Raw genomic sequence first — 61716 nt, forward strand, 5'->3', positions numbered from 1 at the left:
ATTCACGGTACGTAGTGAGTACTTCGATACAGTGCATGCAGTTCTAGGATGCACATACCATCGTACAGCTCATACGATATTAACTTCACTGTGCTCACGCTTGGGGGCTTACGTTATAGTGTCCAGTTATTGCCAAAAGTTACTTCACACTGACAGGTTGTCAGTACCTGTCATGCCTGCCACTTCTGCAGGGGGGAGGCCCCACACAGGTCATTATTACTGACACACCTTCAGAACAACAACATTATGATACGCAGGGGGTGTTTTACCTGTTGTGACTGCCACAACCACAGGGGGGAGGCACACACAGGCTATTGTCCGACACTGCTTCAGAACAACGATAGTATTACACACAGGTGGTGGTTCACCCGTTATACCTGCCACATTGCAGGGGGAGGCATTATGCTGGTTCTTATTACTGACATTCCTTCAGAGAAATAATGTCATGATACACATACGTGGTTGTTTACCTGTTATGCCTGCCACGTCTGCAGGGGGAGGCACCACGCAGGTTGTTGTTACTGACACATATTCAGAGCAATATCATCTCGATTCACAGGCTGTTGTACACCCATCATACCTGCCACGTCTGCAGGGGATGCACCACGGAATTGTTGCACTGACACATCTTCAGTGCAATAACATCACGACACATAGGTGGTTGTTTACCTGTTATGCCTGCCACGTCTGCAGGGGAGAGGCACCACGCAGGTTATTGTTACTGACACGTATTCAGAGCAATAACATCTCGATTCACAGGCTGTTGTACACCCGTCATACCTGCCACGTCTGCAGGGGATGCACCACGGAATTGTTGCTACTGACATATCTTCAGCGCAAAAACATCACGACACATAGGTGGTTGTTTACCTGTTATGCCTGCCACGTCTGCAGGGGGGAGGCACCATGCAGGTTATTGTTACTGACATGTATTCAGAGCAATAACATCTCGATTCACAGGCTGTTGTACACCCGTCATACCTGCCACGTCTGCAGGGGATGCACCACAGAATTGTTGCTACTGACACATCTTCAGCGCAATAACATCACAATACATAGGTGGTTGTTTACCTGTTATGCCTGCCACGTCTGCAGGGGGGAGGCACCACGCAAGTTATTGTTATTGACTCGCATTCAGAGCAATAACATCTCGATCCATAGGCTATTGTATACCCGTTATACCTGCCACGTCTGCAGGTCTGCACCACGTAATTGTTGCTACTGACACATCTTCAGCGCAATAACATCACGACACATAGGTGGTTATTTACCTGTTATGCCTGCCACGTCTGCAGGGGGAGGCACCATGCAGGTTATTGTTACTGACATGTATTCAGAGCAATAACATCTTGATTCACAGGGTGTTGTATACCCATCATACCTGCCACATCTGCAGGGGATGAACGACGAAATTCTTGCTACTGACACATCTTCAGAGAAATAACATTATGGCACATAGGTGGTTGGTTTCCTGATAGGCCTGCCACGTCTGCAGGGGGAGGCACCATGCAGGTTATTGTTATCTGTCACGTGTTCAGAGCAATAACATCTCGATTCATAGGCTGTTGCACACCCATTATACCTGCACGTCTGCAAGGGGATGCACCATGTAATTATGGCTACGTACACATCTTCAGAGCAATAACATTACGACACATAGGTGGTGGTTTACCTGTTATGCCTGCCACTTTTGCAAAAAAAAAAAGGGAAAAATACGCCACGCAGGTTTTTGTACTGACACGGCTGTACAGCAATTATTATTATGACATATAGGTGGCTTGTTTACCCGTTACGCCTGCCATGTCTGCAGGGGGAGGCACCACGCAGGTTATTGGTACTGACACGTCTTCAGAGCAATAACATCTTGATTCACAGGCCGTTGTATACCTGTGATACCAGCCACGTCTGCAGGGGGATGCACCAAGCAATTGCTGCTACGGACACAGCTTCAGAGCGATAATATCACACTTCACAGACTGTTGTATACCCATGCTACCTGCAACTTCTGCAGGGGAAGGCACTGCGTAATTGTTTTACTGGCACGTCTACTGAGCAATTACATCACGACAAGTAGGCGGTTGTAAACTTCTTACCTGCCACGTCTGCAGGAGCATTCACTGTGAAATTGTTGTCACAGACACATTTTTCATGGAAATAATTTATGTTACTCAGGAAAGGTCTGTCAGCGTGCTGTGGGTCACTTGCTAACAGTTTATTTTTGCCAACTAATAGCGGGGACTGGATAGTTTCACAGGGTGCCTGACAGGTATCTATGGGTTTCCCTCTTACCACAATTTCACAGGCAAGCATGTTGAAGAGCCATTTATGTGCTTGTATGTCAGTTTGATCTGGTTTCAATGCCGACTCGTTGATTACAGAATAGTAAGTCTCCATCAGCTCATTGGTTCCAGGCATCAATTACTAGGCTAAGTAATTTGCAGATTCTTTATTTTGATCTCAATTTAGAGGTTGAATTTGGAGTACGTGTTAAGGTTGTTGGTGTTTGATCCATGTTTATTAACCCTTTTTCTATTCCTACCAGGTTCATTTTTGCCCACTATAGGCGTGCCCTCCGTCGCGGTCATTGGGCACAATTCTGACCGTTAGGTTTAGTATATTATTTTCCATACAGGTACGTATGTATTGCTGTAACCACGAGCATGAGCGTGAAGCCCCGAACACAAGTGGGAAGCCTATTGGCTGAATTTGTGTGAGGGGCGGGAGCTCCGCCCCCCCACGTGTTCAGGCGGGGTGTCAAGTAGTTGTGGTTAGGGGCGGGGGTATATAATGCCCCTGCTCCTACGGGAGGGGCGTACGTCACATTTTGCGGAACCCTCCCAACAATCCCTTTTTTCAATTATCCATTACAGGGCATGCCCACTATAGGCGTGCCCTCCGTCGTGGTCATTGGGCACAATTCTGACCGTTAGGTTTAGTATATTATTTTCCATACAGGTACGTATGTATTGCTGTAACCACGAGCATGAGCGTGAAGCCCCGAACACAAATAAATATATCAAAAAGACAATAAACATTACTAAAATGATAATAAATAAAATTAGCAGCATAACTCAAAATCACATTATCATCACATTATAATCACATTATTATAGCAGCAACACATTGACATATTATTATCACATTAATATAGCAGCAACACATTGGTATAACAAAAAATATTAATAAAAATATTAATAAGTAAATTATGTAAAGAATAATACAATATAATAATGATGATGATGATGAGACCTAAATAAAAATTACATAATACCAATAATAAAAAAAATGTATATAACAACAAAAACAAGGGTTGCAATAACCGTACGATCCTTTCAGAAACACAAAGTGTCACAAATGATCTAAACAGTAGTACGTTCAATCACTTCACTAAGACCTTCCGGAACCAAAGTGTTAAACATAAAAATCCAAAATGACTCTCTATTAATAAGAGCCTAAAACCTATTAGGTACCTTAGAAGAAATAAATTCAATAATTTTGCATTGGCATAAGTACCGTATTTATCGGGGTATACCACGCATCGGCCTATAACACGCACCCTCATTTTACCAAGGATATTTGGGTAAAAAAAGTTTGCACGTGTGCGCGTGTATACCCCGATACACCCCCAGGAAAGGCAGGGGGAGAGAGGCCGTCGCTGCCCGCTTCTCTCCCCCTGCCTTTCCTGGGGTCTAGAGCCCTGCTGCCGGCCCTTCTCTCCCCCTGGCTATCGGCGCCGCTGCCCGTTCTGTCCCCCTGACTATCGGTGCCGGCGCCCCATTCCGGGCGCCGATAGCCAGGGGAGAGAAGCGGCGCTGACAGCCAGGGGGAGAGAAGGCGCCGCTGCCCCGTTGCCTCCCCCCATCCCCGGTTGCATAATAACCTGTTTCCGGGGTCGGGTCCGCGCTGCTTCAGGCCTCCGGTGTGCGTCCCCTGCGTTGTTGCTATGCACTGCACGGCGCGGCGCACTGACGTCATGCGCCGCGCCGTGCAGCGCATAGCAACGACGCAGGGGACACACACCGGAGGCCTGAAGCAGCGCGGACCCGACCCCGGCAACAGGTAATTATGCAACCGGGGATGGGGGGAGGCAACGGGGCAGCGGCGCCGGCAATGGGTGCCGCTGCCCCTTCTCTCCCACTGGATGTCGGCGCCGCTTCTCTCCCCCTGGCTATCGGCGCCGGCAATGGGGCGCCGGCACCGATAGTCAGGGGAACAGAACGGGCAGCGGCGCCGATAGCCAGGGGGAGAGAAGGGCTGGCAGCAGGGCTCTAGACCCCAAGAAAGGCAGGGGGAGAGAAGCGGGCAGCGACAGCCTCTCTCCCCCTGCCTTTCCTGGGGGTGTATCGGCGTATAACACGCACATAGACTTTAGGCAAAAAAATTTAGCCTAAAAAGTGCGTGTTATGCGCCGATAAATACGGTATTCAGATTCTCAGACTGCAAGGAACAAGATTCTCCAGTCTGATGAAACCATGACTGAACTTTTTGGCCTGAATTTTAAAGGGATAATCTGCTGGAAAACACTTTTTTTAATATATTTTTTTTATTACTGGTGATAGGCTGAGCCCACTGTCATGTAAGAAGCCGGCCAGAGCTCCTTACATGACAGTGCACTCAGCCTATCACCGGCCGGGGCAGGACATTGCATCCCCAGCATGTTCCGATGTTCCCATCCCCAGCATAAGGCCGACGTCGGAACATGTGTTAGTTTATTTTGTTTACCTTTTGCAGCCCGGGCATAGGGATACCGCATAGTATAGAGCGTCAGCGCCGGTGGCCACAACGAACAGGAGGACAAGGAGGGGCAGCGCTTGTGGGTGACATGTGAGTATTTACCCCAATGGGGGCAGCGCTGGGCTGATAATTAATTTTGGGGGGGGGGGGAGGAGGAAATACCATTATGTACCGTGGAATCGCCAAAAGTTACAAAAATACCGCGATATACACATTTGGTTATACCGCCCAGCCCTAGAGTAAAGTGCAGAGATATTTTGCAGAGCTTGAGAGGATCTGCAAAGAATGGCCGAAAATCCCTAAATCCAGGTGTGCAAGCCTTACGGCCTCATCCCCAAGAAAACTGGAGGCTGTAATCTCTATCATAGGGGCTTCAACTAGTCCTGAGTAGTGTTGCTCGCGAATATTCGCAATGCGAACTTTATTTGCGAATATCGCATATTCGCGAATTCGCGAATATAGCACTATATATTCGCAATTACGAATAATCGTTTTTTGTTTTTTTTTCACAGTACACATCACAGTGATCATCCCTCTCTGCTTCCAGCTTGTGTGTGTGTAAAGAAGGCTCTAATACTACTGTGTGAGACTGGAGTCCGAATTTTCGCATATGTGAAAATTTGTATATGCAAATTTTCGCTTATGCAAATTTTCGTATAGGCTAATTTCCACATATGCGAATTTTCGTTTATGCAAATTTTTGCAAATGCAAATTTTCGCATTTGCGAATGTTCGCATATGCGTAAAATATAATGCGAATATTACGAATATGCGAATTTAGCGAATATATGACGAATATTTGTCCATATATTCGCGAAATATCGTGAATTCGAATATGGCCTATGCCGCTCAACACTAGCCCTGAGTAAAGGGTCTGAATACTCAGGATTTTAGTTTTTCCTTTTTATTCAATTAGCAAAGATTTCTATCATCCTGTTCTCATTTGTCATTATGTGGTATTGAGTCAGTATGAAGGGGGGGGACTTTATTTTATTTAATTTTTTTATTCTAGCACAAGGTCACAAAATAAGATGAATGTGAAAGAGTCGGAAGACTTGCCAAATGCACTATATGTGCAAAGAAAACATAATACAACATATTAGCAAAAAGAAAAATAGCCAGCACAACAACCTAATACACGGGTGCACACTGCTGTGGCAGATACAGAGTATACAAAAAAGAAGATTGCAGCAGCACACATTGGTCAAAAAATTGAGGCTCTTAGCGCACCTTTTTGATCAAAAACGTGTCCCCCATCCGTGGTGGATGGGGGACAAGTTTTTGATCAAAAAGGTGCGCTAAGAGCCTCAATTTTTTGACCAATGTGTGCTGCTGCAATCTTCTTTTTTGTATATACTATAATACAACATATTATGTATTGGTGAGTTCCACAATAGTCCATTGGTTATGGCGCTTAGTCATATCTGGGCAGGCTGATCTCCAGGACAACAGTATGTAAATAATGTCATATCTGCGTCATTGCCTGTATTCCTAGATAAAGAATAATAAAATCTTTACTTTTTTTAATAAAATTTATACCCAAAATGATGAACTCTGGGGGGAAAAAACGTTATCATTTAAAAGTGAAAAGTAAGAAGAGACTGCCACCTGCTGGGTATGTGATGTCATATCCACACATTACTGGTTGTACATTGTCTCACACGTTATATCTAGTGTACATTTCAGTAGAACTATAAAACTAAGAAAAATGAGTTACAAAAAGATTGCACGGGTTATTCTGAACAATGAGATTCCATATGTGGAAGTGAATTATCAGATCGTCATATCATATTTTCTATGAAGTTACCATTATTATTGTCACCGGGCTGTGTCCCTATATGCTGATCCTATATCCTACTGACAAAGGAAATTATAACAGTTGTTTATTAGTAATGATATAGGAAATGCCGAGGGGCAACTCAGCTCACTCACCACACCGTAACGTAGTCCTGGGCTTCGTGGAGAGAAGACAGTCTGGAGCACGAACATGCGGGCCGCTTCCCGTTTGTGGCCTACAGGGAGAAAGGGTAGGAGGTTCAGCTCACTGACCAAAGAAAGTAAAACGTAACCTTGACTGTGGACGGTTAAAATCCATGAGGACAAGAAAAACTAAATAGGATTATAAAAACATGTTTTTAGGCTTGGGGTACAGAATGACATTTTGTGTACTGTTTGTGGAAAACAAGGATTTCCTAGAACAGGTCTTTTCTTCTTTATCCACTGGGACATGTTCTTCTGAAGACTGCCAAGAAGTCTTTAGCCCCTCACTTCTGTAGCCATCCTCAACTTCTATAGCAGTGGTCTTCAACCTGCGGACCTCCAGATGTTGCAAAACTACAACTCCCAGCATGCCCGGACAGCCAACGGCTGTCCGGGCATGCTGGGAGTTGTAGACACCAAATAGACACCAAGCAGTAAGTATGGCCTTTTTTCGGCATTTTTGTGTTTTCTAACAAAAACACCAAGTGTGATCCCAGTCTTATAACCACTGTAAATGTGCTCATGCTCTGATGTCTACAAAAATTTGTTTCTATTGGCAAAGAGTTAATGTGAATAATGTTTCAGCCATTTTTTGTACCAGAAAACGACTTAAACGAGTTACTGAGACAGTAGAGGAGAGATGGGACGGCACCACTCAACGTTAATCCATACAGCAAAAACAGTAGTCACATGAGGGGAGAGTAACGTCCGGAGGAGTTATTTGGCCATTTTACAGCTCAGAAAAACAGGCATAAAACAGCCGTCTTTTCCCAATTATTGAGTTCAGTGGTACCCAATGGATAAACAGCTTGTTCTGCAAACATTGTATTATTTACAGCTTTTATTTTACAAAAAGATTGTCATTTCTTGATTAAAGGAAAGCTGCTAAAAACTTGGTTTATTTACCAAGTTGTGAGTATCATGGGAGTTGCAGGTGAATTGCTCATAGATCCAGATACCTGAAGAGCACGTTGTCATTACAATTTGTCACTCTATTTCACAGAAACGCGGCATCCTGTCAAAATGGAATATTCGTGCAATGGAAAGGCAACTTGTGATGTGACCATATCCTACATCTTCTGTCTAAGGTTCTGGAGAGTTCCCAGTCTCTTCTTAAAGGAAACCTATCACTAGATTTCTGGCTCCCATCTGGTCTGACATTGGGGGACACAACTGCACACAACTCTACCCAGAGAAGGCAACACCTATCACTTAATTATATAGAAGCGGTCACCTCTCCTGACATGTCTGTTATAATAAATAATTGTATTACCATGAGAAAATGTAATAGGGCTGTGGTGCCACAGCATTCGGGCATCTCCGGCTCTTCCATGGAGATCCATAGAGAGGTGTGTCGGCCGCTTTATTATGCGGGGGTCGACACGCTCTGTTCCTGGGGGAGCCGGGGTGCCGTGCAAGAGATCCCGTGGGGGGTGGGTCCCAGCGGTCCGACCCCCCCCCCTACGATCAGACACTTATCCCCTATCCTTTAGAATAGGGGATAAGCTGTACGGCACCAAAGTACTTCTTTAAAAAAAAAAAATCTACATCTAACTACACATAGGGCTTTGGTTATTTTAGATTTAGATGCAAGAACTTAGTGAACACTTACCGTATTTTTCGCCGTATAAGACGCACTTTTTCTTCCCCAAAACTGGGGGGAAAAAGTTGGTGCGTCTTATACGGTGAATACACCCCTATCGCAGCGGTCCCTGCGGCCATCAACGGCCGGGACCCACGACTAATACAGGACATCACCGATCGCGGTGATGCCCTGTATTAACCTTTCAGACACGGCGATCAAAGCTGACCGCCGCGTCTGAAGGGAAAGTGACACTAACCCGGCTGTTCAGTCGGGCTGTTCGGGACCGCTGCAATTTCACCACGGCGTCCTGAACAGCTTACAGGACATCGGGGGGGACCTTACCTACCTCCTCGGTGTCTTCTCCGTTCAGGGATCCCCTGTATGGCCGGCGCTCTCCTTCCTCGTCATCACGTCGTCGCGTACGTGCGTCGGCGTGCGTAACGACGTGATGGCGGCGATGGAGAGCGAGGATACCCGGCCGGCACCAGAGACGTTCCTGAGCGACAGGGACACGGCGACAGCGATGGAGCGACATCCAGGGCAGCGGTGACGGGTCCGAAGCGGCGGGGACACGTGAGTATTACCTCCTATGCAGTGGTCTTCAATCTGCAGACCTCCAGATGTTGCAAAACTACAACTCCCAGCATGCCCGGACAGCCAACGGCTGTCCGGGCATGCTGGGAGTTGTAGTTTTGCAACATCTGGAGGTCAGCAGGTTGAAGACCACTATTGGGTTCAAAATCTTTATTTTTTTAGATTTTGCACCTATAAATTGGGTGCGTCTTATACACCGGTACGTCCTATAGGACGAAAAATACGGTAAGTCACTACACTAGTTTAGACCTAGTGCGCCCAGAGCTCTGATAATTTAAGCAGTTTCTTTCTGTAGCGGCAGCACATTACGATCGCCACCACCAGGTAATGCATCAATGTGAATGAGGCCCATGAATTGTATATGTCCTATATGTCCAGCATGAACCTGGCACATATGCTTGATTGGACTCAGAGACCCCTTTCCTGTATTAATCAACCGAACATGCTCAGCAAAATGGACATAAAGCTCTGATAGTTTTGCCAATGTAATACATGCGGCACGAACATCAGATGGCATAAACCACCAACTTTGTGCGGCATGTAATCTTGACTCATAATGTATCAATTTTTGTGTACTGCATTTTTTACCACTTTCTCCATCGAGCTGAAATGAAAAAATAAAGCGTTTTTCTTTATTATCAATTGGAGATCTTATTTTTGTAGTAGTCCCCTTTTTTCTCAGTGGGGCATCTCATTTGAGTGATCTTGCCGCACGTTAGCCTGTTGTATCGGGTTTTCAGGACAATCTCTTTCCCGTAACCTCATCATTAACTGTTTTGCTTACAAATCAAAGCACGATAGATTACAGTTAATGCGCCGCATTCTTACAAATTGACCATAAGATGGCGATTTTGTCACATAATAGGGATGATAACTCTGGTGACTTAATAAAATGAGTGATCTTGAGTCCTGAACGTTCCACTTTATTGGCAAAAGGTCTAAGTTACTGCTTAACATGTAATTTTGATCCCTTTGGTTTTGAAATTGATAAGTGCGCGGCTGTGAGGAAAATGAATTTATAGCGTTGTTTCTACCCATAATACAGTTACTGAGAGAACCACTCTAGATGGTGAAAAAACTATTTCAATAGGTCCCATGAATGACAAATTCTCACATGAAGAACAGGTAGTGTTATCCACTTGAGTTGTTGCTAAGTTTGTGCATCTAAATCTAAAATAACCAAAGCCCTATGTGTAGTTAGATGTAGATTTGTTTTTAATGTTTGTATTTAATTTTTTCTTATTACTTTTGTAGTATATGGGGAATGTACACCTCTTAAAGCGGTATTCCAAGAAAAAACTTTTTTTTTTTTAATATCAACTGGCTCCAGAAAGTTAAACAGATTTGTAAATTATAGGAAATTTATATATAAATACCAGTCCTCAAGAACACTGGAGATGTATAGATATAAGTAGAAGAAGAGAGATAGTGGATCAATTATAATGTAAAATTTTATTTAAATTATAATTGATCCACTATCTCTCTTCTTCTACTTATATCTATACATCCCCAGTGTTCTTGAGGACTGGTATTTATATATACATTTCCTATATTTGATTAGGCCTGATTGGGTGAAGGCAACACCTTTAACCTCGAACACGTACTTCTCTCCTATCTCTAAGTGAGCTACACATCCTACCATTTATACGATTTGTAAATTACTTCTATTAAAAATAATAGGAAATGATGGGATTCTGTTTTGTTAATGTGTACTGAAAAAAGAAAACGAAAATAAATTTATAAAAAAAAACAAAAAAAACTTGAGGGGTTAAAGTGTTTAGTGTTTTGAGCAACAAAGTTGCTGTACTCCATACACAAGGCCTCAGGAAAAAAAAAACTAAAAAAGCCATAGGGACATTTATCATTGTTGCTTTGGTAAGGCTCGGATTCCACTAAGGTTCTTGCATTGCGTTTTTTTTAGGCTTACAAACGCCAGGAAAACTGCCACTGATTTTCCCTGCATTCTGGCATTTTTGCCTTTGAGTGGAAATTGCATTTTTGGCCCATTAAAAATTTTAATTCATTTTTAAACAGGGACCGATTTATGTGGGCGGGCAGGGACCTAGACATGTAGCCGACAGTAATAAAAATGTAGAAAGGTAGAAAGGGGCCATTTTAATGTAAAAATAAATATCTTTTTTATTAGTAATGTATTTTAATAATGTGTTTAATAAAGTGTGTGTGTGTGTGTTTCACTTTTTTTCTCAATTTTTTTTTTTACATTTTTTAGGTAGTACTACTGCTTCCAGCATGGAATAGACTGTTCCATGATGGGAGTAGTAGTACCTGTACTAATAGACAGATTGCCTCGGGTGTCACTCCTGACACCCAATGCGATTGTCCTATCTATTGCAGAGATGCGGAGTGGCTCTATACAGGGCTCGCATCTCTGCTCTGTACTCCGGCCGACCAGTGATGTGAATATAAATGTACATCACTCATTCATATTTTCTGCTCAGAGTGGTGATTGACTGGATGGTTGCAGCCAATCCCCACTCTCAGCGGGAAATATGAATGATGTGAATTATATTCATATCACTGGCCGGCCGGAGTATAGTGCAGAGATGCCAGCGCAGGAGAAAGCCGCTCCGCATCTCTGCAATAGTTAGGGCGATCGCATCGGGTGTCAGAAGTGCCACTTGCTGCGATCTGTCCTTAACTGCAGATACTACTGCTCCCAACATGGAGAACACTCTGCTCCATGCTGAGAGCTGTAGTACCTGCAATAATAGACAGATTGCAACAGGTGTCAGAAGTGACACTCGCTCGCAGAGTGTGCTCCATGTTGAGAGCAGTAGTACCTGCAGTAAAGGAAAGGGGTTTGCGATTTTTAATTTTTTTTGCTTACATGCGACTTTCGCACTTGATAAATTCCCGACCACTGCAAAGTGAAAACTGAAAATTGCTCAGGTAGGGCTGATTGATATTTTTTGCTTACCCACAAAAGTCACACAAAAAGTTGCTTACGCGCATTTGCAACTTTTTTGTGCAACTTTTGTAAGCAAAAAAATACACCTCTAAATCCCTTGATAAATCTCCCCCATAGTTTTTGGAAAACAACGTGGTACTTTACTTTCCTTATGAGCAGTTCAGTACAGTGCAAATTGAGGTGGCCCAGTACAGGAGTTGCACCCCTGTATCCTTGCTGTCCTGTCTGGTGGACTCTATTTCAGTGTCCCCTGGGTCCACATCCCTTGTGGACCGTCAAGTGTTAAATATGCAATATTTTCTTATGTTATGTGTCTTATGTATCTTTTGAGGCAAGTGTGTCTTTAAATATTGTTGCTAACCCTATGTAACCAGGGAAGGTGTCAGTGACCAGGTGACTTGTGAGGTGACCTATAGGACTCCCCAAAAGACCTCCTATATAAACTAAGGGAGGAGCTAGTTCAGTGAATTTAGATGAGCCTGAGGAACAGAACAGTCAAGACCTAAGGGTGTCTGGTGTCCTGAAGAGACCCAAGGCCTAACCACGCAGCCACGCTTCCACCAACCAAGTGTCCCACAAGTGAACATCAAAGCCTGGTAAACTACACAAGGGGTGAAGTCTAGTCAGTCCTAGTCAAGTCAGTCAAGTCTGTTTAAATTTAGCGTGGGTCTGCATAATTCAGCCAAGTCTACTACAAGTCCCAGCGAGCCTGCAAGTCTCCTAAGTCACTGGTCAGCTCCTTGGGCCTAAATGAGCTGTAAAGACTATTCCATCTGTCTACCTCAGTAAAGCTGCCGAGATGGTGGTGGTGGTGGTGCAGAGAAGTATGCCCTGGTGTCACGAATACAAGGGGTTAATGCCATCTGCCCCTAGGGTAATAACATCTGCCCTCATCACACCCTCACCACAACTTTTGGCGTCCTACGAACAGGATACGGGTGTGCGCCTTATGCAAAAAGTACCCCCCCCCCCCCAGTCTGAACTGTGTCCAGTACTGCCGAAAATTTGCACGCTGATGCAAAAAGAAATTTCGCCAGAAAGTGTACGGGACTTTGTCAGTGAAATCTGTTTATTGCGATCAGCTTGTGAAGTAGAGGGGGAGGTGAAGAAACGTTTGCTATCTGCCATTGTGAACAGAAAGAATTGTGCAGCCTTGTGTAAAACCTATACCTGAAAGGGTTAATCCGGCCCAGCGACTCCCTCACGCGAGTGGTCGCAGCTCCGCCCACGTCAGTCCCCAGCAGTGACGCCTCTTCAATTCAGCGAGGAGGAACTAAAAGGACCGCCCTGTGTAGCACATGGGAAGACTTTCCAGACCGGACCCAGGCAGGAAGTTCCCTGGGCGCAGCCATCTTGGAAGTTCCAGCTGCTGCGCTTATCCCCCGGCTGCTGCTCACCAAGTCAGCGCTGCACTGCAAGTTCTGCAAGCATCACCAATCATCAGGATAGAGTTTCCGGTGCCACAGATTGTCATCAGTATCCCGGTATTGTCCACAAATCTGGTTGCTAAGTCTTCTGGGTACCTGCAAAACAGAAGGGGAGTGTCTGCTGTTGTTACCCTATCATCCAAACCGGAGCCACTGCTGCACCTCATCAGCTCTCTTAAAGTGGAACACACCTCATTCTTCTTAAAGCAACACCGCACTCAATATTCCACAAGATGTCTGAACCCAGAATTACAGATCAACCGGGCGTCAGCGCCCCTCCATCTCCAGCTAGTGTCCTGGCTCCTGCAAGTATCAACGACTATGGTGTTTTAACGTACGCACCAGTATTCATTGGGAATCCTGTCCTTGCTACCTACAATGGAGACCCCTTCACTCTGAGAGATTCCAAAGAGAGGATCTAGAGTTTGTTTGTCTTTTACTCTTTCCCTCCTTACCAACAAGTGCAACTGCTCACAGGACAACTCCAGGGACCGGCACTAGAGGAAGTCTGCACCTGGCCAGCATCTGAGAAGGCAACTGTGGAGCAGATTTTTGAAGGACTGTACCGGGTATTTGAGTCACACTCTCCATCAGAGGTACGTCTCCGGCTATATGAAAGGTGACAAAAGCCAGGTGAGACCTTGAGAGTGTGGTATCCCGGTACCGTATTTCATATGTTACCTTTGCAGAGGTCCCCATAGTCAGAATCCCTAGGAATTTCGGGGTCCCTCTCTTATAGTTATCCCCTTGTCACCCCTCAGTTAGTCTATGACTATATAGAACTTCTTATAAAAATAAGTATAAATATGTACATATTTAATTGCCTACCTATTCAGTGTAGCAGGACCTGCGGGTCAAGTGATTAGGTTAGAACTCTATGGTTTTGCTACAGGACCTTTGGAGGTTCCCATGATGTGTTCACCCACAATGCAATGTACTGGTGAGTGACAGTTGTTATGGACCAATCCAAAACGGACAGCCCCTGCCCATATAAGGGACCTGCGCCATCTTGATCGGTCTCTTGGGTTGCTGATTCTGGATGAGGTAGGACCTCCGCAGCATACAAGACAATTTACTAGGCCAAAGGCTTGCGGCCTCGGCCTATAACATAGCGGATATACTAAGCAATTCCCCGCTACTCCCCGCAAGATCACTGGACCTAAACGCACCCTTAAAGGACATCTGCAGCATTACAAACACTTATCCACTATCCTCAAGATAAGTGTTTGATCGTGTGGGGTCCGAACGCTGGGGCCCCCAGCAATCTCCTGTACGGGGCCGCGGCTCTCCCGTGCAGGGGGCGTGCCAGCCGCAGCATTCGTGCCTCCCTGCATCCCCCATAGAACTGTATTGGGACAGGGAGGAGACAGGGCGTCACAGTCGACCTCTAGGTCGACGCGACGTGCCTTAGCGCTCACCATGAGCGCTTATGGCGGCGCCCCGTTAGGGAGATCGGGGGGGGAGCCCAGCGGTCGGACCCCCGCGATCAAACACTTATCCCCTATCCTGTGGATAGGGGATAAGTGTAGTGCCACTGCAGTTGTCCTTTAAATCCAGTGGATCTATACTACAAAATCCTTAAGAAGCTAAATTGAGCTTATCTGAGCCCAACCAACTGTCAATCGCTGCTCAGCTATATCTGTAGAGACTCTGTTATCTGGACTGTTACTATTGCAGCATGTACAGAAATTCTTCAGTAAAAGTTCCAGCAAGTTTTCAGTTAACAGTGGTTGTGTACAATCCGCCCGCCTTTATTTCTGCATCACCTATTGCTCTTGGGAAGGGTGGCAATAGGCTTATCAAGATCACAGTATTTAACCCTCACCCTGGCGTCACGAGTGACAAGGGTTAACAGCGCCCTTTATTATCCTGAACAGCAACACCCTAATTACCCTACACCCCACAAGGCTTTATCCCCCAAGGTTACCACAAGAGCGTATGCTGTTGCCCTACAGAATGCCCTAAAGACTGTCCAAAGATTAGATGGTATAACTTCTGAGAAGGGCAACAAAGTGTTAATGGACAGGTTCATTGATGGAGCCCATAATAAGTTAGAGAAGGCCCAACTGAGAATGCAACAGTCCAAAACTTCAACTTGTCATTTCCTGCTTTTAAGAGACTAGCTATCCAAGTAATTGAGTCCGGGACTAAGGCTGAAGATATGTGTACCCCCCTTGCACCTGCTCAGGAACCAATAGGGGCCACGGCCCGGCCTATACCATCACCATCCCCTGTCCCCATCCCAATACAACCTACTCTGCCAGTCACCACAGTCTTGGATCTACAAAGTATTAGGAATGACATTGGACAATTGACTAAGGCTGTGAAGGAGCTTGCCACCCTGCCTGATCCACCTGACGGTGAACCGCCCTTGCCTAGAAAACCTGTCCCTGCTCCTCGCAATCCCAGTTACCGTAATCCTCCACCCAATAGATATTTGGGGACTCAGAGACCTTATTGCACCTATTGTAACAATAGCCACACTTCCACCAACCAAGTGCCCCACGGGTGAACGTCGAAGCCTGGTAAGCTACACAAGGGGTGAAGTCTACTCAAGTCAGTCAAGTCTGTCTAAATTCAGCGTGGGTCTGCAGCATTCTATCCAACTCCACTACAAGTCCCAGCGAGCCCGAAAGTCGCCTAAGTCACTGGTCATCTCCTTCGGCCTAACTAAGCTGTAAAGACTATTCCATCTGTCTGCCTCAGTAAAGCTGCCGTTGTTCTGTAACTTGGCATCAGAGTCATTATTAGCCCAGGATTCATACCTCAGGTGGTGCAGAGGTTAACCACACACTGATGTCAGAAATACAAGGGGTTAATGCCATCTGCTCCTAGGGCAATAACATCTGCCCTCATCACAACCTCACCACAAGATACTTTAGTAATGTTGCAGGAATATTGTACATTCTTTAGAATACCGTATATACTCGAGTATAGGCCGAGTTTTTCAGCACGATTTTTCGTGCTGAAAACACCCCCCTCGGCTTATACTCGAGTGAACTCCCCCACCCGCAGTGGTCTTCAACCTGCGGACCTCCAGAGGTTTCAAAACTACAACTCCCAGCAAGCCCGGGCAGCCATCGGCTGTCCGGGCTTGCTGGGAGTTGTAGTTTTGAAACCTCCGGAGGTCCGCAGGTTGAAGACCACTGCGGCCTTCAACATCATCCAGCCCCCTCTCACCCCCTTTAGTTCTGAGTACTCACCTCCGCTCGGCGCTGGTCCGGTCCTGCAGGACTGTCCGGTGAGGAGGTGGTCCGGTGGGATAGTGTTCCGGGCTGCTATCTTCACCGGGGAGGCCTCTTCTAAGCGCTTCGGGCCCGGCCTCAGAATAGTCACGTTGCCGTGACAACGACGCAGAGGTGCGTTCATTGCCAACGTAATTCTGCGTCATTGTCAAGACAACGCCTCTATTCCGGGCCGGAAGCGCGGAGAAGAGGCGCCCCCGGTGAAGATAGCAGCCCGGACCACCTCCTCACCGGACCACCTCCTCACCGGACAGCCCTGCAGGACCGGACCAGCGCCGAGCGGAGGTGAGTACTCAGAACTAAAGGGGGTGAGAGGGGGCTGGATGATGTTGAAGGCCGCAGTGGTCTTCAACCTGCGGACCTCCGGAGCGGAGGTTTCAAAACTACAACTCCCAGCAAGCCCGGACAGCCGATGGCTGCCCGGGCTTGCTGGGAGTTGTAGTTTTGAAACCTCTGGAGGTCCGCAGGTTGAAGACCACTGAGGGCGAATGATGAGAAGAGGATGATGAAGGGGGGGTGTGGGGATGATGAAGGGGGGTGGGGATGATGAAGGGGGGGGTGTGGGATGATAAGGGGATGATGAAGGGGGGATGTGTGGGATGATGACAAGGGGATGATGAAGGGGGGATGTGTGGGATGATAAGGGGATGATGAAGGGGGGATGTGCGGGATGATAAGGGGATGATGAAGGGGGGATGTGTGGGATGATGACAAGGGGATGATGAAGGGGGGATGTGTGGGATGATAAGGGGATGATGAAGGGGGGATGTGTGGGATGATGACAAGGGGATGATGATGAGGATGTTAATGACGGGTCTGGATGATGACAGGGGGGGATGAGGTATTTCCCACCCTAGGCTTATACTCGAGTCAATAACTTTTCCTGGGATTTTGGGTTGAAATTAGGGGTCTCGGCTTATACTCGGGTCGGCTTATACTCGAGTATATACGGTACACTTTAGTTTAGGAGAAAGCTGTATTGTGCTTTTACTTGTAGTTCTACTTTACTTTGTTAACACCCTGTCTACTTCCGTGCTCCCCTGGTACCTGGACTTTAGGTATGTCTCTTTAGGATGTAGACTGGCTTGAGTGTTAAGCTAGCTGATTTCCTACTTATTTGAGCAAACTGTGAAGGGTCTTCACGGGGGTGGTCCGTAGAGAATGTGTGCAAGGAACCTTATTCACTTATGGTTATGGACATGGCTGTGACACAACCCTGCTGGCATATCCCAAAGGTGTTCTTGTGACTTTCCTATCGGTCACTAACTAGGCCTGTTCCTTAGGATAAACCACCTGGTTCTTGATTGCAATTGGGCCCCCAGAATTAGGAGAGTGGACAGTTCTCTCCCAATTGGTATGTATTGTGCCTCTGCTTGCATCTGGTGCTGGTTTTTTTTTCATACTCTTTAGCCGGATAATAATCTACAGACCTATAGTCTACAGGAAAATTAGTCGTCACTACACACTGCAACTCTATTAGGCTATAAGGTGCACAGCAGCACAAACAACCGTGGATCCACAGACCTGATTGTCGCTGTGCTGAAATCCCATGAAAAAGACACCCACTTCCACATCTCAATACTATAGAAGAAAGGGAGGCATTCACTTCATCTTGATTGGTCCTGTGAAACAAACTTCTATATTTTCAGTGCATAAAACATACACATGGGGACGCCAGACAGACAGAAACAGGCGCAGTTACAGCTGTTTCACGCCTATCTGGGTGCTTCTTCTGACCATGCCAAGACAAAAATCATTCATCTATACCAACAATGATAAATTCGCCCCCCCCCCCCCCCCCTCAATGTGTGTCACACAGATCACTTCAGTGTTCGGTCAGGTCCAGGTGACATCCAAAGTCTGGTATAGATACACAACTAAAGGTGTACACTAGAGCCCTGCATGGGACTGTTTTCTTAATCCCTCTCCCGCCCGCTCCTGCTGGGTTTCTATTGTCGCCCACTCCTGCTCGTTCCTGCAACAAGTGTGTCCAATCCTGCAAAACATTTTGTCATAGTTTTTAGAAATAGTACCGTCCATCCCATTTCATTATGGCTCTGTGCTATTTCATCACCCCCTTGTGCCAATTCATCAGCCCCCTACGTCATTTTAGAGGTTTGCGGGACTGTGCAGGATTTTGTGGGACCCGTTTATGTTCTGTGATCGCTCGCTTTTGCCCACAACAACTTCATTACCCCTCATGCCTGCAAGTTTTTATTGGTTCCCGCGGGATCCCAATCCCAATAAAGGGCTCTAGTGCGCAACTCCGATAGGGACATAGATAAGAGAGTCAGAGACATATCCTGTCCGTTTATCCAAGAAACAATAAATTACATGTTCTATACATAATAAAACTATACATATTTTCATATGAAGCTATTTCCAAAAAAGAGCATAATATGCAATATATTAAATACATGTACAGTAGTCCCTCAAGTTACAATATTAATTGGTTCCAGGACGACCATTGTATGTTGAAGCCATTGTATGTTGAGACCAGAACTCTATGGAAACCTGGTAATTGGTTCTAAAGCCACGAAAATGTCATTAAAAAATAGGAGGATTAAGTGAGGATTAAACAAAAATAAGTAGATAACTAATATAGATAAAGCAAATCCTTACATATAAAAGTAAGAAAGATCTGCTGGGAGCTGTAAATCACTGTCTATGTCAGTGTTTCCCAACCAGGCTGCCTCCAGCTGTTGCAAAACTACAACTCCCAGCATGCTGGGAGTTGTAGTTTTGCAACAGCTGGAGGCACCCTTGTTGGGAAACACTGGTCTATGTAGAGGACATGAGCATCTTCAGGGTCCTTTACAGTACACACAATGTCCTAAAAAAGTCAAATGGAGCCACCCTTACTTGGTGTCCAAAGGAGCAGGTAACCCTGGTACAGGTAAAGAGTACAGAACATGTAATACCTTCCTGTACTGTAGGGGGCGCTACCAGACACCAGTCAGTGCATACACTTCAGTAATACAGGTAGAGAGTACAGAACATATAATACCTCCCTGTACTGTAAGGGGCGCTACCAGACACCAGTCAGTGCATACACTTCAGTAATACAGGTAAAGAGTACAGAACATGTAATACCTCCCTGTACTGTAGGGGGCACTACCAGACACCAGTCAGTGCATACACTTCAGTAATACAGGTAAAGAGTACAGAACATGTAATACCTTCCTGTACTGTAGGGGGCGCTACCAGACACCAGTCAGTGCATACACTTCAGTAATACAGGTAGAGAGTACAGAACATATAATACCTCCCTGTACTGTAAGGGGCGCTACCAGACACCAGTCAGTGCATACACTTCAGTAATACAGGTAAAGAGTACAGAACATGTAATACCTCCCTGTACTGTAGGGGGCACTACCAGACACCAGTCAGTGCATACACTTCAGTAATACAGGTAAAGAGTACAGAACATGTAATACCTCCCTGTACTGTAGGGGGCGCTACCAGACACCAGTCAGTGCATACACTTCAGTAAAACAGGGGTTTTACCAGTCAAATGCCCATTCTGATTGGTCGGTTCTTCCGGCCATTGACACGTTTTGCAAATCTGGACTGTCTGTACATTGTATGTTGAGTCTGGTTTCAAGTTACAATGGTCCAGAAAAGACCATTGCATGTTGAAACTATTGTATGCTGAGGCCATTGTATGTTGAGGGCCAAAAAGCCACTAGGCCATTGTATGTTAAGATGGTGAGGCCATTGTATGTTAAGATGGGCCAAAAAGCTACTAGGTTAGATGTAGAAACATCTTCATACATTTGTCAATGGGTTGCTATTACACGTGACATTAAAGCTCTCTATTTGCCACCTGTGGGCCCGACTGACAGTCCTAAGCATTCAATACATAAAATCACCACAAGATGCCCTCAGAGTACAGAAGAATATATTTTATTTATCAAATTGAGGATTGCATTAATGCCAAAGAACCACAAGATGTCATGACTGAGAAAAAGAGTCTCAAGACATCGTTCTAGGAGAAAGCACATAAGGGGAGATTTATCAAAACCTGTGTAGAGGAAGAGTGGCGCAGTTCCCCTTACCGACCATTTAGATTTCATCTTTTATTTTTAAAAAGGAAAAATGTGAAAAATGAAAGAAGCAATCTGATTGGTTGCCATGGGCAACTGCACCACACTTACTCTATTCAGAATTTTATAAAACTCCCTCATAAAACATACAAGTATCGCAGGGAAGTAAAAATATTTTATTCGCATGAAATTGCCAAAAAGGACACCTACATACATTATAATGCATTAATACATAAATAAATAATTATAAATAGTTATACAGATAATCCTTTCGTAAAACTCAAATAGAAAGTCCCCTATTAGGCCCCTTTCACACTACCGTTATGCTCCTGTAAAAACTCCTATCATGAACTCCCGTCAGAAAGTCCATAAAACGGCCGTCAAAAAATCCAGTTCATGTCAATGTTTTTTTTTTTTAACAATCCTTTAGCATCAATTATGTCCCGTTATGATTGACGCCAGTTATTTTTGGCGATGCAAATAACGGTGCATGCACAAATTTTTGTCCCGTCAAAAATAACTGTGGAATAACGGACATTAAAATTCTAACATTAAAGTTTATGACTGACAGATGTTCACAAAGAACACCCTTTTGCGCCCCTTATTTTCACCTTCCATTGTGATCAGTTACTGCTACTGAGCATGCTCAGTACAGCATCTCAACCAGAAGGAGTTTATAACGGACAAAAAATAACGGACTATAACGGTGCATGGCAGATTAAATAACGGGTGATAACGGATGGAACATGTCCGTTATTTTGACAGAATGCCTGTTAAAATAACGGACAATGGTCATCCGTTAGCATCCGTTTTGTTCAGTTATTTCGTCTATTTTTTCGTGACCTCTTTCAGAGAAAAACAGCTGTAAAAATGCAGGAACATGACGGTAGTGTGAAAAAGCCCTCAAAGGGGTTAAAGGGGAACTTCCACGGAAACAAGTAGAAAACAAATGTTTTCAAATCAACTGGCGCCAGAAACAGATTGTACATTACTTCTATTAAAAAATCTTAATCCTTCCAGTAGTTATTAGCTGCTACATAAAACAGAGAAATTTGTGAATTTATTTTCTGCCTGAAAACTGTGCTCTCTGCTGACACCTCTGTCCGTGTCAGGAACTGTCCAGATTAGAAGCAAATCCCCATAGAAAACCTCTCCTGCTCTGGACAGTTCCTGACATGGACAGAGGTGTCAGCAGAGAGCACTGTTGTTGTTTTCTGTAGTAAATCTGTAGTTTGCAGCAGCTGGTAAGTACTAGAAGGGTTAAGATTTTTAAATAGAAGTGATTTACAGATCTGTTTAACTTTCTGGCACCAGTTGATTTGAAAACATTTTTTTTCCACTGGAGTTCCTCTTATATATAAATATGGGGAGAAGAAAAGCCTATTACCACTTCCAATTCTGCCCAGCGCCTGTCTAGGAAGTATACCTTCCATGACAAGAGGAGGTGGTACTATATCGTGATCATCATTTAGGCAAAACTATGGTTGTATGCGATGTCCAGTAGCCACAGGTCCAGTAGCCACAGGTATACTTCTGAGACAATCACAGAACAAGAAACAATCGGGAGCAAATAGCACATACAACAAATATAGTCGGCAGAGCTAAATTGTAAAGTACCCGTCATGTAGTCATGAGAGGCCGATACCATTCAAAAACTGAGCGCTGACAGGAACAAGAGAGGGATTGTCTCCCTGTCCTACCGCCTGCAGCGTGGGAGCCAGGACAGGTATTACCAGGGGGACAGCTTATTGTTAGGTTAGTGTTCCTCAATCTGTGGCTCTTCTATTATCAGGGCATGATGGGAGTTGTAGTTTCACAATATGTAGAGCCACAGATTGGGAAACAATGATTTAAGCGGGACAGTGGTACAGTTTACTAGGGGCAAGGGGGCACAGATCATAAGGGGCATGATGGCACAGTTCCTTAGGGGCAAGGTGGCACAGTTCTTTAGGGGCATGGTGGCATAGTTCCTTAGGGGCATGGTGGCATAGTTGGTTAGGGGCATGGTGGCACAGTTCCGTAGGGGCAAGGTGGCATAGTTCTTTAGGGGCATGGTGGCATAGTTCTTTAGGGGCATGGTGGCATAGTTCCTTAGGGGCAAGGTGGCATAGTTCTTTAGGCACATGGTGGCATAGTTCCTTAGAGGCAAGGTGGCACAGTTCTTTAGGGGCATGGTGGCATAGTTCCTTAGGGGCATGGTGGCATAGTTGGTTAGGGGCATGGTGGCACAGTTCCGTAGGGGCAAGGTGGCATAGTTCTTTAGGCACATGGTGGCATAGTTCCTTAGGGGCATGGTGGCACAGTTCCTTAGGGACAAGGTGGCACAGTTCTTTAGGGGCATGGTGGCATAGTTCCTTAGGGGCAAGGTGGCACAGTTCCTTAAGGGCATGGTGGCATAGTTCCTTAGGCACATGGTGGCATAGTTCCTTAGGGGCATGGTGGCACAGTTCCTTAGGGGCAATGTGGCACAGTTCTTTAGGGGCATGGTGGCATAGTTCCTTAGGGGCATGGTGGCACAGTTCCTTAGGGGCAAGGTGGCACAGTTCCTTAGGGGCATGGTGGCACAGTTCCTTAGGGGCATGGTGGCATAGTTCCTTAGGGGCATGGTGGCATAGTTCCTTAGGGGCATGGTGGCATATTTCCTTAGGGGCATGGTGGCACAGTTCCTTAGGGGCATGGTGGCACAGTTCCTTATGGGCATGGTGGCATAGTTCCTTAGGGGCATGGTGGCATAGTTCCTTAGGGGCATGGTGGCATAGTTCCTTAGGGGCAAGAGTGTCAGCGCCGGCGGCCGCAACAAACAGGAGGACGAGGAGAGCAGCGCTTGCGGGTGACGTGAGTATTTACCCCGATGGGGACAGTGCAGCGCTGGGCTAATAATAAAAAATTTTTTGGGGGGGGATAGCGTTATATACAGTGTAACCGCCATAAGTTACAAAAATACCGCGATACACATATTTGGCCATACCGCCAAGCCCTACTCACCTAATCTGTCCCCTCTATGTCTAGTGCTGCCTGTCTGGTCCTACCTTCTAACTTTTTTTTTTATTATATATTTTTTAAAGATAATTCAGACAAAGAGGGCACGGTGGTATAGTTTTTTAGATTGCGGACAAGCATGTAGCAGTAAGTAGGAGCTAATATAGAGATAAAAGGTATCTAGGCATCTGGGCAGCAAACTTTGAATAGCTGAGACATGACTGAAACACGTCATCATGGCTGCCTGGGCCGGATGGAGAAGAAAATGAATGCCTTCAATCAGAGAAGACATCACCTGTGGGTCACTGAATATACATGGTTTTTCAACCTTTCACTGTGTCTATAGCTATAGTCGGTCAAGGCCTACGTAAAAGTCTGGTGCATATCTTCCTAATAAACAACGCCCTCATATTACTATCATTCTTTAGGTCATGCTGGGAGCCGTAGTTTCAATCAATTTTCACTTTAGTAGCCTGTTTTACCCTCACTTGGCATATGATTAATAGGGTAGTAATTTTCCACCACATGCTATACTGCTTGCATACAGCGCAACATGTAGAGATTGTGCTATGTATCCCTGTAATTGACTGCTTTATAACTTATTATTAGGACACTATATATTAATATGTACTTGATGTTCTGTATTGCCCAACTTATAGGGAACAGTGCCTAGAGCCCTAATTGCCCCAATCACTAAACATTGCCAGCAAAATAGATGAAAGTTACTGGGAGGTCATGCCCAAGCTGAACTTTTGCACCCGGACCCATGAGGCTTTAGCTATGCCCCTGCACATAGCTCCTATATGTTTCTCCATGCCAAGACCTTCATTTAGTGTAAGAGGTCTTACAGGCCAAGCAGTGTTCCCTAGGGAGAAAAAGGGTATGTGAAAAAAAGAAGAAAACTGTCTCTCCAGTGCCACTTTTATTTCATGCTACACATGGGAATGTATCCAATCACTGCAAAGCACGCATGTGTGAATGGGCACTTAAATGGGCACTATCAGATACAAAAACCTTTGATATGTTATAAAGCATGTATAACCAATAGGTTATGCAATTGCTTTCATTAGAAATTTTTCAATATTTCATACTGAAAAAGCCAGTCAAACAACTGCCCCCCTGCCTGCTTGGACACATACTAGTCCTGCTGTGTCCATGCGTCATCACCTATGTCATGGACACACTTCCTTGATTGACAGCTGTAAGTGCAGGAAAAATCCTCCCACTGTCAGCTTGTGTCCCGCTACTGTCAGTGAGGACAAGCTGGGAGTTGTAGTTTTGCTAATGCTAGGAGAGATGTGAGCAGACAGCGTACTGAGGGAGGGGGCGGAGACCTGCACAGTGAGGCCACACCCCCTCCCTTTGAGAGGAATTCAGACTAGTGAGCTAAATTAAAAGTGTAATAAAAAAAATAAATAAAGGAGCTAGACACATAAAAATGTTCATGGTCAGGATTAGGTACTGAGTGATATATTAAATAAAAAAAAATGTTGTTGGATCTGACGGGTACGCTTTAAGCTGCAGTCAGGTAGCTACAGCACAGCCACAATTTAGAATCCGTATTACAGCTGAAAGACCTGGTTGTCCATGCAGTTTAAGTTTTGAAGCTGAGTTCAATAATTTAATTTACATTGAAATCTGCAGCACTAAATATGCAGCAGATCCTGTACATGGTAATACACCATAAGGGTTTATTCACACGTACAGTATCCTGCACATATTTCATATGCAAGATTTGAAGCTGTGTTCATTCAATTCATTAACATTGAAATCTTCAGCATAAAATCTGCAGCTTCAAATCCTGCACATCAAATATGCGCAGGATACTGTACCCATGAATAGACCCTAAAGAGGTATTCCTATCTGGACATTTATGACATGTCAACAACTCTATTCACATTAATGTACAACATCCCCAAACTCATTTGTGGTTTACAGTATTCCCCGTGTCATCCCAGTCCATATCAGTAAACAATATGCTTCCCCCAGTGGTTCACAATGTTTTCCATCTCAGCCCTGTCCATATTACTATACAATATCGCCCACCTCCCTAGTGGTTCTCAGTGTTGCCTGTGTCAGCCCATATCAGTATACAATATCCCCAACCTCCCCGGTGGGTCACAGTGTTGCCCGTCTTAGCCCATATAAGTATCCAATATCCCTAACCTCCCTAGTGGTTCCCTGCGTTGCCTGTCTCAGCCCTGTGCGCACACATCGCCCCTGAGACGTTCACACGATTATACATTTCCGGGACATGCTCAGAGATCTGCAGCTTAAGATGCCTGAGGCAAACTCCTGGCACCACCACTGAGCAGGCAACTCCAGCAGAACGGAGTACCTGGCCCCAATCACGTACAACACCTCCTGGTATCCTGCTCATATAGTTGTGTCATCTCTGAAGTCACAGACTTGTTTAGTGCGTTTGCCATTAGTTCAACATGCTTTTGCTATTATACTGTAAATAATACTATAAAAATGTTTAAACAAATTATTAAATAAACATATTTGGTATTGACGTGTATGCAGGGCTCAAGTCCTGCAGGAACTCATGGGAACGGAGTTCCTGCACTTTTTCCACAGCAGGAATGCAGTTCCCATTAGCAGGAGTCCGGCAGGACCAGCCCTCAAAGGGGTACTCCACCCCGAGACATCTTATCCCCTATCCAAAGGATAGGGGATAGGATGTCTGATCGCGGAGGTCCCACCGCTGGGGACCCGCGCAATCTCGGCTGTGGCACCCCAGACATCCAGTGCATGGAGTGAACTTCTCTCCGTGCCGAATGACTGGCGAAGGGGAGCAGAGGCTCGTGACATCACGGCCATGCCCACTCAATGCAAGTCTATATGAGGGGGCATGACGGCCATAGACTTGCATTGAGGGGCTGTGGCCGTGCCGTCACGAGCCTCCGGTGCTGCACCCAACGCTCTAAACGAATGCCGGGTGCAGCAGGGAGAATGCGGGGGTCCCCAGCGGCGGGCCCCCTGCAATCAGACATCTTATCCCCTATCCTTTGGATAGGGGATAAGATGTCTAGGGGTGGAGTACCCCTTTAAGTGGAAATCTTGGGTGAGTTCCCACACTTTTTTTCCCAGGACTTGACCCCTGCGTGTATGGAATTGTCTAAACTATTTAAACATATAGTTACTGATCCAGTGCAATGAAGGGCATAATCAAAAAAGAATTCTAGAATTGCAGATTTTTTGTCACATCATATTATACATAACATTTTTAAAAAGTGATCCAAAAATCCCATCCACACAAAAATAAAAACTATACATCATGGCTCAAAAAAATGAGCCCTCAACATGCCCTGCAAAAAAGGCCTGCAATCTCCAGTACGAGGCCCCGGCTCGGCTCCTGTGTGTGACGCTTCGCACATAGCTCGTCAGCTGGTCCAAACGCACTCTCCATTCAACTCAAAGCGCTTGTGTGTCTCCACCTCTCCAATAGAGATGGATAGAGGGGGCTTGTTTTGACCAGCTGACACTCTAAGGCCATGTTCACAGGTCGGAATTTCTGTGCCGAATTCCACAATGGTATTCAGCACAGAGATTCCACTGTCACAAAGTCCTATTGGATAAAAGGAAAAATGCAGCAAAAGACAACTTATACCCTGACCGCTGGGACCCCCCGCAATCTTCTGCACGGGGCCACGGCTCTGCTGCGGCTCTCCCGTGCAGGAGGCGTGCCGGCCTCAGCGTGTCATCGTGGCCGACACGCCTCCTCCATGTATCTCTATGGGAGAGGCGGGGAGGCAGCGTTTGTGCCTCCCCGCCTCTCCCATAGAACTGTATGGGGAGGGAGAGTACTTTCGATCTCTACGCACATTAGCCTCTCACATAGAGCGACAATGGGGGGCCCCATTTGGGAGATTGCAGTGGGTCCCAGCAGTCCCCTTTGGATAGGGGATAAGTTGACTTTTTGCTGTCCTTTAACAGAATTCTGTGCACACAGCGGAATTTGCGTTTTCAGTGTCCGCAGAAAGAATGAACACGTTCCATGCTCCACACGGAATGCTAGCGCCGGCAGTTTCTGGAATGTACGCACGGAGATTCTCCATACGGATATTCCGTAGTGTGAACATAGCCTAACAGAGCAGTGCCAGGGCCCCGTACAGGAGAAATGCGGATAGGGGATACATTTCTTATCGCTGGACATCTTCTGTAAGTTTAACTTTTTTTAAAGTAGTAAAATAATAGAATGACCATGTAAATCTGGATATTGTTGTGTTCCACAACAATAGAAGAAGAACAGGAAAAGGCGCTATCTGGTATTGTTGCAAGAAAAGATGTGTGTTCAGCTCACTCCCCACTCGGTCCAAGACGTTGCAGGGCAGCACTCACAGCAGCGCAGACAGGAAAAAAGTCCAGCACGGAACACACAGTTTCAGATAGTTTATTTGTTAAGACCAGACATCAGGTCAGTGGTAATCCAGATGTAACGCAATTCAGGTGGTTCACACCCTTAAAGGGGTACTCCGCTGGAAAACTTTTTTTTTTTTTTTTATCAACTGGTGCCAGAAAATTAAACCGATTTGTAAATTACTTCTATTAAAAAATCTTAGTCCTTCTAGTACTTATTAGCTGCTGAATACTACAGAGGAAATAATTTTCTTTTTGGAACACAGTGCTCTCTGCTGACATCTCTGTCCATTTTAAGAACTGTCCAGAGCAGCATATGTTTGCTATGGGGATTTTCTCCTACTCTGGACAGTTCTTAAAATGGACAGAGATGTCAGCAGAGAGCACTGTGGTCATGATGTCACCAGACAGCTCTGTGTTCCAAAAAGAAAAGAATTTCCTCTGTAGTATTCAGCAGCTAATAAGTACTAAGGGGATTAAGATTTTTTAATAGAAGTAATTTACAAATCAGTTTAACTTTCTGGCACCAGTTGATTTAAAAAAAAAAAAAGTTTTCCACGGGAGTACCCCTTTAATGTTCTAAAATGTCCATTCAAAGCCCAGACCTGAATCCAGTTGGGAATCTATGGCAAGTCTTAGATATTGCTGTTCACAGACGTCTCCATCAAATCAAACTGAGCTTCTGCTTTTTTCTGAGAAAAATGGACAAATATTCCCATCTCTATATGCGTAAAGCTGGTAGGGACCCCAAAAGACTTGTAGCTGTATTGGCAGTGAAAGGTGTTTCCCTAGTATTGACTCGGGGGTGAATACTTATGCATCTAACAGATGTCAGCTTTTTGTTCTTATTATTAATTACTTTTAGAGTTCTATGCATGTTATGTTGATCAAATGATAAAAGTTTATTTAAGTCTATTTGAATTTATGTTTGTAACTACCAAAAAAGGCAAAACGTCAAAAGGAGGTGAATACACTCTGTATGTTGGGTAGTTCATGTCCTGTACTGTGTATATATGTGGTGGATCATGTCATTTTCTGTAGTGTGATCCACTCTTGCCAGGTAATGCACATTTTGCAGCTTTTGTCGTGCTGGGTGGTTAGAGCACTAATTAATTTGTTCTAATTTTCTTGCACCAAGAGACAAAGCTTCTCTTTGTCATGTCTTAAAGGGGTATTCCAGGCAAAAACTTTTTTTTTATATATTAACTGGCTCCGGAAAGTTAAGCAGATTTGTAAATTACTTCTATTAAAAAATCTTAATCCTTCCAATAGTTATTAGCTTCTGAAGTTTTCTGTCTAACTGCTCAATGATGATGTCACGTCCCGGGAGCTGTGCATGATGGGAAAATATCCCCATAGGAGCTGCACAGCTTCTGGGACGTGAGTCATCAGAAAGCAGTAAGACAGAAAACAGCAACTCAACTTCAGAAGCTAATAACTATTGGAAGGATTAAGATTTTTTAATAGAAGTAATTTACAAATCTGCTTAACATTCCGGAGCCAGTTGATATATAAAAAAAAGTTTTTGCCTGGAATACCCCTTTAAGCAATAAGAAGGATCTTATTACTGATAAATAGTAATTTATCAAACCTGCTCTGTCATTAGGATAGATGCCCTTATAAATGTAAATAAGAATGTTTTCATTCACTGACATCAAGCAGAGGCCTTTAAACAGCAAAGCCAGGTCCATGTGTAAACAGTAATTTACCATAGCACTGTTTCTACTTTAAACAATCTGAATCTTCGTGCGGGAAATCCGCAGCGCATACGCCAAATGTGTCCCCACCCTTCCTGCACATGTTACGGATACAACATGAGACTGACCGTCTTGTCTTCTGTAACGTATGGTCCATGTGTTAATCTAAAAGACTTGAGATGGAAGATATGGGGTTAACGCAAAGCGGTGGTTGCTTCTTGAGTATCGGTGGATCAAGTCCCGGCAGATAATGGGTTAAATGTTCTTGTCAATCACATAATACTGTAAATGTTCTATCTTATCCCCATCTGAATGCAGGAACCTCACACAGCCCTCTATACGGACTGCAGAACAATTAAAGGGGTTATCCAGGAAAAAACTTTTTATATATATATATATATCAACTGTCTCCAGAAAGTTAAACAGATTTGTAAATTACTTCTATTAAAAAATCCTAATCCTTTCAGTACTTATGAGCTTCTGAAGTTAAGGTTGTTCTTTTCTGTCTAAGTGCTCTCTGATGACACCTGTCTCGGGAAATTTAGAAGAGGTTTGCTATGGGGATTTGCTTCTAAACTGGGCGGTTCCCGAGACACGTGTCATCAGAGAGGATTTAGACAGAAAAGAACAACCTTAACTTCAGAAGCTCATAAGTACTGAAAGGATTAAGATTTTTTAATAGAAGTAATTTACAAATCTGTTTAACTTTCTGGAGCCAGTTGATATATATAAAAAAGTTTTTTCCTGGAATACCCCTATAACCCAGACCCTCACATATGTATCCCAGTGTTCGCCCAAACTATGAAGCTACTCTACATCAGGGCTTTTACTGCCAGAGGTTCCTAACCCAGTGTAACGAAGCTGTCTGTCCTGTAGTCACCCAAAGTAAGGGACCCCGACCCCCTCAATTATCCATCACGTCCTCCAATATCCTATAGACCAGTGTTTCCCAACCAGGATGCCTTCAGCTAGGGCAAAACTACAAGTCACAGCATGCCATACAGCCTTTGGCTGTCCGGGAATGCTGGGTGCTGTAGTTTTGCCACAGCTGGAGGCACCCTGGTTGGGAATCAATGCTGTAGACCAGCGATCTCCAACCTGCGGACTTCCAGATGTTGCAAAACTACAACTCCCAGCATGCCCGGACAGCCAAAGGCTGTCCGGGCATGCTGGGAGTTGTAGTTTTGCAACATCTGGAGGTCCACAGGTTGAAGACCACTGCTGTAGACTAATGATAAGGGACGGGATATCAAGGGTTAATGACTCCTCGCCATTCTTTCTTACAGAGGCGACTTTGGCTGACGCTGCTGGAGTTACATAAAAGTTATTATAGACAAATGTGCAACTCATTGATTCCCTGTTAATGAACTGCGGCTGTCATACAGACATTAACCCTTCACGTGCCACCTTCTCTCTCCTCAGGGAACAGACTTGACGAACACCAGAGGACACACACACACACATCGGGTGCACACCTGGGCTGAGTTTCATTAACCCTCCGCCCCTGGGAGGTATGTAACCTGCAAGGTAGGATACCACCCACCCACCTACCACCAACACCCTGGCACCTGACTCATAGGTAGAATGGGCACACACTCAGCTTATCGGGACCCGGTGGGGCAGGGAAGGAGTTAAGAGGCTGAGTGATCCTCTCTTTTTTTTGCCTCCTTGTCTCCCCTCCTTCTCCTGTGTGACAGAGGAGGGAGGGACAGAGGAGCTAAAGATCAAAAATAAACCTCTGTAGGGGGGTGGAGGGAGCTCGGCGGGTGTATATATACCGGGATCGCTCCAAAGCAGCTCTGGTGCTTCAAGTATTTCTGGGAATAGAAGGAAAGGAGAAAAGGGTGGGAATACAGATACGGGACCAGGAGAGTCCCTCCGATCACACACCTCTGCCACTTACTGCTGTTCGAGGGTCCCGAACATAGGAGAGCCCCTCATATGTCTCTCAACCAACTGGGAATGGATCTGTCTGGATGAGGACAATTGGAGCCACATGTCGCCTATTGTTACATTACCTTCAGTTCTGATCTGAAGGCAGCAGAAGGTTTCGCACGTAAATGACTCCCTTTTCCAGAAGTTTTAGGGTGATACTGGCAGATCCTCACTCCTCGGGTCACAGCAACTTACATGCTCAATTATTTCTTACACGACCTGCGTAGTTTCATGTACTTTTCTCAGCGACCCTCTCAAAGCCATTGACACCTGTCAAACTGATACATCACTTAGACGTTCTCATAATGGTTGCCTCGTGCCTTCAGGGATCTGGGCTGATCTTGGTCCTTTGGTTTTTTGGCAGTCATTCATTGCCCCATGGAGAAGTAACAACCCTGGAGCTTCTTCCTGCTCCCAATGGGACGGTCACGTTGAGGTTTTTTGCTCTAGGTGAGGAGATGACGTTCCACCTTTCTCCAGATGATGAGTTCCTTATCCCGGGGCTACACATCAGATATTTAGGTAGCGGCAGCATTGAGGGTGAAGGGACTACTGGCCTAAGGAGCTGCTTCTACTCCAGCCAGGAGCCATTGGCCGCCTTTAGCATCTGTAAAGGGGTTCAGGGGGCTTTCCTAATAGGTGAACAGAGGTTTATCATCCAGCCCCTGAAGGAATGGACAAGCCAGGGGACACTTGGTCAGTACCTTGTGATGAAAGCTCCTAAACTGGGCAGGAAAAATGATGACCACATAGACTCGATCACCTCTAAACAGAGACTACAAGATAGAAGAAGAGGGGATGGGGAAGATGGCAAAACGCAGCCGAGCATCCCACCGGTATCTGCCAACAGCTGGACAGAGGAACTTTTCTCACAAGATGTCACGGCTCAACGCAGCCGGCACAGAAGGTTCGTGTCTGAAGAAAGATTTGTGGAAATTTTATTAGTGGCCGATGTCTCCATGTTCCGGTTCTACGGGGAGGATTTAAAGGTATGGACACAGGGGAGAATTTATTATTTCTTTTTTACTTTCTTCTGGTCTAGAGTTCTATGTTTTTGCACAATGCTTCTTTTGCGTGTTGGTTTTTGGCTTTTTTTTTTGTGTGTGTGTTTTTTTCCAAACAGCTTTTGGATGCAGCGGTCACTAATTTAGTATTTGTGAATAATCAAAAAGACGCAATTTTACACCGCAAAGTGTGAAAATAAAACACAACTTTAGACCACCCTCAGAGGTCCTCCAGAAACCTGCTTTACGTGAGAGATGGTGTGGTGAAGTAATATATGATTATATGATACATATGATACATTATGTGCACTTACACGACATAAAAAAAAAACAACTAAAGTTATAAATGACATACAATATCAGTGATAACTATGACCCATAGTCTTGGCCTCTACACCGCAACATTTTTGTTTAAATCTACATAGAAAGTTTAGGACTTTTTATCTCAAGTTACTTCATGTCCTACTCCAGTCACATCCAATGATTACTACAAGACATGTAAAATGTTGATAAGCGTAGAGTTTATGGACAGCGGGGATCGCACTGCCACCTTTTCTCTTTCTGTTACAGATCAGACAGGTAAAGGTGGCTGCGCTGCTTCCCTCCCACAGCCCTGTCACTTATTATAGGGAACGTTTACATTAGTCTCAATTATAGGAAAGATTTTCCTTCTGCAAGGATTCTGTCCCATTCAACAGAAATGTAATGAATAACAGGCTATACGGTACAATTTTTAATTTTTTTTTGCATCAGGAAGAAAACTGTATAGATAAATAGGCATGCATTTTTATTACAAATCGCCATCGTTTGCGACACAGTTATTGACTGCATGGTTAGAACAGGTGAAATATTAAAAAAATTTTTTTTTACCTGTAAAGGGTATGGCCCCACGTAGGACTTATGTAGGGAATCGGGAAATATGCTGCGTATTCTTGGTTGAGCATACGCACAGGGCTACCCGGCAGCTGCTCTGTGTTCTCAGTGAGGTTTGGAGGCGGGGCAGTGTGTCACAGTCACGCCGGCGCGCAGCCTCGACTCCAAACGTCACTGAACACACAGGACTGCGGCGGCGAGTACGTACCGTGTTTCCTGCTGCGCACCGTGCAATACACTGGTTAAGCGACACGTACAAGAAGATTGCAAAACTACATGTGATTTTTTTAGGATGTCATTTTTTCACCCTTTACTTTTAAAAACTGAAAATGCCAAAATTGTACCGTGTGTACCCAGCCTAAGACTAAGTTCACACGATGAATTTCTGCTATTCTGCTCAGAAAAGCAGACTGCGCATTTTTCAAAATTTGGGGGAATTTGAGTGGGATTTATGTGCTTTCAAAACAAAGATTCCACTCGAATTTAGAGTCCCATTAAGTTTAATGTAGCTCTGAATGGAATTGTCCGCAGTGGAAATTCCGCTGTGTGAATGGGACAATAAAATCCCCATTGAAAATAATGTGCACTAAAATTTGCGGAATTTCTGTGCTGAGTTTTTCAGAGGAATTCCTTTAAAGGGGTACTCCGGCCCCAAGACATCTTATCCCCTATCTAAAGGATAGGGGATAAGATGTCTGATTGCGGGGGTCCCGTCGCTGGAGACCCCCACAATCTAGCATGCAGCACCCACCTGTAAGCACTGCAGGAAGCGCTGGAGGCTCTGTGTTATGACTCCCAACCACGGGGACGGAGTATCGTGACATCACGACTCCGCCCCGTGTGATGTCACGCCCCCTCAATGGCGGCCGTTTTTGGAATACTACCATGTTTGTGAGCCAAAGCCAAAAGTGGATTCAAAAGGAAATATAAGGAAAGGACTTCTATTTCTCCTTTCTCATGGATCCACTTCTAGCTTTGGCTGAAAAAAATGCATTGGCAGCATTTCAAAAAACTGCCAAGTGGAGACACAGCCTAAAAAATGATGTCAATTGAGCAATGTATCAGCAGGGGAGGTTTTCTGGAGACAGACTTCCAGACTTTTCTTTCTACTGCAATAATCTGTATAATAAGACATAGTTCTCTGATCATTGATTTGGCCTCATATTACTAGAGATGAAAGGGTTAACAGGAATATAAGACGAGTCAATCCACTGATTTACCCCGCATCGGGCATCACAATGGGCTGAATTTGCTCTCCTCTATAAGGCTGTGTTCACATATTCAGGTTCTTAATTGCAATTATTGAAATCAAAGCCTTAAACGGATCATCAATGGAGGACACCTAAAAAAGAAAAGCTTCTCCTCTTTTCAATTACATTCCTGGCTTTGTTTTCAATAATTGCAATTAAAAACCTGAACATGTGAACACAGCCTTATACCCCAAATCAATAGAGCAGCAGGTGGAAAGTGCGGCGTGAGAGAAGGGATCAGCGTCTGCCACCCTGTGATGAGGAGATAAGCGGTGTCTGATGAGGCGCAGGTTTATCAATATACACCTGGTATTGATCCCACAATTAAAGGGGTATTCCAGGCAAAAACTTTTTTTTATATATCAACTGGCTCCGGAAAGTTAAGCAGATTTGTAAATGACTTCTATTAAAAAATCTTAATCCTTCCAATAGTTATTAGCTTCTGAAGTTTTCTGTCTAACTGCTCAATGATGATGTCACGTCCCGGGAGCTGTGCATGATGGGAGAATATCCCCATAGGAACTGCACAGCTCCCGGGACGTGAGTCATCAGAGAGCAGTTAGACAGAAAACAAAAACTCAACTTCAGAAGCTAATAACTATTGGAAGGATTAAGATTTTTTAATAGAAGTAATTTACAAATCTGTTTAACTTTCTGGAGCCAGTTGATATATAAAAAAAAAGTTTTTGCCTGGAATACCCCTTTAACATTGTATATACAATTAAGCTAAATTGGAACTAGGTGGGACCTATAGTATCACATTTCCAGCCCAGAGGCTTCAGGCCATCCCTCTGATACAGTGTTAGGGTACATTCCCACATGGCGTATTTGCTGCATATTTTATTTTCTCTGTTGAAGTCAATGGGTAGGAAAATACGCAGCACCAAATACGCAGCAAATACGCAGCAAAATACGCCGTGTGGGAACGTACCCTAAGGGTGCATTCACACCACGTTTTTGCAGTACAGTTCCCGTATACGCTTTCAATGTGAAAACCGTATGGAATAGTATTGAAAACCGTATGCATAGACTCTCCATTGGAAACGATGAATCCGGTACCTGTACCCAAAACTGTAGCCTACCACGGTTTTTGGTCCAGGTGAAAAATTGTATTAAACCGTATATATGTTTTTTTTTTTTTTAACATGGGGGTCAATGGGAACCGTACAGAACTGTATGTGCATACGGTTCCATCCGGTTTGCACCATATGGTTTTTGACTTTGCACAGTTTTTTTTTTCTTGGAATTTCAATCAAACAGGTGAAACTTTATTCATAATGGAGTGAAAAGTTCAAAAACCTGAGGCGGGAACTGTACTGCAAAAATGTGGTGTGAGTGCACCCATAGGAAACACTGTCTGGTGTATGTAGAATTGTGTCCTGGCCCTTTAAGACTTACAACAGCTGAGTGTGCATGTTGTGTTGGGAAGTCCAGATTTCATAAGTTGCATATGGTGTCGTCATTCTGTACATATGATGCTCTGGTCACACAGCGTATTCAGTATTCTGCTGTGCAGAACACAAGGGGGGACTATATCATGGGTTTAACTTTATTTGTGTTAAAAAGTCAAAGATGGACACATCTGAGGGAATCACTATCTCAGTGAGATGCCAATGGACAGAGGTAATTGCTAATGCAGTGTGAACATAGCCTAAGTCAGTGTTTTCCAAACCAGGGTGCCTTCAGCTGTTGCAAAACTACAACTCCCAGCATGCCCGGACAGCCGTTGGCTGTCCAGGCATGCTGGCAGTTGTAGTTTTGCAACAGCTGGAGGCACCCTGGTTTGGAAACACTGACCTAAGTTAATCCTTAAAGGGGTACTCTGGTGAAATATCCTTATTATTATTATTATTATTATTATTTTTAAATCAACTGGTTCCAGAAAGTTAAACAGATTTGCAAACTACTTCTATTAAAAAATCTTAATCCTTCCAGTACTTATCAGCTGCTGTATATTACAGAGTAAAGTTGTATAGTTTTTTTTTTTTCAGTCTGACCACAGTGCTCTCTGCTGCCACCTCTATCCATATCAGGAACTATCCAAAGTAGGAGCAAATCCCCATAGCAAACCTGTCCTGCTCTGGACAGTTCCTGACATGGACAGAGGTGTCAGCAGAGAGCACCGTGGTCAGACTGGAAAGAACAAATCAACTTCCACTGATAAGTACCGAAAGAATTAAGATTTTTTTTAATAGGAGTCATTTACAAATCTGTTCTGGCAACTTTCTGGCACCGGTTGATTTGAATGTTTTTTTCCCACCGGAGTACCCCTTTAAATCCCTTCATATCACAGACTGAGTCGACAGATGTGAGGGGATTCCTTCAGACCCCATAACACCTGCAGCGGCTCTGACATCCTTGCCTGTAATTCCCTGTGGGCGGACAGAGCTCGTGCTGCTTCCTTTATGTGGTCAGAGCTCATATTCTGCGGTCGCTGATGCATCTCATGGCAGTTAAGAAGGAAAAAACACTTCCCTTCAGGCCGGGGGCCACTCCATTCATGACAGCTGGGACTAAGGCGGTAGTAGTGTGTAGTCGGAATTCATGTCCTCAGAACCGCAGTGCTCTTTCCACAAGAGCTCAAACTGGGAATAATGGTGTATAGTCTAAATTAGTGTTCCCTATAGAGATGAGCGAACTTACAGTAAATTCAATTCGTCACGAACTTCTCGGCTCGACAGTTGACGACTTTTCCTGCATAAATTAGTTCAGCTTTCAGGTGCTCCGGTGGGCTGGAAAAGGTGGATACAGTCCTAGGAGACTCTTTCCTAGGACTGTATCCACCTTTTCCAGCCCACCGGAGCACCTGAAGGCTGAAATAATTTACGCAGGATAAGTCATCAACTGCCGAGCCGAGAAGTTCGTGACGAATGGAATTTACTGTAAGTTCGCTCATCTCTGGTTCACTAACCTGTGACTCTCCAGCTATTTCAAATTTACAACTCCCATCATGCCCTGACAGCCTGTAGATCAATGTTCCCTCGCCAAACTGAGGCTCCGCAGCTCCTGCAAATGTACAACTCCCATCATGCGCTGAAACCCTTTAGATCAGTGTTTCGCCAACTTGTGCCTACAGCTCCCATCATGCCCTAACACATGTTGGTTTATTCTATTCCTGAACCTGTGGCTTTTCAGCTCTTGTAAAACAAAGGTGCTGAGGGCATGCTGGGAGTTGTAGCTTTGCAACAGCTGGGGAGAAACCGGTCGGGAATCACTGCTAGGGTATGTTCACACTGAGGAATTGGGGCGGAAATCACGCTGAAGATTTCCGCCCCAAAACACTGTTTTTTTTCCGCTCAGAATTAGCAGCGATTTCGTGTGGAATTCCATGCGGAAATGCAGGTTTCATGCGGAGGAGGAGTATCAAGTATTTCTATTCATAAAAAATAAAAAAAAATTCATGCGGAAATTCCGCGCAGATTCCGTGTGGAAATGCTTCTGACTCAAAAAAAAACAAAACATTGATCTCTATGGGAGAACGACGCTGATTCCGCCTGAAAGAAAGAACATGTTCTTTCTTCAAGCGGAACAGACTTCCTCGTCAGAATTCTGCTTGAGGAAATTCCTCAGTGTGAACTAAGGGGCAGAAATTCTGTACAGCTCTATGGGGATTTTCACTGCTGAATGATTTGGAGAGGAAAAAGCGAGCAGAATTCCTCAGTGTGAACATTCCCTTAAGGTACGGTCACACGGGCGGATTCACAGCTTATTTTACGCTGTGGATCTACTGGTGAAGGCCCGCTCTATGCTGTCTTTACATGTGCCTGCTCGTAGCGGCAATACGCTGAAACGAACAGACACACTGCAGCAATGTGTGCGGCGTACTCGCACATCGCGGCCACTCTTACCACTCTGAGCTAGGCGAGAGCTCCCGCGATGTGCGAGTATACTGCGACTCGCACATCGCTGCAGTGTGTCTGCTCGTCGTGGCGTATTGCCGCTACAAGCAGGCACATGTAAAGACGGCATAGAGCGGGGCCTTCACCATTCCCTTAGGGTACGTTCACGCAGGCAGATTACCTGCAGAATTTCCGCAGCGTATTTTGCTACCATTGACTTCAATGGGTCAGCAGAAAATCCACAATAGAGGCAGATTTGCAGATTTTCCTTCAGACACATTGAGGCCAATGGAGCCAAATCCACAACGGATTTTCCGTAGCACAAATACGCTGCAGAAATTCCGCAGGTAATCTGCCCGTGTGAACGTACCCTTATACAGTATATTAGATGGAACATCTGGGGGTAGGTTAATATTTTCATAGTCAGAGCGCTTTATTCATCCATGATCTCAATGATGCCTGTACATGACTGCTACGTGGTTTACTATAACATATAAAGGGGTATTCACATGTGATTCATGGAGAATCTGTGACTCTACAATACATGTCTGAGGTCCAGGAACTTCTTTATGGGTCCTGCCTGTTATATGTCATGGTACTTGGTGGATTTGTTTATCCAGGGTCCCTGCAGCCCTTCTGATCTCACCGGTTGGCCACATTAACATTAGAGAACCGTGTAGCCATTTAAAGAGAGAAAAAAAGATTTGTCATTGCAGATCACTCCAGAAAATTGGCTTCTATGAGTGTCCTTTAATCCCATAACAAAGCCTCCAGTGAAGAGCTCGGCCTTCCTTTATGGCGGACCACCCCCTACCTGTGCGGCTATAGTTTCAGAGTCAGGCAGTTCCCAGACACAGCGCTCCGACCGCCCTAGAAGGCTCTTTTATTCCCAAGTCGTCTTCCCTCCCTTTTCCTATTGCAGCTCTGTGGGAAATGGTATAGCGAGGCCGGTGGGTGGCAAGGTGGGTCAATACTCTATTCTGGCTTCTGTCCTGGCACTTAACTCTGTCACTGCTGAATAACTAAAAAGAGAGCAGACGCCAATGATCAGCAGCACAGAGGACACAGTCTGCTGTATATTGTGGCAGCGGAGCAGGGCTCTGTGATTGTCTGCCCTATAATGCTGCACATCCTCCCCCTCTATCTGTATATTACTCTCCTCATTATAGGACATTTTTTATTTTCCATTTGATTTCGTGCTAAAATTGGGATGTGAAGACAACTGGGAGCAGATCCCGTTATTCTTCCATCCTCATCTACCTAGGATCTGTTCCTGTGTCCGCCATAAACGTTGAGACGAATACAATTACAGGAGACCTGTGAATGGAGGATGATCATTTTATCCCGTTGTGTACTACCTGCCATATGGTAACAAACATATTTTCCCATTCACCTATAACAAAACTTTGTTCGTATATATAGGCCCAAATGATTAAAAGCCCCAGCTCTGGGTTCAGTAACAGTAAGTTATATCTAAAACTGTAGTATATCTCCACCAGCCGGTTGTAGCAATGTGTGTGTATATATATATACATATACATATATATATATATATATATATATATATATATATATATATATATATATATGAGTAGTAAAATAGCTGTGTGCACCTGTAGTACACACATTAGCTATCGGAGGCCAAAGTGGTCATTAAAAACGGTCAACAAAGCCCCAGTGCCCCCCCCCCCCCCCCACCCCACATGTTTTACTACAACACAGTAACATCCTCAGTGGTAAATGGGGCATTAGCCACACAGAGCGCAAAACTGGAGGTTATCATTTTATCACAAGTGGGCAGTGTAAAAATATGTCCAATCTAAACAAAATATTGATAGAAGAGAGTGTATTGGAAAGGATACAGCACTGTTCTGCCAGCCAATAGCATCGACATAGATCATTGAAATGTGAACTGATATAACTTGCATCCCAATAGGTCCCTCAGTGTATGGCGTCCCAATGTTCTGCTCTGTATGGGCGCCCAATCATCACATGATTCAAATGTCAAACAGTGGCCTACTACAGCACCACCCGATCTTAGTCAAAAAAGTACAGTGGTCCCTCAACATATGATATTAATTGGTTCCAGGAGAACCATCATATGTTGAAACCATCATATGTCGAGTACACATGTCTATGTAAAAATGGTAATTGGTTCTGGGGCCTCGGAACCATTGTATGTTGAATACATATCTCTATGGGAAACTGCTAATTGGTTCTGGGATGACCATTGTATGTGGAGTGTATGGGGAGTGTTTAACAAACCAGGGTGCCTCCAGCTGTTGCACAACTACAACTCCCAGCATGCATGTACAGCCATTGACTGTCTGGGCATGCTGGGAGTTATAGTTTTGCAACAGCTGGAGGCACACTGATAGGGAAACATTGATGAATGGGGTGTATAGTATGTATATGTATTGTGTGTGATGTGTGACATCACATACAGTACTGTACAGTTCTTTAAATACCTTCAGGGGGACAGAATGTCCTCCATTACGATCCTGCCGACTACAGCTCTATAGGAAAGGAAGGGGAGGGCAGTCAGCAGCTCATTGGATGCCTGCAGCAAGATGCTCCAGGCTATTGGCTATGGCTGCACTGGGGGGCGGGGCTTATACGGAGTTCACAGTGGAAGCCTGCGTGAGTTAGCAGGACAGCATGTGAGTAACAGGAGGCAGAACAGGGCACACGGGGCACATTATACAACTATCTGTCAGTTGCTGAAGTTGTCAGCGCTCTCAGATAGCTGTTTGTATGATTGCCCAGACACACAGCAGCATCATATGTCGAGGCTGCCTTCAACATACGATGGGCTCTGAGAGGCCATCATATGTTGAAATGATCATATGTCGGGGCCATCATAAGTCGGGGGGTCACTGTATATGGAACACATAGGAAGCATGGATCTGGAATTAACTCAGGCTGGGTTCACACTGCGTTTTGTGTTTCCATTTCATTAATATTTTGCTGTATACAAAAGCTTAGTTGACCACTGATCTAGTGAATCCCCCAATGTTCTGCAGCAGTGCATTCTGGGGGATTGAACAGCCAGACGATGAGCCAGAAAGGGTTGTAAGAAGCCCAGAGCTTGGATTTGTGAGTGTTACTCTGGATATGACTGGAGTATTAGACCTGATCTCACTCTCTAATAATGTAACAGTTTATAAAGCTATTGAGGTTTTCTGCAGAAATTTGTCCCAACAGCTGAAAGGAGTAATTTCCACATCAGGGGCTGTTAATGTGATGACTATTTAGGAGGGTATAAAACTACGTAATATTCTCTGTTGCATTATTGTACTTTTTGTGTGTATTGTCTCTGTGCTATGATATCACGGTGTGCATTATCCCTGCACTTTGACGTGACTGCTTGTCTAAGGGACCTTGCGCACTGAGTAAATGCAGCACAGAATTCTGCATTGAAAGTTCCGCTACAGAACCTCCGGCATGGGAACAAAGCAGCAGTGTACATTATCCCTGTACTGTGACATGACTGTGTATTATCCCTGTACTGTGACATCACTGTGTATTATCCCTGTACTGTGACATCACTGTGTATTATCCCTGTACTGTGACATCACTGTGTATTATCCCTGTACTGTGACATCACTGTGTACATTATCCCTGTACTGTGACATCACTGTGTATATTATCCCTGTACTGTGACATCACTGTGTATATTATCCCTGTACTGTGACATCACTGTGTATTATCCCTGTACCGTGACATCACTGTGTATATTATCCCTGTACTGTGACATCACTGTGTGTATTATACCTGTACTGTGACATCACTGTGTATATTATCCCTGTACTGTGACATCACTGTGTATTATCCCTGTACTGTGACATCACTGTGTACATTATCCCTGTACTGTGACATCACTGTGTATATTATCCCTGTACTGTGACATCACTGTGTATTATCCCTGTACCGTGACATCACTGTGTGTATTATCCCTGTACTGTGACATCACTGTGTGCATTATCCCTGTACTGTGACATCACTGTGTGTATTATCCCTGTACTGTGACATCACTGTGTGCATTATCCCTGTACTGTGACATCACTGTGTGTATTATCCCTGTACTGTGACATCACTGTGTGTATTATCCCTGTACTGTGACATCACTGTGTATATTATCCCTGTACTGTGACATCACTGTGTACATTATACCTGTACTTTGACATCACTGTGTATTATCCCTGTACTGTGACATCACTGTGTACATTATACCTGTACTGTGACATCCCTGTGTATTATCCCTGTACTGTGACATCACTGTGTATATTATCCCTGTACTGTGACATCACTGTGTGTATTATCCCTGTACTGTGACATCATAGTGTACATTATACCTGTACTGTGACATCACTGTGTCATTATCCTTGAATTGTGACATCATAGTGTACTTTATCCCTGTACTGTGACATCACTGTGTATTATTCCTGTACTGTGACATCACTGTGTATTATTCCTGTACTGTGACATCACTGTGTGTATTATTCCTGTACTGTGATATCACTGTGTATTATTCCTGTACTGTGACATCACTGTGTGCCTTATGCCTGTACTGCGACATCACTGTGTATTATTCCTGTACTGTGACATCACTGTGTATTTTCCCTATACTGTGACATCACTGTGTGTATTATCCCTGTACTGTGACATCACTGTGTGCCTTATGCCTGTACTTTGACATCACTGTGTACTTTATCCCTGTACTGTGACATCACTGTGTGTATTATCCCTGTACTGTGACATCACTGTGTGTATTATTCCTGTACTGTGACATCACTGTGTGTATTATTCCTGTACTGTGACATCACTGTGTATATTATCCCTGTACTGTGACATCACTGTGTGTATTATTCCTGTACTGTGACATCACTGTGTATTATTCCTGTACTGTGACATCACTGTGTGTATTATACCTGTACTGTGACATCACTGTGTATTATTCCTGTACTGTGACATCACTGTGTGCCTTATGCCTGTACTGTGACATCACTGTGTACTTTATCCCTGTACTGTGACATCACTGTGTACTTTATCCCTGTACTGTGACATAACTCAGTCTTAAGGGAACCAAAGTAATCAATACATCTTTTATATTCTGTACTTGTTGTTGAAGGTGGTCATAATGGTGTGAAGCCCCATGACAAGATACACTGTGGAGCCCCATAGTTCCCTATTACACCCCTGATGTATTTAAAAATTAAGACTGCACCTCTCTCCCAGCCTGGCTACATGCAGTGGTGTCATTCTCCTACTTAAATATTACCTTGTGCTTACTGATAATCTCATGTCCCATTCCAGCTTCACCTCCTGACGTTGATGTCTGTGGCTGCTCGTATCTACAGGCACCCTAGCCTCAAGAACTCTGTGAAGCTGGTGGTGGTAAAGGTGCTGATAGTTGAAGATGAAGACTCTGGTCCGGAGGTCTCAGACAATGGAGGCCTAATCCTACGCAACTTCTGCAAGTGGCAGCAAAGCTACAACCCAGCCAGTGATCGTCACCCAGAGCACTATGACACAGCAATCCTTCTCACCCGACAGGTCTGTGACCCCTGAAATGACACTTCCTAATGTCTGAGCTTCGGGTGTGTGACACCTCAGCCCATAAATATCTTTACAGCTATTCCTGGCTTGGCTGCTGCTGTAGTCTAGTCACAACCTCCCTAAATACTGATCCTTAAAGGACAAAGTCTTAGGCCCCCTTCACATATGTGCGTCATCTGGCAGCGTTTCCCTTCAGCGCTGTAGAAAAAGCAGAGGAGGGAAACTGATTGTAGAACTGATCCCATTCACATGATTGGGATAGTTCACATTCATCCAGTATCTGATATTGGAAACCGGACAGTGGAACACACCGCATGGGTGCTGGACAGGGGACTTGCTGCATTCCCCTGTATGGCATGCACAATTATTGTACGCCAGATTCTAAACAACTGATGCACTTTTGTCATCAGTTGTGGAATCAGTTGACTAGTGTGACCCCAGCCTTAGACCGCATATTCCCTCTCTACAGCTTTCTACTAAAACTGGGTCCATGTCATCCAAATGAAATATAGGAACACTCACCTCTGCTGGAAAAGGATCATGTGTCCCCTAGGTCACATATTTGCTGTTAAAGTGACAACACTTTAATAGTAGATATGTTGTCACTCGCCTCTGTGTGGTCTAAAAGGGAGATTCTAGGGCAGATTTACTATTGCAAATTATTTCATAGACAATTTGCAGCAGCAAAAAACTGGCAAAAATGCCTTGTGCCACATTCATTATGTGTTTCTGACTGTTCTGTGCCATGCTCAAGGGGAAGAGGCATTGCTTAGTGGAAGGGGGAGCTGGAATATGATACACTTTCCAAAAATTGCTCAAAAACGTTGGCATAAGTACGCCAAATGGTCTAAACTTAGTCAACAGTATTTAATCACATTCCAAATATATCAAACAGCCTGAGCTACTCGGGTAAATCTGGCATATTTTTAGATTGTCTGCTCTTAGTTTACAATATCTTAATGGTCACTAACTTGTCAACAAACTCTTAAAGGGGTACTCTGGTGGAAATTAAAAAATTTTTTTTTTTTTTTTTTATCAACTGGTGTCAGAAAGTTAAACAGATTTGTAAATTACTTCTATTAAAAGATCTTTATCCTTCCAGTACTTATTAGCTGCTGAATACTACAGAGGAAATTCTTTTCTTTTTGAAACACAGTGCTCTCTGCTGATATCTCTGTCCATTTTAGGAACTGTCCAGAGCAGCATATGTTTGCTATGGGGATTTTCTCCTGCTCTGGACAGTTCCTAAAATGGACCGAGATGTCAGCAGAGAGCACTGTGGTCATGATGTCAGCAGAGAGCTCTGTGTTCCAAAAAGAAAAGAATTTCCTCTGTAGTATTCAGCAGCTAATAAGTACTGGAACGATTAAGCATTTTTTTTATAGAAGTAATTTACAAATATGTTTAACTTTCTGGCACCAGTTGATTAATAAAAAAAGGTTTTCACCAGAGTACCCCTTTAAGTATACACTGTCCTGTCTGTGTACACCGGGACTGGCACTATTTCTGGCCATCATATAACTTCCATATGTTATTTTCCTCATCAGTTTTCCCCCCTGCCCCATCTCTAATCTTTAGTAGTCCCTGAGTTAGGTGTAGGAGACTAGCTGCTATGATGTCTCTATACACTGCACACATACAGATGGGCTTCTGCTCCTCTCTATAGCACACCGTCTGAAGCAGCAGCATAGAGGACATTGTAAAGCAGTGTACGCTGTAATTCCAGCACTGGGGAGTGATGTTAAACTTACTGGATAGTTAGGGTGCGTTCACACGCTAGTAGCTAGCAGCGAGTTTCCCCGTTGCGGGAAACCCCCTGCGAAATACGCAATGGGTAGGAAAATACGCAGCACCAAATACGCAGCAAATACGCAGCAAAATACGTCGTGTGGGAACGTACCCTAAGGGTGCGTTCACACGCTATTACTATCAGCGGGTTTCACGCTGTGGTAAACCTGCTGCGAGTTAAGCTACCATTGATTTAAATGGGTCCGCCGACAGTCCGCAAATGTAACACTATTGCGGACTGTCTTTGGACCCATTCAAATCAATGGTAGCTTAACTCGCAGCAGGTTTACCACAGCGTGAAACCCGCTGATAGTAATAGCGTGTGAACGCACCCTTAGGGTACGTTCCCACACGACGTATTTTGCTGCGTATTTGCTGCGTATTTGGTGCTGCGTATTTTCCTACCCATTGACTTCAACAGAGAAAATAAAATACGCAGCAGCAAATACGCAGCAAATACGCCGTGTGGGAATGTACCCTTAAGCAGCTTTTTCTTCCCCTCACTCCCCTTTTCATCTACTTTTGTAGGCAGCTGTAATCTGATACTTAAGTGAGCTTATCCCTTAGCAGCAGGTGCTGACTCAGGACCACACGGACATGCTCCATCTCATTGACGACAATGCATGTTTGAGTGGATTCCGCTGAAAGAATGAACATGTTCATTTTTCCGCTGGATTCCGCTCAGAAATTTTGCTGTGTGAATGGGCCCTTGATCCTGCTGGTAGAAAAGAAAGTGCCTTCCTTACCAAAATGTCTTCATATAATTCATGTGATAATATAGGGGAGCCCCAGCATTCACAATAGTCACAATAGTCTGATTTACACCTGGGTTCACACCGTTCATTTTTGTTGTTATTTTTTGACTCTTCCCTTCCTGGTTTTAGTTTTAAAACTGTATCTCAAAACGTGAGGTGCCTCTACATATTGGATTAAAGTTGATCAAAAATGGACGATTTCAACCAAAACATTTGCTCTCCAGGTGACAAGCCGATAATTCGATGAATTTTTCAGGAAAGAATATTTTCTTCATCCACTGCCCAGGGTCATTGATCATATATGGCCAGATTCAAAAAAGTGTAATGGCCAATGTTAGAAAAAAATATGTAAGTCTAGGTTTACAAAACGATCGTTGATCAGGTGATCGATCTCTCATCTGTGGTTCAGCCATGAACCTTCTCCTGTCTATGCGTATGGCCATCTTTATTATGTCATATTATGAGCAGGAAGGCAATTGTGGTCTTCAAGGCAAGAATATAGGGTATCTCAAAAGTAACAACACGCCACTGTAGAAGCCACAGAAGAATCCAATATGGCGGAATTCAAGATGGCCACCATGTTGGTATCAGTTGTCCCCGTTTAATAAGGTCACCATCCGTCAAACCTTTTTAATATACTTTTGAGACACCCTGTATTATGGATTTTATGTAACCTTGCTGGAGTTTGGTGCTGATTGTCGTGTTCTTACGTGGCAGGATTTTTGTGGACACAACAGTTGCGATACGCTGGGGGTGGCCGATATCGGGACCATGTGTGAGCCGAGCAAGAGCTGCTCGGTGATTGAAGACGATGGACTGCAGGCTGCGTACACCCTGGCCCACGAACTCGGTATGTTCAATAAAGTAAACTGTACAGTTTAGATGGATGGATATGGGAAGTGTTTTGTTCTGGTAACGCAGTATCTCTTGTATTTCCTCAGCTCATGTCCTCAGCATCCCTCACGACAACTCAAATAACTGCAGGAAGGTGTTTGGGGAGCTGGATAAGCACCACTTGATGGCTCCTTTGTTCTTGCAGCTGAATAAGTCCGTGCCGTGGTCCCCCTGCAGCGCCATGCACCTTACAGAATTCTTTGACAGCGGTCATGGTAAGAAGCCTTTGCAGCCTTCCTTGCAGATGATCCCAGTGTTACAGATTGTATATACAGTTTCTACAGACCACGAGTGACATATAGATCTGTATTGTTTACACCAGTGGTCTCGAAGCAGTAGACCTCCACATGTTACAAACTACAACTCCCTGCATGCCCGGACAGCCAACGGCTGTCCGGGCATGCTGGGAGTTGTAGTTTTGCAACATCTGGAGGCCCACAGTTTGGATACTACTAGTTTCACAGTGATTAAAACCAACTCCTGTTGACAGCATGAGGACTTTGGTGCCATTTATCTTATGTTGAGACGAAATCCGATGAGCAGCCGCCATCTTGGATTCTGGACAATTACTTAAGATTCTGGCAAGGATCTGTCCACAGACCTGTATTGCGAGCAGAAGTATAAAGGGGTACTCCCGTGGAAAACTTTATTTATTTTATTTTTTTTAAATCAACTGGTGCAAGAAAGTTAAACTGATTTGTAAATCACTTCTATTAAAAAATCTTAATCCTTCCAGTACTTTTTAGGGGCTGTATACTAAAAAGAAATCCAAAAAAGAAATGCATTTCCTCTGATGTCATGACCACAGTGCTCTCTGCTGACCTCTGCTGTCCATTTTAGGAACTGTCCAGAGCAACATATGTTTGCTATGGGGATTTTCCTCTGCTCTGGACAGTTCCTAAAATGGACAGCAGAGGTCAGCAGAGAGCACTGTGGTCATGACATCAGGAGGAATTGCATTTCTTTTTTGGATTTCTTTTTAGTATACAGCCCCTAAAAAGTACTGGAAGGATTAAGATTTTTTAATAGAAGGGATTTACAAATCTGTTTAACTTTCTTGCACCAGTTGATTTAAAAAAAAAAAAAAAAAAAAAAGTTTCCCACGGGAGTACCCCTTTATACTTCTGCTCTGAACAGATTTTTTAATAGAAGTGATTTACAAATCTGTTTAACTTTCTTGCACCATTTGATTTAAAGAAAAAAAAAAAAAGTTTTCCCCGGGAGTACCCCTTTATACTTGTTTGCTATGGGGATTTTCCTCTGCTCTGGACAGTTCCTAAAATGGACAGCAGAGGTCAGCAGAGAGCACTGTGGTCATGACATCAGAGGAAATGCATTTCTTTTTGGGATTTCTCTTTAGTATACAGCCCCTACAAAGTACTGGAAGGATTAAGATTTTTTAATAGAAGTGATTTACAAATCTGTTTAACTTTCTAGCACCGTTTGATTAAAAAACCAGAGTACCCCTTTAAGCATAATAGAAGTCAGGTTTTGATGAGTTTATTTCTTGGCTTTTGGGAAGGTTCTTGTATGGACTTGTACTTATGGCAACTGCTGAATACTCTTCCATTTGTCATGTCTCCTGCATATTAACGTTCCAGTGCCGCCGAGGAGCCAGCAATGAGATCCTAGCATAAAATATAAGACTGCAGATGTGTCAGACCAGGTTCTTTTATAGATCCTAAGCCGAATGTGTCCATCTTGAGTGACAGAAAAAGCTTCTGGATAAGAATGTTGTGTTCCTGGGTCAGCTCCTACCAGTCCCGTCCCGTCCCCCCCCCTTCCCAGAGTGAATAGCGTCACTCCTGAGCCTGATCCAACCTACAGAGAAGACAATTGGCACCTGTAGAAAAAGATGTGCATGAAGCTGAGCAGAGGCTGCAGGGAAATCAGTATGCTGCACTACAGATTCTGCAGCATTACAGGCCACCGGCCACACAGCCATAGTAAGGACGCAGATGGAGACTGCAGGCAATGGCGGCTGTTCAGGATGAATGCACTAAAGAGGACGTCTGTTCATGGCAGAGCAGTCAGCGCTGAACTCCAGTATCCATTATGTTTCTTTTATCAGTTGTTCTCCTATATTCAAAACTCCTATTTACATAGAGTATAGCTTGTTACAGTGCACGAGTGCAGGTAACATGTATCCATCTGGAGTCCAGCCTGTTTATCTGTAGACTACCAGGATGGTATTTACGGCTTGTGTTGCCCTAGGCACTTGGACTGAAGACGCCCTACATGGTTATGTGCACATGACGGAATTTCCAAGAGGAATATTCCACTCGGTAATTCCGCTGCAGCAGAGTGCCATTGATTTTAATGGGATTCTGCAGCACCACGCACACTACGGAATTCCCACGGCGGAAACATCTACCGTAGAAATCCAGATTTCGTCATCTGCTGAAACAATGGACATATTCAGATTCTAGTTGGTAATGCATTGCCATCTATGGAGAAGGCACATTTCGGTACAGTCACATGCAAATTTGCGGAATGTCGGCCCCTGTTTTTTGAGCAGACGTTTTGCAAACTTAGTGTGAACATAGCCTTAAGTTGATTCCTTAAGCATCAGAATGTTTCCATGCAGATCTGTCCCAAATGCGCACCAAAAACTGCATGTGCTACATGTGGATTTTGTTGCAGATTCGGGGTAAAATCAATAACAAATTGTCAACATAATGAGTGATAATGGTAAATGTTTGCAGCAGTTCTGACTCGTGTGGATTCACCTGGGGGGTGGGTTTGGGCGTAGAGATTTTTCTCTCCTGGTCACAGCATGGCGGCGGCGGCAGCAGCGACATCAAAATAGATTTTTTTTATTTATTGAAGTGCTCAGGAACATGGGTGCCTAAAGGCAAATATAGCCCTGTACACTGCTGTAGCTGTATTCAGCTGTAAGATCAGAATTGGTTTTCAGACTCCAGAAAACTATCCACTGATTGGAAATAGTAAAGACTAAACATACTGAAACAGATGAAAATTTACTTCTTTCTAGTTGGAAAACTTTTTGTTCTATCATAACTAACCTGACAATGAACTTTGCATGAATCATTACTACACGTTAGGGCTGGGCGACGACATGAACATTAAATCCCTCCTGTTAAATTTTAAAGGGGTACTCCAGTGGAAAACTTTTTTTTTTTTTTTTAATCAACTGGTGCCAGAAAGTTAAACAGATTTGTAAATTACTTCTATTAAAAAATCTTAATCCTTCCAGTACTTATTAGCTGCTGAATACTACAGAGGAAATTCTTTTCTTTTTGAAACACAGTGCTCTCTGCTGATATCTCTGTCCATTTTAGGAACTGTCCAGAGCAGCGTATGTTTGCTATGGGGATTTTCTCCTATTCTGGACAGTTCTTAAAATGGACAGAGATGTCAGCAGAGAGCACTGTGGTCATGATGTCAGCAGAGAGCTCTGTGTTCCAAAAAGAAAAGAATTTCCTCTGTAGTATTCAGCCGCTAATAAATTCTGGAAGGATTAAGATTTTTAATAGAAGTAATTTACAAATCTGTTTAACTTTCTGGCACCAGTTGATTAAAAAAACGTTTTCCACTTAGAGTACCCCTTTAAGCTTAGTTTATAAAAAAAAAAAAAAAAATTTCTTGCTGAACAGTCTAAAAGAATTTTTCATGTTTAAAATTCTTACCTTAGGGATATTGTATACAAAACTAGTCCTTAATATATTCAGAATTGTACTTTAGGTGCTGTAATAACCTAGAATACTAAAGATTCATGATAGGGGGAAGATATAAAAAAAGACAAAAGTTCTATGTAGGCATTTATGCATAGAATGGGGGCCCCAGGCCAGACTTACATCTGTCAGACATGTATGGAATATCCTATAAATGTTTCACATGACAATAATCTTTTATGTGCTGCCAGAAGTCATTACATCAATATAAGCCATGAAATATTCAGCCCTTTTACTATCTATGTCTCTGTATACTGCACAGTGATCATACAGTGGCACTAGCTTCTTTAAAGGAGTGGCAAGTTAAGGAAAGTTAAACAGATTTGTAAATTACTTCTATTAAAAAATCTTAAACCTTCCAATAATTATCAGCTGCTGAAGTTGAGTTGTCCTTTTCTGTCTGACAACAGTGCTCTCTGCTGACATCTCTGCTTGTCTCGGGAACTGCACAGAGTAGAAGAGGTTTGTTATGGGGATTTGCTTCTACTCTGGACAGTTCCCGAGACAGGTGTCATCAGAGAGCACATAGACAGAAAAGAACTACTCAATTTCAGCAGTTCATAAGTACTGAAAGGATTAAGATTTTTTAATAGAAGTAATTTACAAATCTGTTTAACTTTCTGGAGCCGGATGATATATATTAAAAAAAAGTTTTTTTCCTGGATAACCCCTTTAAAGCACCGTTCCTGTTATGTGAAGTCAGTCCGACTGCTATTCAGTCTGAGGACCGGGGCACCTCATGTTGTGGTTTGGGAAGCTTAGGCTGCTTTTACACTATAAAGTTCTTCCGTTTTAAAGAGCCACTATAATGTTCCATTATGAAAACCCTTAAAAACGTCCGTTAAACGGCAGTTACAAAATCCCATACGGCCGTTACAAAATCCAATTAAAGTCCATGGGATTTTTACATTATCAGTTTTAAACAGTCATAGCCCATTATTAATAACAGACGTTATTTGTGACAGGAGAAAAAAACGGAACATGCACTATTTTTATCCCATCACAAAAAACTGTCCGTTATTAATAACGGGCTATGACGGGTTAAAATGGATAATGTAAAAATCCCATTGACTTTAATGGGATTTTGTAACGGCCATTTAATGGACATTTTTAAGGGTTTTCATAACGGAACATTATAACAGCTCTTTCAAATGGAAGAACTTTATAGTGTGAAAGCAGCCTTAGAAGAGAACATCCATGCAGCCTGGTATTTTGCTGTGTCTACGTGGCTGTGGTGTTAGCCCTGGCTCCAGGGGTGAAGCTTCTATTGAATTTACATTTTCTGACAAAAGTCACAATCATTAGTAATTATAATGAAGAATGTATTTCATTGATTCAATTAATTTTCCAGCCCTAGTACAAGTGATGTATCTTTTTTAGAAAAAAATGTCTCTCTCCACTTGCTACACTCAGCAGGCTAGTCTTCCCCCTCCTTTTCCCAGACTCCTCATTCATTAAAAAAAAAAACAAAAAAAAAAACAATGTCTCATCTGGAGACAGGTCAGCATACTCAGGGATCAAGTTATAGCTGCTAATATAAGTCTATGGAGAGGAAAGGAAGAGGGAGCTGCAGCGTTAGACAGGCAGAGAGACACAGAGAAGCTGCTAAAGTGTTATATTCCTCTCCCCTTACGGAATTCACGGCTTACACTGTGATTCATGTCCTCTGTTTCTGCTGCTTCTGAGGGTGTGCTATGGAATTACAGGGGAGTAGGATCTCCTCTTGTGTGTGTGAGCAGTGTATAGAGAGAGACACCATAGCAGCTAGTCTACACTCACTAGCTCAGAGACAACTAAAGATTGTAGATGGAGCCTGCAGAGGGGTAAAAAGAGAGCTTACCAAATTGGGGAAAAAATGACGTACACAAGTTATATAATATCCCAAAATAGGACAGCTCATGCAGAAACATCACCTGGAAGGTTAGTAACCATTTTTAAAGGGGTACTCTGGTGTAAAACCTTTTTTTTTTTTTTTTTTTTAATCAACTGGTGCCAGAAAGTTAAACAGATTTGTAAATTACTTCTATTAAAAAATCTTAATCCTCCCAGTACTTATTAGCTGCTGAATACTACAGAGGAAATTATTTTCTTTTTGGAACACAGAGCTCTCTGCTGACATCACGAGCACAGTGCTCTCTGCTGACATCTCTGTCCATTTTAAGAACTGTCCAGAGTAGGAGAAAATCCCCATAGCAAACATATGCTGCTCTAGAAGTAATTTACAAATCTGTTTAACTTTCTGGCATCAGATGATTTAAAAAAAAAAAAAAGTTTCCACTGGAGTACCCCTTTAATGTTATATATTCCTAGTCAGTGATTAAAATCGGTTTCAGTATGTGTGATGCGAGAACAGAGGTTTAACCATCACCTGGGCCCTGGCTAAGGGTACGTTCATAGGACAATTCCACCATTGAAATTGTTCCACACAGAGAACGAACATCCGTGAGCACTGGATAGCCGTCAGTGGTCATGGCGCAGTCCCACGCGGTCCTGCCGCCGCCCAGCAGTCAGGCTGAATCTCCACGTGTTTAATTCCGTGAGCGGAGATTCAGCGAGATATCCGCAGTGTGAACACACCCTAATGGTAACACTGGACTGTTCGCTGCAGCTCTGATGCATTTCACATGTGGATCCTAAAATGTAATATCAAGTAAGATTCACATTTCTCTTTTCTGGATATTATACTAGATTTGATTGGTTAAAAAAGAAATGGGAATCCTGGAATACTGAGGGCCACAATATACTGTGCTACAATAGATCGAGGGCGTTGATAAGACTTCATGTCTGTGTTGAGGTGTTTGCCTCCATTTGTCTTGTCCCTAGCTGCTCCCCCATTGCCTGTAGGCGGATGGAGAGAATGGACTGGAGAGTGGAGTCTGTATACGGGTGTTTATGTCTCGCTGCACCACATAAAGATGTCAGGGCTTCAGATCTGTGATCCTAGAGCAGGTGGTTTCTCTTTTTTCCAGCATTTGATATAAATTGTGAAATGTAATAAAACTGCAGGGAAGTGGAATAAAACTTAGCCATATGACAAAAAGACATATAGCATTTGGTAAATATTTTTTTTATGAGGGCATCGATGTATGACTAAAGCAAGTTTTTAAAAATCCATTTTATGTGTTCTGAATTTATTAAGCGGCTTCTCTCTCTGAAGGTCCCTGTATGCCCATACATTGCAAAAACAGCACAGACTGGTAAGTAAGTTACCATATCTGTTCACTGGCTGCAGCGCAGCCACATTTAACTCCCCAGAATTAAGCTATGGCACCATTTCTAATCACATACAATAGAATTGAGCACCTTGTTATTCTTAATTTATCCTGTGGTAGGGTCGCAGCACTATTAAACCCTTGGTGTAAGGTCCCTCTAATGACCATGAGGGCACCCAGCAGCAGGACACCCAATGGGGAAACCATCAAAAAGTTGTTGTTGTTGTAATTTTTGTCTTATTATATATTATGTGATGCCTCACAGAGCTTGTTTATGACAAGAAGACAACTGTAGCATCCGGTTCAAATCTCTTTCTTTGCTAAACTAGGGAACTGCCTGCTGGATCCTCCAGGAACCTCCCTCGACTTCCCCCTGGAGCCCCCTGGGATATCAGCTCGCTATAGTCTGGACAACCAGTGCCGTCAGATGTTTGGGGAAGACTATTCCCATTGTCCAAGACAGGAGGACATCTGTGCTCAACTGTGGTGTAAAGTGCAGGATGAGCCGATGTGTCACACCAGCAATGGGAGCCTGCCCTGGGCCGATGGGACAGCATGTGGGGAGCAACGTGTGTGTTGGGATGGGGTCTGCCAGGCACAAGAAGATGTACTTAAGCCTCAGGTAATGTCCAAACTACAGAACTACAGCTAATTTCTAATGACACAATGTAAACAAATGGTGTGTTCTAATAGGGGGAATGTATTATTTCCTGCACCAGTGCAGAGACAAAATTGCACCAATTTTTTTGCAAGCCCCTGCAACTTTACACAACTGTTTCACTTTACTATAGTGCAGGGAATTGTAGGTGGCTCAGTGGTTAGCACTGTTTCCTTACAAAGCTGAGGTCCTGGGTTCCATTCCCACCAATGACAACATCTGCAAGGAGCTTGTTTGTGTTGGGCTCCTTCTACACTCCAAAAACTAAAAGGTGAATCTAGATTGTGAGTCCTAATGGGAACAGAGACTGATTTGAGTGATGAGAGCCTCATAACAACAACAAAGACGTGGTCTCAAATGGCTGGAGGTGCTCAACCCCAAATGCAGTTGTGCATATATACTGGGGGAGCAGATCCTGCCCTTGTGGTCCGTTGCTAGGGGCGATCCCCAGCATAAAAATACATACAATGGAGGATGCCTGCAGCGGGCTACAAGTGCCACAAAGGCATCCTACACCAGATAAACGGTGTGGATGTGTAACAATTAGAATAATACAATACAGGAATTTAGGTGCACTACTGTGGTAGATGTATACAGTGGCATTGGCTTTCCCTCAACACTGATGTTAAAATTGAGACATTAGCCAATATATCCTTATATGAAGGACATACCTGAGCCCGCACACCAACGCCAAGGTTTCTCAAATGGCACGGGACCTAGCGCTAACCTACCTGTGCGTGATAAGCAAAAACCAGGGGCCAGTGGGCAATTACAGCAGCATTAGGCCGACTCACAGCCTGCTCCCAGTTACCTCCAGTGTGGCTGCGCACACATACAATGGGAGGAGGGAGAGACAGGCTACAAGCCCCACCTAAGTTGGCTGGTATGTGTGCCGGACTCACAGGTGAACCTTAATGCTGCCTTAATAGTGATCAAGGTGCATTAAATGTGGAGTTTACACACCTCCAAGTTTAAGATTTAAACAACCACAAAGACGTGGTCTCAAATGGCTGGAGGTGCTCAACCCCAAATGCAGTTGTGCGTATATATCATGGGGGAGCAGATCCTGCCCTTGTAGTCCGTTGCTAAGGGCGATCCCCAGCATAAAAATGCATACAATGGAGGATGCCTGCAACATACTACAAGTGCCACTGGCATCCTACAAATGGCATCCTACACCAGATAAATGGTGTGGATGTGTAACAATTAGAATAATACAATACAGGAATTTAGGTGCACTACTGTGGTAGATGTATACAATGACATTGGCTATCCCTCAACACTGATGTTAAAATTGAGACATTCGCCAGTATATCCTTAGATGAAGGACATACCAGAGCCCGCACACCAACGCCAATTTTAACATCAGTGTTGAGGGATAGCCAATGTCATTGTATACATCTACCACAGTAGTGCACCTAAATTCCTGTATTGTATGAGAGCCTCATACAAGCATATGGTTGCTGGAAGCTCCTTTATAGCTAGTGATAGATCAAAGGGTGAAAGTAAAGGCACGAGAAGAATTTCTACTGGTTAGTGTTGGGTGAGTAGTGGGACAAGTCTGCAATGTATGCTTTAAAAAGTAACAGGTTAAATTGATAAACAAAATGGCCCAACGCCTTTAGATCCTAGTCCTTCCCTGCCGGCCCGAGACATTGTGCTAACTTTATATTTATTTATATAAAATTTTCCATGCATGATAATACAGTTAACTGATATTCACTTCCATTATTATAATTTAGTTCACATCCATCTGACTGATTCCCTGAATTGTCAGGCAAATTATAAACTCACATATCTCATGAATGGGAGGTCATATCAGGAAACTGTAAAGGTATGTTCACACTAAGGATTTGTAGCTGAATCTCTGCTCACGGAGATTCAGCCTGGCAGCCGGCAGCGGTAGGACCGCACGGCACTGCGCCGTCACCATTGACGGCTATGCAGTGCTAGCGCAAAGAATGAACATGTTCTTTCTTTGCGCTTAACAATTTCAGTGGCGGAATTGTCTGCCACTGAAATTCCGCAGTGTGAACGGGTCTCGCAGAAGACCCATTCACACAGATGCTAACATTCACTGTGAGGAATTTCGCTCACGGAATTCCGCAGTGTGAAGATACCATAAAAAGGTGTGTGATCAGGGCACCCTAAGCTCTTAACTTACACGTTAGGACTGCCCTGCTCTGTAGTCACCAGACAGCCAAAATAGGATAGGAAAAACATTCATGTTACATTGGTCCAGTGGGATGAAGAGGACTTGTACAAAACAATATGACTGGCATTGCCAATATTGTTCCCGCAGAGGTAATAACCCAGCTTTAACAGATCATAAATAGGTGTGCAGCAGTATGAGAGCAAGGGAGGTATCCCTGAAAAACCTGAAACCTTTCCTGTTCAGAACACCAGGAAATCTGTGTGATAACATAATAATAATAATCAATGTCTGATCTGATACAGTATGCACAGTAAGATGCCTGGATTCTTTTGAAGACTATTAACCACAGACATGTAACCTGTCATTTTGTGTCTAATGTGTATTAGGTTTCTGTGGATGGGAACTGGGGCAGCTGGGGGCCGTGGGGGGCATGTTCCCGAGACTGCGGGGGAGGCATCCGTTTCTCATATAGAGAGTGCAATGACCCCCTGCCTCACAATGGAGGGAAGTACTGTCAAGGTCTGAGAGCCAACTTCGAGTCGTGCAACACACAGGAGTGTCCCCTGGAAGGTAGGGTCCACCAACACTGCAGGCCTCCTCAGGCTTTGTGCCTATTAAGTCTTCACAGACAGATTTTCTTCCCATGCAGCTGTAATTTATTTTTTGTTTAAATCTTCCATTCTCTGATCTCTAGAAAATAGTTTCCGGGATGCTCAGTGTGGAATGTATAACTCCAGGGACAGGCATGGCAATCTCATAGAGTGGATTCCTAAGTACTCGGGTGTGTCCCCACGGGATCGATGCAAGCTCATGTGCCAAGCACGTGGAAGGAGTGAATTTAAAGTCTTCCAGTCAAAGGTCAGGTCTCATTTTTCCTTACAGGGAAAAAAGATGAAGTTTAAAATTATGTGAAGAATTTTAAATGACCAAAAGTTTGACTGATCAAATATTGAGACATCTTATGTACAAGATATAGGGATATAGCATTGAAGCACTCCTCAGATAAAAGATGGCTATCACTGCAAAGATGCCTATCCCCTGGAGATTCCCTCTGCACACACGGTTAAAGGGGTTATCCAGTGTTTCATAAATAATAATATATTGCTGTGGCAGGGGAAAGAAGAAAAAAAAAGCATACTTCCCCAGCTCTAGTGGCCTGTAGCTCCCATTTGGTCCCCTGATCTTCTATCTTGTTCCTGCAGAAATTGAATGGCTGAGTAGGCAGGTCCTGCAACAAACACTGATTTTGGAAGCAGGAAGAAGAAAAAAAAAGGGGGACTGGGGCTAGGTAACTATGGGGTTTTCTGTTTTCCCCCAGCACCAGAGCCATATTATTTTGGATAAAACACTGGATAACCCCTTTTAATGAATTTAACTCCCATCAGGTTTTACACACATCAGCCAGAATAGCAGTTTTTGGTTGAGCAAAGTCCCAAAAGTGCCGCATCACTCACCAAAGTGGGTTATCATTTTATTTAGAAAAGCAGGTGAGCAATATATAGCAGAGAAAGCTTACACTGCCCTCTAAACAACAATATATGCAAAAATATACACATATTTTGGAGCCCACAAAGATAATAGAGTAAATTGTGTGCAGTTTATGCCAGTCCTGTGTCTGGAGCAGTTTTTGGTTTATTGTCCACTGATGGACACATTCCTGTGGCCTTATTGTTCTGTATCCTGAGGAAAAAAACACATCCTTAACCGCTTGTTAATTGCTGAGTTTTGAATGCGGACATAGTATGACTGTGGATATTTTTCTCTGATATCCTGGTCTTCTCTCTTCCAGGTAGTGGACGGCACCCTGTGCGGGCCAGACAGCCTCTCTGTGTGTGTGCAGGGTCAATGCTTCAAAGCAGGATGTGATCATATACTAAATTCCACCAAGAAACTGGACAAATGCGGAGTCTGCGGAGGAGATGGATCAAGCTGCAGGAAAATAACCGGATCCCTCAGCAAATTTAAGTACGATGTTCTGTATTACTTATGTTACATCTGTATGCTTCTCTTAGACCAATAACATTCAGAACCTAATGCTATGTAAACCAACTTGATTATGCTGATATTGTGTATGTGATATACTGTGTACTGTATTACTCATAGAGTAAGAGCGATAGAGCCACTTATCATTTCATGGTTTGTGTTTACGCAGGTATGGATACACAGATATCGTTACAATCCCGGCTGGAGCCACCAGTATAGATGTAAAGCAGCGCAGTCACCGCAGCGTCATCTATGACGGCATCTACTTGGCGATCAGGAGAGCCGATGGAAGCTATCTTCTCAATGGGGATTATGCTGTGTCGTCCATTGAACAGGATGTGCATTTAAGAGGAACCGTGTTGCTATATAGCGGCTCTAACACTACACTGGAAAGAATACAAAGCTTTAACCCCCTTCCTGAACCTCTGACTATACAACTCCTGCGAGTCCCTGGAGAGTCTGCTCCACCAAAAATCAAGTATACCTTCTATATTCCTAAGAGTATCCCTTATGGCCAGAAGAAAGCTAAAGACAAGTTATCTCATCATTTCCTCCGACCGCTCTTAACATCTCAATGGGTCCTAGGAGATTGGTCTCAGTGCTCCAAGAGTTGTGGCTCTGGATGGAAAAGAAGGACAGTGGAGTGTCGGGATATGGATGGTGGCTCCTCAGACCAGTGTCCTCAAGAACTGAAGCCAGAGGACATCCGGGCTTGTGGGGACCTGCCATGTCCAATGTGGAGAGTCAGCGGCTGGTCCCATTGTTCACAGACCTGTGGGGAAGGAATAAGGACACAAAGAGTTTATTGTGTGGACTACATGGGAAAAGAGACCGAGGAGGGAACTTGTGACTCCCAAAAACGTCCATCAGGGCCTGTGGTGCCTTGTAAGCTGGAAGAATGCTGAAGTCAATGCGAGATTCATGGCATACAGGCAGCTACAAGCACAGGCTCCATCACTATTGATGACGTGGGCATCTTTCTCTGTAAAATTCATGTTTAGTTTGCCCTAATTCATAAATCTAAGATATCAGGATGACTCCAGACAGAGGACCGGACTGAACTCGTTAGGAACTAGTTGAGCTGGTCCTCCTGGCAGCAGTGGTGGGAGCTGGTGTGCAAAGGGGCAGGATATCAACCTGCTCCATAGATCTTTACCTTCAAGACAGAGACACACATTGTGTCCCACATACAGACTTATATCTACCTCAGCAATTGGACACGCAGTCTTCTCATTGTCCGAGTCTTCATGAACATTATAAGCCATGGGCAATTCAGGCTTGGTTTTACAGTATGTTGAAAGCGTGTTGCATTATGTTTTCAATGTTCTTTTCTCTAGGCCAACACAGATCAGACAGGAATGTGTTTGTAAACTATGTTTCATCACTCTTTGAACTTTTACATAATCGCTTGTTTATCTCCCACTCGATAGGACACAGCTGTAATGTGGAATTTTCCCAGTCTGGGCCAGAAATGCACATTTATGATTTCATGTGAAGTAGACTGACAGCGACACTGACGAGAATTAAACAGTTCAGAAAATGCAACATATTTATTACCTCAGTGCAGACAGGACTCCTCATGATGACTGAAGATCTGGCATTAGAAAGTGGTTTGGAAAAGGATTGGGGTAGTGGCATCCCCCCTAAGGGCTTTAGCAGGGCATTTTTATTTTTGCCCTCTTCCCCATATACTTCCCTGTTCTGATCTTGAGTCTTGTAACATAAAACCAGCATATAACAGATCAGTGATGGATGATTCCCCCCTCCCCCTACTATATTGTGAGGACAGTACGAGGAAAGATGTCAAAAGCTGAACAAACTTCAGGCCATTTAAGTTAGCTCAGGAAGTGATACATTTGATTTTATTGCTTTCTTCACTTGTTCATGCTCCAGAATGCTTAGCATCTCGTGAGTTTCTGTGCAAAGATATCTCCTAAGGATCCATTTAGATGGGCAGACCCATGTGCAATACGGGTGCCAATGTGGCAGATCAGTATTTGTTTAATGAGCTTTTAATACGGCTAAATGTTTGTGTCCCAGGGCCACGTGAACAAACGCTGGATCATATTTGCAGCCCTTCAAGTACACTCTAGTTGGCCACACAACCCCTATTTAGAGAGAGAGATTTGCAGCCGATCAACAAAGATTTTTAAGCCAACACAATCCGAGCGATCAGCTAACAAAGGAGCAATTGCTTTTACAATCAGAAAGTGCTATTTGGTCGATAATCGCCGCATGTAAAAAGCCAGTCTGAACATCCTCAGGGGTAAAAAAAAGAATAAGAATTTACAGATCTAATGACCAGGGGGTGGGGGTGAGAAAAGTTGATGCTTCCTATCCCCAACAGAAATCACTATAACTTGTTCTTCTTGATTCTTTCTCGATCATATATCAAATATCAAGAAATCATAGCAAATATCAAGAATTTACTAAGGTTTACATACATTTTGCTTTTTAACACATGCTCTGATCTGTAGGGTTTTCCTCAGCTCAAATCCACCACATTTTATGTGGAAACCTTAGTAAATATGTTGGGTT

At 44.0% G+C, this 61716-nt stretch overlaps 1 protein-coding gene across 1 annotated transcript; it reads left to right on the forward strand.

Moving 5' to 3' along the window:
- Positions 1–31427: 31427 nt before the first annotated feature.
- Positions 31428–60111, forward strand: ADAMTS8 (ADAM metallopeptidase with thrombospondin type 1 motif 8). The gene is made up of 9 exons (XM_056544514.1): positions 31428–32502; positions 43796–44035; positions 47299–47431; positions 47523–47690; positions 54712–55004; positions 57582–57765; positions 57890–58053; positions 58985–59160; positions 59348–60111. Exons 1-9 carry the CDS (start codon positions 31819–31821, stop codon positions 60081–60083), a joined length of 2778 nt encoding a protein of 925 aa, XP_056400489.1. The 5' UTR covers positions 31428–31818; the 3' UTR covers positions 60084–60111.
- The last annotated feature ends 1605 nt before the right edge of the window (positions 60112–61716 follow it).

Source organism: Hyla sarda, chromosome 10, assembly GCF_029499605.1.
Source record: "Hyla sarda isolate aHylSar1 chromosome 10, aHylSar1.hap1, whole genome shotgun sequence".
In the NCBI taxonomy this organism is placed as follows: domain Eukaryota; kingdom Metazoa; phylum Chordata; class Amphibia; order Anura; family Hylidae; genus Hyla; species Hyla sarda.

Coding starts and splice junctions, on each gene's coding strand:
- ADAMTS8 (XM_056544514.1), top strand. CDS start 31,819: ATGGTTGCCTCGTGCCTTCAGGGATCTGGGCTGATCTTGGTCCTTTGG. Junction 44,036..47,298: donor CAATCCTTCTCACCCGACAG/GTCTGTGACCCC, acceptor CTTACGTGGCAG/GATTTTTGTGGACACAACAG. Junction 58,054..58,984: donor TTAAAGTCTTCCAGTCAAAG/GTCAGGTCTCAT, acceptor TCTCTCTTCCAG/GTAGTGGACGGCACCCTGTG.